At 40.8% G+C, this 72,089-nt stretch overlaps 1 protein-coding gene across 1 annotated transcript; it reads left to right on the top strand.

Moving 5' to 3' along the window:
- Window positions 1–32,548: 32,548 nt before the first annotated feature.
- Window positions 32,549–50,365, top strand: LOC109399794 (apolipophorins). The gene is made up of 10 exons (XM_019672292.3): window positions 32,549–32,885; window positions 39,400–39,426; window positions 39,510–40,033; window positions 40,107–43,094; window positions 43,158–43,648; window positions 43,712–43,841; window positions 43,903–49,212; window positions 49,278–49,410; window positions 49,478–49,806; window positions 50,141–50,365. Exons 1-10 carry the CDS (start codon window positions 32,810–32,812, stop codon window positions 50,162–50,164), a joined length of 10,032 nt encoding a protein of 3,343 aa, XP_019527837.3. The 5' UTR covers window positions 32,549–32,809; the 3' UTR covers window positions 50,165–50,365.
- Window positions 50,366–72,089: the final 21,724 nt, after the last annotated feature.

Here is a 72,089-nt window from a genome sequence, read left to right as displayed (position 1 = left end):
CTCACGTCCGTCCGTCAAGAGGCCTCCGTCTTTATCCCTGCATATTTCGGCTCGTGGCACGAAGCCGTTGCGGGATGCGTTGAGCTTCTGGTAGAACTTCCGTATTTCTTGGGAACGGCACAGCAGTTCCATTTCTTCACACTCCGCTTCTTCCAGGCGGCGCTTTTTCTCCCGAAAGAGGCGGGTCTGCTGTTTCCGCTTCTGTTTGTAACGTTCCACGTTCTGTCGAGTCCCTTGCTGCAGCATTACCGCCCTCGCTGCAGTCTTCTCCTCCAAAACCGTTCTGCACTCTTCGTCGAACCATTCGTTCCGTCGATTCCGTTCCACGTATCCGATGGTGCTCTCGGCTGCGTCGTTGATGGCTGCTTTCACTATACTCCAGCAGTCCTCTAGAGGGGCCTCATCGAGCTCGCCCTCGTCTGGCAACGCGGCCTCGAGATTCTGCGCGTATGCTAAGGCGACATCCGGTTCCTTCAGTCGCTCTAGGTTGTACCGTGGCGGTCGCCGGTATCGTACATTGTTGATGACGGAGAGTTTTGGGCGCAGTTTGACCATCACCAGATAGTGGTCGGAGTCGATGTTGGCGCCACGATAGGTCCTGACGTCGATAATGTCGGAGAAGTGCCGTCCGTCAATCAGAACGTGGTCGATTTGAGATTCCGTCTGCTGTGGTGATCTCCAGGTGTAACGATAAGGGAGGCTGTGTTGGAAAAAGGTGTTACGTATGGCCATATTTTTGGAGGCGGCGAAATCAATGAGTCGTAGGCCGTTTTCGTTCGTCTGCTGGTGGGCACTGAACTCACCAATCGTCGGTCTGAATTCCTCCTCCTGGCCTACCTGAGCGTTCAAATCTCCTATGATGATCTTGACGTCGTGGCTTGGGCAGCGATCGTACTCGCGTTCGAGCTGCGCGTAAAATGCGTCCTTGTCATCATCAGTACTTCCGGAGTGTGGGCTGTGCACGTTTATTATGCTGAAGTTGAAGAATCGGCCTTTGATCCTCAACCTGCACATTCTTTCGTCGATCGGCCACCAACCGATCACGCGCCTCTGCATATCACCCATCACTATGAAAGCTGTTCCCAGCTCGCGTGTGTTGCCGCAGCTCTGGTAGATGGTATGATTATCTCTAAAAGTTCGCACCATGGAACCTGTCCAACACCTCCTGCAGTGCTACGATGCCGAACCCGCGGTCCTTCAGTAGATCGGCGAGTATGCGGGTGCTCCCAATGAAGTTGAGAGATCGGCAGTTCCACATACCGAGTTTCCAATCGCTAGTCCTTTTTGTTCGCTGGGGTCGTTGCTGTTGGTCTCGGTTCGTATTATTCTGTTGCTGATTTTCCGCTGCAATGTTTTTTTACGGCTGGCTCGTAGGGCCTGACACCAACCCCCTACTTTCCGGAGGACCATAGTGCACAGTTGAGCTTATCGTCCTTCCCTGGCACTCGGACGTAGATCAGCCGCCCCTAACATGGGGATCAGACGCTGTTGTGAGCCGCTCCTCCTGGAGAACAGACGCTCAGGTTTACCGAAGCAAACCCCCCCTTCCCTGTCAGCCTACGACCAAAGTTCCCGCCGGGGTTGGTTACCCGATCTTCCCTAAGGTTGCTCATAGTTTCCGGCCGGAACCGCGTGGAGGTAGGGATAGGAGTTGCTGGGCAGAGGCTAGTGGATCACAATGGGATCTGAATTGCGCAGCATACCCAGCCTTTACCGTGCCTGTGTTTTATTATTCGCAATGAAAATACCGCTGAAAACCGATGGTTCAAATACAATAAGTAACACACGAAATAATCATTTTTAGCCATTTCGGTACCCTCCCTGACCCCAGTACAATCCGGAATATCTCCGGAATAGTTCCGGATATTGCATGACCACTTGGGTGCAATAAACCACTAATTTATGAAATAATGAGGGCGAATTCAAAAAAGTTGGATGAAAATTGACGAAATGCCAGCATTTTGAAAATGAGATGTTGGGGGTCGGGTACGTGAAGGTTAAGAAATGTATGGAAAACAGTTAGATTAGTCGACGCACCAAAATCTGAATTTTAAACTCAATCGTGAAACTTGTGCTGCTGTACGCCAGTGACCTGCTGTGCATCAGTGAAGAACATTTAACGGCAGCAGGTCTTTATCGATAGATGCTTGAGCCCTGCGGTATATAAGTCGTGCAAGGTACCCTCGCAAGTGGAGCTATCGTCATGTCTATCGTCGATGTTATCAAAAACCGATAGCCAAGGATGTTTTCGATCACTTGGCTATAGTTTGACTCATTTGTTCACAACTCAGTTCAGAAGCCCTATATTGAAATGTTGTGTTCGGCAAAGTTGTAGATTAGTGTTTTTCCTACAATTAACACATTGTAGTAAAAATACTAATTTACAACTTTGCCGAACACCACAATTCAATATTAGGTTTCTGAACTGAGTTATGGACAAATGGGTCAAACGATTGCCAGGTGATCGAAAACATCCCTGTCGATAGCGACAGAAGCGAAAGTGGAGTGGGATTAGTCTCCACAGAGGTTTGAACGAAATCTGCAAACCAGCAGCGTTATGTAGAGAACCCAGCAGAGGATGTGCAGCCTCAAAAAAGAAGTAGGGGAACAGAGCCCAAAATGCCAAGGTGGGGTAAAATGGCCCAACTCATAAAATCATTCCTGAATGGGACTTGATCATTAGTATTGGTGAATGGTGTCAAGATACGTTTGCATCGAACATTCTTCTAGAAGCTAGGCCACGAAACCCACGAAAAATCTTTTGATTTCCCAATGAAAACTGGCAACTTCCGGTTTTTCGTGCTTGCAATTAAGGTTTTCTAGTGATTTTATTACCAGCCAAGTGTTTCCAACGAGATTGAAGCACGCATGGAGACGCATGGTTGTTGATGTCTACGCTTTTCATGTTAGGGGTCATTCAAATATAACGACCATCGTTTTGCGGGGAGGGGGGTAACACTCCATTTATTGAGTATACGAAAAAGCGGGACAGAGGGGGGAAAAGGAGTCGGAAATGCCCGAAAACTGATGGACGTAATTTTTGAATGTTTTCATGAAGTGGCATCTTACCCCACGGCAGATGGTCGTTTTGCACCACTTCCGTTTTACGAATCAGTTTTTAAAGTCGCTAAAAATCGATGAAAATACAATAATTTAGTGAATATTTTTGCTGAAGTATCGAGCAAATATTGTCTAGTTGCTGTTACCACTTTGAAAGCCTAACAAATGAGACTAATTATCATTGAAAACGATGAAAGTTTGAAAAATGGCATTTTACCCCACTTGACCCTATAGGTAGTCGACAGAAATTTGACCTGGCCACAGGTCAAGGCGATGGCGGGCAATCGCCCAGGATGGAGATCTGCCAATTTGGTCCAATGCACCACCATGGGTGCTCAAGACTGAAAGTAAGTAAAGTAAGTTCGTCTATATTGAGAAATATGTAATGCACTTAAACTGTCGAAATCATAACATTTCAATGATGTTAATTTGCGTTTTAAGACTTGAGAGTACATTTTCTAAAATAAACATCCAAAGAATTTAAAGTTGAAGTAAATCTATTTCTCATGCTCTTACTACTTCATGTGGTAACGCATTATTATGAAATCGCGTGCGTTCTTTGATCTTCTGATGAACTTTAACTTGTGAAAAAAGCAGCTTATTATAATTTTGGCTCGTAATCATGAAACAGTGGACCTAATTTACTATCAGCTTCAGTAGCATTCTTCGCACAACTTTCTTTTTACTTATGTTTGATAAGCGCAGTTTCTTTTCAAGATTTTTCACGACCATTGTCCAAATCTGGCAAAAAACCTTCCAAAACATTATCTCTTACTTCGTTATGAAATAGTCCCGCATACGGTGAAATTGTCTAACCATCCATCATTAGACCATCGTTTCGGCCAATTTCCAGCGCACGGGACTGATTACCGACGACCATCTTCCAACAGCATTCTGTGAGTAATCAGCAGCAGACTGTCTTAAATTTTATGACTTCAGGCAGGCAGAGCTCTTCTGATGATAAGGACGCGCGCAGAGTCAATTTTGTTCCGAATGTTTACTGAATGCGGTCAACGCACCCCACGTCACTCGGACGTCGGTTTCGAGTGATCATGCACATCATATGCACCAACCACCATCTAGGTTCCTACCTACAATCAATCCATCGCTGTCAGCTATTTGTTTGTGGAAGAACTGATAGGTTTTGAACTTTGCTGAAGCCGATGGTTTTCCTTACAGCTTACCTAATGACCTAAGGAAGCAAAACAAAAACTGGCGTCGGTGTTGCCCTCTATTGTTTAGATTTAGTTCCACCGTTAAGCTTGCATCAGATTTCTGAGTAATTATAGTGATCGATAAAAAATTGCTGAGCTTAGCCAACATTGCCCACAGGAATCACAACAGAGAGTTCATTGCTTTCTCTGTAACGTGCGGAAAGGTTTCCTTGAAAAAAATCCACATGCAGGAGATTTGAAAGAAGGCCTCATATGAGAGGAGAGGGGCGAAAAATTTCACTTTTTTGTGACATACATAATGGATACTAACTAATACTTTTTTCCAATGTCACAATCGTCAAAGACCATATCAAAATTGAAGTCAATTCTTCGCATCTACACAGCCAAAAATAAACCTCTCATTGTAAAACGTTGCCACCGAAAACGGAAAACCACAACCTCACATTCGGCCGAGGGTACCGGCTTCACATTCGGCGGGACGTGAGCTATTTCCTAATGGATTTCGATAAATAAAAGTCAATTAAAGCTTTCCCTTCTCGGTTGAGCCCTTTCGGTGCACGTGACCTTTTTCTTCCAGAACGTCGTCGTCCCTGGCTCCCATCGCCGCCTCGTCGGCCACACCAATTGCTCTGTACGACGGCCGGTGCAGCGTGTGTGACAGTGCGTCGCGTCTGGGGAATTTTTGGCCCCGACATTTTCGCACTCAGTTGTAAACTGGCCCACTTCGTGACTGGGCTACATTACACCCTACACGCACGCGAATTTTTCACAGCTGGGACGAAAAACTTCTCGTTTTACAACCTCGCCCTTCATTATGTGTTGGTTTCGTGTAAGGTTTCAAGGACCCAGTAGCTTATTAATTTTTGCTCACACTTTTTCGCGTATGCTTTCAAGCGATCCGGCAGAAACTCGACCAACAGAAAAATATATTTTTTGCCAGCCGGTATTCATGCCATAGTTCACGTCATAAATGGCTAATCAATTTTGTTGCAATCTACAGACAACTGACCACATTTTGAGATCCTTCTGGCGATTGAGCATTGGCCCACAGTGGTTTGCTATAGAATAAAATCCGGACAAAGTTGTGGCTTTCAACTCCAAACAACATGAAGTCAGTAACACGTTTCGCAAAGTTGAGCACGACACGAGTCATCGCACCTACATGCTTAACGTGTGTGTTCGAATGAAATTCATGCTTGCACGCACAGCCTCATGCAACTATGAGCCGTCATGTGGCGAGTTCAATGTGTGTTAAAAATCTCCAAGAGCTCCCTTAAGTATACACAACACCAAACGCTTACAGCAAAGCAAAAACCAGCAGGATGATTTGATGAATTTTCAGCATTTTTTGCTGGGATCCGGATATTCAGCAATTTATATTGCTGAATGCATTGGCATGGCAAAAACCAGCTGTCAAAAATGTTTGGGGTGTCCAACATAGCTGTGGTCCTCAAAAGTTCCTACCTATTGCTTCCACGGGTCAAGCGATGACAAAGACCACCCGAGAGTTGTGTGCTCAACTGGTAGTGCAGTCTGGGCACTGTTGTCCTTCTGACTTCAGCTAGAGTGAGTAGGTACGTCTCGAGCGTCTGTTCACCAAGGAGGTGCGGCTCAAACAGCGTCCGTTCTGGCATCCAGCGGCTGACCATGAAATGCTCCTCCACCGGAAGCTATACCTAAGCTGGCAGCCCCACCACGGTTGATAGGGGACCTTAGGCCAACAACCTACTGTTTCCGAAACCCAAAAAACCGTTACTGAAACCGTTACTGAAACCGAAAATGAAACATTACGAACTGATTTAAAAGAAACTTTTTCAAAAAATTTTGTATGCAAGCTTAACCCAAAGTTGCCAAATTTTCTAAAAAAGGAATATAAACTTACGGCAGTGTCGCTGGAAGTTAGGTCGACCAAATTTTAAGATGAGAGCGGTAATATGACCCATTTTCTATTAGCTTTCAACTGCTTTTGACAGAACTTAGCTAAAAAATCTACAAAAAAAAGTTATAAAGTAAATTAATCCTTGATGTCATCGACCAAAAGTTTAGGGTCACCCATCAATATGATGTATCGGCCAAAAGTTTGGGGTCACTTTCGTAAAACATGGAAATGTGATTTGGTGATATCTTCGTCATCTATAGTTCAATTTTAATTATTGTTGGCTAATTTCAAAGATAATTAACTAAATTTACGTTTGATGTCTTGAACTTAACGTATTTAACGATTTTTGTATATAAAAATATTATGTAAAGTTAGCACATTTTACCACGCTTCAAAAAATGAGGCAACTTGACGTTAAGTTTTAGTATGTAAATTTCAAAAAATATGTTGGGTTCAATGTCTATGCAGTAAGTATCATTCATTTTGTTTCAAATAAACCAACAAGAATTAAAATTGAATGAAAGTTGACAAAGATATCAACAAATCACTTTTCCATGTTTTACGATAGTGACCCCAAACTTTTGGCCGATACAGCATTTTGAGGGGTGACCCCAAACTTTTGGTCGATGACATCAAGGATTAATTTACTTAATAACTTTTTTTCTAGATTTTTTAGCTAAGTTCTGTAAAAAGCAGTTGAAAGCTAATAGAAAATGGGTCATATTACCGCTCTTATCTTAAAATTTGGTCGACCCAACTTCCAGCGACACTGCCGTAAGTTTATATTCATTTTTTAGAAAATTTGGCAACTTTGGGTAAAGTTTACATACAAATTTTTTTGAAAAAGTTTCTTTTAAATCATGTTCAAAGTTTCTTTGACTTATTATCTTTTGAATGAAACCTAGGGTTTTGAAATCGGACGCAAATTGGCGGAGATATGGGCCTAAAAAAATGACATGTTTTTGAGGGGGTGACCCCAAACTTTTGAACGGAAGTGTATATACCGCAGGCATCTGTTGATGAAGACCTGCAGCCGTTGCGTGTTCTCCGCTGATACACACTAGGTTTCACTGGTGTATAGCAGCACAGATTTCACGTTCGAGTTTAAAATTCGGATTTTAGTGCGTCGACTAGTCTGGTTGTTTTTCCATACATTTCTTAACCCTCCTTTGGCATTTGGGTCATTTTTGACCCAAACCGCGAGCTGATGCGAACGTGATGTAAAAGGAAGGTTTAACTCGCAAAAGCAGCCCTCGCCTTCTTGATCCGTGCACCTACAGGGGATAGACAAAATGATCGGGGCAGGCAAAGTTTCCACTTTAAAAAAATGTTCAACTAGCTGCAACTTTTCAAAAAGTGCACCAAATATTCTTGATTTTTTACTGTAAGTTCATCAACTAGTAGTGTATCAGTGATCCAATTTTGGAAAAAATTAAGCTATTCTCCACGAAGTTATAAAGATTTTTTTTTTAAAAAGATTAAATTATCCGATAACCAACTTTGAGCTGTTATATCTCCGATTAATGGTTAAGTCAAATGTTTTTCAGAGTTCGTTATACAAATCATAAATGGTCAAAATTTCATAGCAGCCGGTTCATTGAATACGGAGATTTGGTAGATCTTTAACAGCAACGCAACCCAAAAAGGTGATCTATCCGCGCTACGGGCTCCGTTAAAGATCGAACATGTTTTAAGCCCCCTCAACCATTCATCTTTAGGCACGGGTCGCCTGGACTTTTACCCCCGAAACAGGTGGTCCGTAGTGCTATTCTAAGCCAACAACTACACGGGCAAAAAATCTCTAGTTAAGTCCCTCTAGAAATCTCAGAAGAAAAAAATATTAAAAGGATTCATAGAAGATTATCTGAAGGAATGCGTTGCGTTGCGTTGCGTTGCGTGGTAACGCAGTAATTCGTAGATTGCATACTGAAGGTTGTCATGTTAAATCTTTAATACTCCTATTCTAATTGCTTATGGAATGCTATTTGGGAAAGAACAGCTATCCAATCAGAGGTTGAAGTAAAAAAGACATGAGAACTTCCATTGCCGGCCACGCCCATCTTCTCCGTTACGAGGATAGGAAAGGATGTGATGATATGACACCTACTTTACAAGAGGTCAACGACTCACCGACACTCCCATAGGTGTCAAGGAGTTGGATATTTGTAATGGGATGATTTGGGAATCACTATAAGCAAGTGATGCGACAAGCACAGACAAACAGACGTAACTCATAGAGGAAATTCATCAAAAACTTTTGTCCGGTGTCATTTTCATGAGCACACTGCCACCTGTTGGTAGAACCATGCGCGACACTGTCGGCCATGATGGATTTCGATTTGACGTTTTGCTGACACGCACACTACTACACAAATTGCCTGTAATTTTCGTTTGCATCATTCAGCAACGTGTACACTGGCAAACGTCAAAGCGATCAAACACTAGCGCATCTGGCGGAACCATCGCGCAAATCAAATGAAATTTAAATTGATCGTTAAATGCATGTGCCAAGCCGTTTTGAAGAGTGTTACGTCTGTTTGTCTGTGCGACAAGATTCACATTGTGTAAGTGTATTTGTGTTAATCATGCAGATGTGTTGGAGTGAGTGAAATTGTTTTAGTATATTTAAACACCAACGTTGGGAGTGACATAGCTAAGAAATTTTGTCACTCCATGGGCCTTTTTGCTTCCGGGATGGGGCACAGGCATTTACACTGTGTCCTGGCTAACAAGCCCAGGCTTAAGCGCCATTGCTCGCTCTCTGAAACGAAAAGAAATACAATTGTTCCTAGCTGAAGTGGGAAGGGATAGTAGGGATGTGATGAAATCTATTTATCGAGAGGCCAGCGACTCACCGGCGCCCACGTAAATAGCATGGAGTTGGGTTTTTGGTCTGGGAATGGTCTAGGATTCACTATGCGTAGGCAATGCGGCTGGAATATTATTGTTGGGGTTAGTCTAGGGGTTAGTGGTTCCGAAGAAAACTTAATGATCATGATTAACAGATTAAATCAGAACGAACTCACCAAATTTCTTGTTTGATAAGATGTCTCCCATAGAAGATTATCTGAAGGAATGCTAGGAAAAATCCTAAAGGAATATTTACCAGGAGGAAATTCAGAAAAAAAATCTCAAAAAACCTGGAAAAACTTGTTGGGTATCCCCTGGTTGAATTCCTAAAAGAACATCTTATAAAATTTTAAGATGAATGGCTGGCGAAATTCCTTTGTGGATATCCTGACAGATATTCTGAAGGAATTCCTGGAGGAATCCATGGACGTATGTCTTAAGGAATCCCTGGATAATTCTTTGAGACGATGCTTAAAAAAGCTTTGTAGAAATTCCTAAGGAATCGCTTATATCAGAAAGAATTTCTTAATGAATTTCCGAACGACTCCGTGGAGAAGTATAACCTTGGAGAAAAATCTGGATGAATTTCTGAGAAACTATCTGGCGGAATACCCAGACAAACACTTAAAAGTAATCTATGTACGAATATTTGAGAGAATCAGAGGAGATATTTCGATTGAAATCTCTGAAGAAATCATGTAAGCAACTCTAAAGGTATAGTAGCAGAAATTTTCTAAAGAATTTTCGAAGAAATTCCTGGATACATTTCTGTAGGAATACCTGTACGAATTCTTGACAGAATCTCCGAAAGAGTTTTTGAAGAAACCATTGGAGGAATTTCAGAAGGAATCTTTGGAAGAATTTGAACAAATCCCTGGAAAAATTTCTGCAGGAATCGCTAAAAGTTTTTTTTTTTAATAATTCCAAGAAGAATTTTTGATGAAGTCCAATGGGAAAATCCTAAAAAATATCTTTGAAGAGTTACTGAAGGAAACTTTGTAGGAATTTCCGAATATATCTTTTAATGGCTTTCTGAAGTTTCTAAGGAATTCAATAGAAGGTTTGCTACAAAATTTTCTAAAAGTTGCTCCGGAAGAATTAATCCACTACAGGAAGGAATATTACAAGCGGTAGTCGAAATACGCGTATCTGTCAAAGGATAAGCAAAATAGGGCGGAATTAAAAAGTACAACACTGATTACACTCATTCATTCTGCTTAGACGCTTAGAGGGTTCGAAAAGTCGGTACAAGATCATTGATTAAATGATGTATAGTATGCTTGAAGATATTCATAAAAGACCTGTGCGCTGACTATATTTTGCTCGGCGGCGGAGTGAGGGCCATTTCTGGCCAGCGGCGACGGCGTCATCGGCGTCACGTCGGTGACAGCTTTCGGCAGTGGCGGCGGCATGAATCGGCGTGTCCAAAATTTGACCATGATGTCAACATTGGCAAAGCAAAGAAATTGCCATTTCGCTTTAGAATTTGTAGTCTGAGCTTTTTTATGGCTTTTGATGACATAAACTAATAACGTTTGAATGAATACCTTTTCACTGCGACCAGTAATTAGAGGAGTTGCATTACTCCATTGCAAATGAAGGGCAATGAAATATCGATTTTGCTAAAGTTTTTGTTTTGTTTTCTTAAAACCATCAGAAGCTATCAAATTTGATAATAAGATCGCACTATTTGCACTAAGGAATTCCCGTATGATTTCAGGGAGGAATCTTAGGAGGAATTCTAGCAGGAGCCTTCAAGATACTGCTGGACTAATCTCTGCAGGAACTGCAGCAGGAAACCCTGAGGGAACTTCTAAGGAATCTCTGGTGGTACAAGAATCTCCCTGCAGAATCTTCTGAAGAATTCCCTGATTTGAATATTCGAGGAATTTCAGAAGGAAATCTATGAAGAATTCCCGAAGGAATTTCAGGAGGATTCCCAAAATGTATTCAAGCAGGAGTCCCATGAGAATAATTGCAGGAATCCTCAAAGGAATTCCACGAGCAATCCCGAACGGAATTCAAGAAAGAATCCTCTCTAAGGATTTCTAGGAGAAACCAACGAAAAACACCTAGGAGGAATCTCCAAAGGAATTACAGGAGAAATCCCTGAGAGAATTCTCGAAGGATCTTCGAAGGAATTCCAGCAGGAATTCCCGAAGAAACTCGAAGAGGAATTACCAAAGGGGTTCCAAATGAGAATTCCAGAAGGAATCCCCGACGAAATATCAGGAGAGATCCCGAAGGAATTTCAGGAGGAATCTCGGAAAAAAATGTAAGAGGAATCGCCAATGAAATTCCAAGAGAAAATCTCAAAGGAATTCCAGAAGGGATCCCCGACGAATTATCCTCTAAGGAGGAACCATCGAAAAATATTCAGGAGAAATTTCAGGTGAAATCCTTGATGGAATGACGTGAGGAACCCCTGGATGAATTCTAAGAGGAATCCCCGAAGGAATTTTAGGAGGAATCCCCGAAGGAGTTCCAGGAGGAATCCTCGTAAACAATCCATGAGGAACCCCTGAAATAATTCTAGGATAAACCCCGCAGGGATTCCAAGAACAAAAAATCTCGAAAGAACTCCCCTGAAGGGATATTAGAAGGAAACCCCGAAGGAATTCTAGGAGGAATCCCCGAAAGAATTCCATGAGACATTCCTGGTGGAATTCCATGAGGAATCTCCGAAGTAATACCAAGAGGAATCTCCGAAGGAATAAATCCCCAACGGAATATCAGGAGAAATCCCTGGAACCCCCGAAGGAATTCCAGGAGGAATCCCCGAAAAAACTCTAGGAGCTATCTTTGGAGAAAATCCACGAGAAATCTCTGAAAGAATTCAAGGAGGAATCTCCGAAGCAATTCCTGAAGGAATCCCCGAAGAAATTCTAGGAGGAACCTTCGAATTAATTCCAGGAGGAATCTCTGAAGTAATTTCAGGAGAACTCCCTGATGGAATCCTGTAGGGAACCCCTGAAGGAATTCTGGGAGGGCCCAGCAAACACACGATCGTATATGATGTTACATAGGATGCAAAAGTGGAGGCGATATACGCACACTTTACCCGGGAGTAAATGGAAGCATGTACGCATATGGCCTCCACTTTAGCATCCTATGCAACATCGTATACGATTTTGTGTTAGCTGGGGGATCTCCGAACAATTTCCAAGTGAAATAATCGAAGGATTTTTTAAGAGGATACCCCGAAGAAATTCCAAGAGGAATCCCTATAGTAAGTCCAGGAGAAACCTCCGAAGGAATTCCAGGTGCAATCTCCTACTGAATATGATGAGGAATCCCCGAAAGAATTTCAGGAAGAATCCTCAAAGGTAGTTTAGTAGGAAACTCCGAAGGAGATTCTAAGAATTACCGAAGGAATCTCTGAAGATATTTCAGGAGGAATCCTCGAAGGAAGTCCAGGGAAGCCCCTGAGGGAAGTCCAGGAGAAATCAGTGCATGAATTCCAGGGGAAATTGCCGCAGGAGATTGTCTAAAGATTTTGAGCGGAACTTTCGAAGCAAATCTTTCCGGGTAGGCAGAATCCGAGTTTAAAATTTTCATTTTCAATGAGTTTAACGTGAATTTTGAAAACTCTCAACTGAGAGATCAAAATAAAATTCATTTTGATGGATGATTTTTTCCACTTATTCATTCGCTTTTCTGTCACTGACAATTTTCACTGAGAAACAAAACTAGACCAGACCTCCCGATTGAACTTCTAATCACCACAACACTTGGGTATAGTCATTAATCGGAATACTAACTATCTGTTCCATTCGTTCATCAGGTTGAATTTTGTATTTGTTAACAGAATTGAATGAAAAAAGAGAGATATTCAGCTGACGATGAATGTGGCGAAGCACAAATGAAAAAATGATAATGTAAATTTCCATTTCGAATCTTCGAATGTTTTTTACGCTCTGTGTATAATATGGTATGCAGGAGGTATCCCCTAAAGAATTCTTGGAGGAATTCTTTGAGAAACTCAACAATATCCGGGAGATATGCGTGATTATAATCCTAAGGAATTTATAGAAGGAACTCCTACAAGATTCCCTGAACGAACTCCTGTAGGAATTCCTGAATGACCTTCCGGAGGGATCTCTGATGTAACTCCTGGAGGCATCCGTGAGTCCTCCTGGCATATTCTCAATTTTGATCTACAATCTAAAAGAACTCGAGAAGCGATCCCTGGAAGAAACTTCTCAAGAAATCCCCTAAGGATATCTTGAAGGATTTTCAGCAGGAACTCTTATATAGGAATCCCTGAATAAACTTCTGGGGGAATCCTGAATTCTACTGGAGATAATCTTGGATCCTCATGTAAGACACTCTGAAGGAACTTCTGTAGGAATCCCTGAAAAAACCGGGAGGAATCTTTGAAGAAACATCTGCAAGAATCCCTAAAACTCTTGAAGGAATCTCTGAAGAAACTCCTAGACTAATTTTAAAAGACTTCCAGCAGGAACTCCTGAAGAAACTTCTTGCGGATTTTTTGTTGGATCTCCAGGAGGTATTTATGAATCCTCCTGAAAAAAAATCTCTGAAAAGACTTCTGGAAGAATACCTCAGTAAACTCTTGTTTAAATAGCTTAGGGAACTTCTGAAGGGATTACTATTGAAAACCTGGAGGCATCCCTCCTGGCTATTAGGAGCTATTAGGATCCCTGAACCTGGAAAGATCATCGAAGGAACTTCTGGAGCAAACCTGGAAAGAACTTCTGAAAGAATCTCTGAAAATGTTTCATGAGGCATCCCGAAGTAATTCCAAGAGGAATCCCCGAAAAAAATCCAGGAGGAATGCTGGAAGGAATTCCTGTAGGAAACCTTGATGAAACTTCCGGAGTGATCCCTGAAGGATCTCCTTTAGCGATCCCTACAGAACGTCAGGAGAAATTCTGCCAACAAGGGATTTCTCCTGACTTCTAGAGAAATTTGTGAAGAATCTCCTGGAGGAATCTCTGAGGAAACTCGCGGACTAGTTCCTAAAGAAACCTCTGAAGGAATTCCTGAAGGAATTTCAGAAGGAATCCCTGCATAAACTCTCGGACCAATCACTGGAGGATCTCCTGAAGGATATTATGTATCTCTAGGAGGCATCCCTGAATCCTCCAGAAAGAATTTCTGAAGGAATTTCTGGAGTTTTCCAGATTTTTTACGAGAAAGGTCGATGATCGAAGGTAGAGGTCAAGGACCTCTGAAGTGACCCGCGTCTGGACGGATTTAATCTACAGTCCACTAATTAGTCCGTGCCAGAACAGTACTCCTGTCGAGATCTTTCTGAGAGGTCTTTAATTAAAAAAAATCCTAGATAAAAAAAAAATCCTGGAGGGATCCCTGAAGAATTTTCTGAAAACTTCTGGAGAGATGTGAATGATGAACAATTAATGAAATATAATGAACAATTAAAAAAAAAAAAGTTCAAAGAATTGCATATTTGAATGGACTGGACACTCCGTTTGAATTTCTCAATAAGTCTTCTGCAGAGTTTGCATAAAAAAATAGAAGGAAAAAATAAACACACCATCGTTACAATGACCAAACTTCAAATTGCTAGACTGCTAGCATTTAGTCGCATAGTGCTGCAGAGCGCGGGTTCGATTCCCGCTGCAGCTGTCAGGAAATGTTTTCGGCTGTGCCACTGGGCGTTGCATGCTACTCCATTGTCTAGTGTCATGCTTCCTTCAAAGAGCGAATAGCTCAGGTAAATTCTTCAATATTTGATTTTTTTTTATTGATATCCTCTTGACCCTTTCCTTCCCACGACTTTGAACGACGATTTCTATACCAAGAAAGTGTTTCCAAAAAAAGTGCTGGAACCAGTGAAGAGAATTTTCAGACAAAAGATGCACAAAACCAGCAACAAAGAAGGCGCGACGATTACTTTTTATCTCTACTGGTAACAGATAATGACATGATCTCGAAATTTTTTGTTGCAGACAAAACGGAAGCTGAATTTGTGTAACCCAAAATCGAAACTGTTTGATGATAGATCATCAACAGAGTCGCAGTGTTTACTGACTCGAAGTTACCGTTCGAAAATCGCAATGCATGACTTAAAAATCGTTAAACTCGTGGTATACGATGTTTATCCTATTATTTTCAAGTTGGGACAAACTTATGTCGCATTGGGTGAATTGTCGCAACAAATACAGGTTGCGACATTGCATTATTGTTGCGCGATGATTGAATTTTGATTCACTGGCTGGAACAAAAGTTATTCTAAATTCGTTAAATTTTTCGAAATCAACTAAAACATTTTAGTTGTAAATCAATAGTGGTTCTACCCCGTTAGGCCGAATACCGTTAGGCCGAAGGGGTCGTTAGGTCGAATATGCCATTAGGCCGAATGAATCGTTAGGCCGAACTGGTCACTAGGCCAAATGGGTTGTAAGGTTAACCGGTTTGCTTAGGCAACTGGATGGTAAGAAACTGTTTAATGTTTGAGGGAAACGGTCTTCGACCTTGAAATTTTGATTGGCTTTGAATGGTTAATTGAATAATCACACTTACAGTTTTTCGCGGATCAAAGGCTAAATTATATGATTGCGTAATTATTCGACTGGATGATTTCACAATTTTAACTGGCTTTCGCAGTCTAGGGGATCAAAACGGATAGTTTTGTTCTGCCCGACGTTTCGTCACTTTGTATTTGGCCATGAAAAAGGCCACTAAAGTTATTTTCAAAATTCAAGGAAAACTGCGAAACGATCAATTAATGACTTTGCAAATTCAAATTTCGACAGCTCAAACGTTCAGGAAGTTCCATAAAAGTATTTTCATTCTTGTTGTTTTGACCGCCTCCGCTTCACTGTGCTGTAGTTGCGGTTCTGTCACATTCGCCCGAAAACCATTCGCCCGAATTCCAAATGCCCGAATGACAAACGCCCGAATGTAACAAACGCCCGAAAGTCATCCGCCCGAATAGACCATTCGCCCGAAAAGACCATTCGCCCGAAATACCATTCGCCCGAAAATACCATTCATCCGAAAGAATACTCGCCCGAAAACCATAACAATCATAATAATACTTTTCTGAAATCAATTAAGGCGTCGTCCACGCGTATTGCTTTTTTTGAACATAGTCTGATATAAGACTTATACTGTTATAAACATTTTCAGCAATATAGCTGTGGAAACATTTATTGGAATTGTCCCTTCTTTTGTTAATAGGCTTTTCTTTCTAGTTCTATCTTCAAGGAAATTAAATTCAATTTGATGTCATTTTTACCAGAAATTCTCACTTCTTTCAATCGTGGGCTGTTCTTTTAAGTTGTTATTTTATGGGAAACCTTGACGTTTTATTTTTCACAACTTCTGGATTCAAAACATGGATTCAAAAGAACAGCTTATTCAAATAAGAATGCTGCATTCTCGCCATTTTGATGCTTTTTTCTGCATCTGTTAGCTCACACGTTTTAATTTTTATGAACTATTGTTCGTTTTAACGAAACGTAGTTATTCCGAGTAGATCAGTTGTGAACACTATTAACTTAAAAGTGCTGACTACTCTGCGCTGAACTTTTGCGTTATCCTCTCGATCAACCATGCTATAACAATTATTGACCTATTATGTAATATTTTCACAAGAAATAAGGCCTTCTTCAAAACATAGGCTGTTCTTCCAAACTAAGCTAATACGATTATTATTGGCACTAATCCAGCTGTTCTTGCGATTGGTCGGATACTAAGTACACCATGCGTCCAGAGCCGTAGCGTGGTTCCACGGCGCCCTTGGCAAGCATCCAGATTGGCGCCCCACGTCAATTAGACATTATTATTTTGCTAAATTTGTTTATTCAAAGTTATGAGTACGTTTTCGAAGTTTTCAAAGAGTTTAAGTACGAACACATTTTGCATTTCAAGAATCATACTTAGACCAGCACAATAGTTAAAAATGACATTTCAGATTCTTAACATGCATGATACATACATTTCTTAAGGAAATCATAGTTTTTTTCTGATTTTTTTAAATGAATTTTGTTTTCAAAAATACTGAGTTGAAATTCAGGAGCTTTCAGAAATCCTCAAACGTTTTTACTATTTTTTTGGCTATAACTTCAACTGGTTTTACCAGAATTTTCTAATAACTTCACCAAAAGTTTCTTGTGAAGTTCAATCAAAATTATTAATTCTTAGAAAATTTTCAGAAATCATTAGACAAAAACGAAAATGAAGTAATACCAGGAGAAATTTCGTTGAAATCTCTGGAAGAATTTTTGCTGGATTCATTGAATGAAATTATGAAAGAGATTGTGGAGGAATTCCTGCATTTATCCGGAGGAATAAATTATTAAAATCTTCAAAAAATTTAAGTAAGCATTCTAAATAGAATTCATGGAGTATTTTTTGCAGGAATTCATGGAGCAATTCGTAAAGAAATGCCTGTAATAGTTTGTAGAGGACCATTAGAAGAGTTAAGAAAAAACTTGGCAGAATTTTTGAAGGAATCTCTGAAAAAGTTTCTTAGGGAATTTTCGGGGAATTTCTGAAGGAATCTATGAATGGCTTTCAGAAGAGAGCTTTGGAGAAATTTTGGATGAAGTCAATGGCAGATTTTTTAATGGAAAACCTGTAGAAATTTCTGAATTAATTCCAAATTTATAATTTTATGGAGGAATTTATGAAGACATTCACGAAAAGTTTTCTAGTGAAATCAATCCCTAGTGAGCATGGTATAGTTTCATAGAAGATTTTATTTCAAAAATCCCTAGAAGAATTTCCGAAAGAATTCATTCTCAGAGGGACTTCTAAAGGAATCCCTGGAGTGATTTCTAATGGAATCTCTGCAGGATTTTTCATAGGAATCCATGGAGGAATTACTAAAGAAATCTAACATTTTTTGCAGGAATCCATTGAAGAAAATTATTAAATATTCATGTAGAAATGTCGAGAGGAATCCTTTGACTAATTTTTGAATAAATTCCTAGATAACTTCCTGAAAACCTCCCTGAAGGCATTTCTAAAGGGATTCTTCGAGATTTTTAGTAAGAATCTCCAGAAGAATTCTTTATTTTTTTAAATAATTTTTAATATAAGATTTTGAGAGAATTTCTGGAGAAATTCTTTGCTCGTTAAAAAACAACTAAAATAACTTCCTAAAATAAAAATAATAAGCTAAATTCCCAGGTAACATCATGATAAATAATCTAGAGAACGATTTTTTGAGAATAACGTAATGTAAAAAACACTCGACCAATCTTAGATATTTTGAAGTCTTGGTAACATACAAGAAAACAATAGCATCATAATATTCCTTCTAGCCTTAAACCTTTTCGGCGCCCCTTAGAGGCTGGCGCCCTTGGCGGGGGCCAACCTGGCCAACCCCACGCTACGGCTCTGCATGCGTCTGTCCTTAAACTTTCATCATGACAAACCAGAAAAAAAACTGGTTCAAAGAAATTGCATGGAATTGGCGGATGACTTTCGGGCGAATGGTCTTTCGGGTGAATGGTCATTCGGGTGAATGGTCTTTTCGGGCGAATGGTCTTTTCGGGCGAATGGTCTATTCGGGCGATTGGAATTCGGGCGTTTGTCATTCGGGCGTTTGTGATTCGGGCGAATGGTTTTCGGGCGAATGTGACAGAATCGTAGTTGCTGTTGAGCCACTTTCAAAAAATAAAACCTGTATAATCGGCTTGAAATACATATGGTCACGGGACAAGGACACGTCATTAGTTCAAAAACCAGAGTCGCCTCTCAACGAGTTTGTATTTGAACGTGGCTTTCATCCCTTTCGAATACCTGATCAGAAGCAATAGTTCCATGCTACGACGGCCCTGATCGAACCATACCCGAAGCTTGGGGTTATTTTTTGCAGTTCACCAAATAAACAAACTTATTAGCCAGGTCACGTTTCTACCAGTGAACATTGCCAATAAATCAAATACGGCTCGGATGCCCTTCGGATGTGAAACTGTTGGTGCTGCTGTTGCTGCTGCTGACCATCCGAGATATAGATGGATGGATGGATGGATGGAAGAAACACCCGAATGTGACAAAGTGACTCAAATTGAAATTCAATTACGATTTCATTTTCACTGGACGACGGTTGGTTCGTCGGATGGCTCAAGCGTTGATAGTGGATTGGATCGAGAGGTTGCAACCGGTTGATTGATTGGCTGAACATTGGCAACATCTGTCCAGTGTTGAGGTATATAGAAATTGCTTGAGAAAAGTTCTTAAAGTAGATGGAATTACGGTTTTGATATATGTGATGTAAGTTATTGTTATTGTATCTTGAGATGAATATTCAAGTAGAGCTCAATGTTCCACTTTTGGTAAACAAAAGAAACAAGAAGTCATGTTATCTCTATTATCAATGTTTTGCTTCCGAAGGAGCATCGTTAACTGCATCTTATTTTTGATACACTCATATTGAAAGGCTATCATTGCAGTTCACGAAGCTCGAATGCAACTTTGTTCCAAGGCTACACAAATCCCCCACCGTTATCAGTTCATTTCAGTTCAATTCAGTTCACTCGCACCGTCTTGTATATTAATTTAAATGTGGAACTTGCACACAGCGAACTACCCACCTAAACTTTCTTATCGATCATCAACCTAACCTCGACTTTGGAACTTCAGAGATATTTCTTTTTCTTTTCATTTGGAAATAACTGGGTGAATAGTTTAAATGTTTACTCATAACGAGATTGCTTCTGGTCAGATTACCCATGGTTAAACAAATATCACTCAGAGTAACGCACATACGAACCTTGCACGGCACGTAATCCACACCGGCGTGACTTCCATCGTTTCATCGAAAACGAAATTTTCTACCAACCTTTGCTGCCGAAATCATGGAAGAAAGTAGCTGATAACGACAATACATAACCACTCATGGTGCAGTGGTCAAGCGATTATGCTCGGCAAGATTATGACACGGGTTCACCTTTAGCGAACTGACGTTGATCGCGTTCCGTTATCGGGATTTTTTTTTTGTAGCATCCGAAAGCGATCATTGAAGTTGCAAAATCAGTGAATTGAATTCTTTATGAATAAATGAAAAGAAGGCTATTCGTTGGCATGGGATTCTAACATACTCGCATTATATATTTATTTTGAACTAAAATTTAGTTTTAATTTTCATACTTAAAAAAATAGAAAATTTGGTTAGCTAAAAACATTATTATCTCTACTACAGTTAGCCATTCGTCGATCTGTTACCACGTGATTTAGCTCTATAAAACAAGCATTTTTTTTAACTCGATAATCTGATGATTTGGTAAAACAAAATCATGCCTGGAGGTCGAAAACAACATTTCTGGGATTACCACAAAATTTCACAGTACGAAAAAAGTGAAACAAGAGAAAATATTGCACTAGGCTTTTAAACTTGTTGATGTTTTCAATCTCCAAAACTCTTGTATTAACCATTTTAAGAGTCCATAGGTGACTGTCTTTGTCGTCTGTCTGTCGTGGATGAACTGATTAAATTTCTTAATATGACTTAAATCCTCCTAGGATGTTAGGCAGAGATGGAATCCTCCTCAGAGCAAAACAAGAGAACAAAAAATCTGCACCACACTCCCGCATCCAATGCTAGAGCGGCTTCTCTCGGTTTCTTTCGCCTTCCTGCTTGCAACTTGTGACACCGAAACATGTGCGGATTTGTTTGCATAAAAAAGTGCGTTTACTCAAAATTGAGGCACTTTGTGCACCGGGAGTTAACATAAATTTGCTTATGCTCAAAAATCAATAATTAACAAGCGTACAAGTATTTATGTATGCAATTGTGTCATGCCATGCGAACGGAACGATCATACCGCGTAAAACGCCGGTGAAATTGTCGATCAACTTTGCGGGAGCCTCAAAAATGATGCACAAAAATGTTTCTCTTTGTGCTGATTTTTTGTGGTTCGATGTTTCTCTTTGTTTTCGCATGCTTCCTCCTTGCGCTACGCTCCCGCACAAACGATAGCGGTGGGAGCGAACAATGATAAAGAGAACAAAAACATGCATTTGAGGCACATTGCGGGAGCAAATGACAAGCCTGATGTTAGGTAAAGTGCTCCACGATGACGTAGTGCACATTCAGCGAGCCTGTCTGGGTCATATTGACCCAACGCTCTTTTTAATTTCTATTTTATAATGTTGGTCCAAATTTGTTGCTGAGTTATTGACAGATGTTGTTGAAGACTCGACTATACGGGTTCAACTTTCTCTTAGAAACAACTTCGCAGTCTTTGAATCCTATGTCAATACGTTGCACAGTGGGAAAAAAACAGTGCAAACCTACACTAAATTCTGTATCTCACGAACGCATCCGGCTTTTCTAATGAACAAAACGGTTTTAGGCGTAAAATTGTCTGGAGAATCGAATGGAAGTGTTAAAACAGACCGCACGGATCATTATCTTGCTCATTTTGCCCTAATTCCCCAATTTTTATTAACATTTATATGAAACTAGCTCTAAAACAATTATGAAACATGAGTGCGGTTTGCTTTGAAGGACTTTTGTGAAGGATTAAGATCTAGAGAAATGATTTGAATGGATTGCAGTGACCGCATGAATGTATTCATGCTTATTTTACCCTAATTCCCCTCATATATAGAGTTTTGTATGAAATTAGCTCCATAACTCGCAAGGAAATTATGAGTGGTATGGTAAGAAGGCTCTCTTTAGTAAATTATGATACAAGGAATTGATGAGAAGTGATTGCAGTGACCGCGCGAATGTAATTATGTTCATTATACCCTAATTCCCCACATATATTGAGTTTTGTATGAAATTAGCTCCTTACTCGCAAGAAAGTTATGAGTGGTATGCTCTGAAGGCTTTCCTTAGTGGATTATGATACAGCGAATCGACTAGAAATGGTTGCAGTGACCGCGTGAATGTTATTATGCTTATTTTACCCTAATTTCCCACATATATTGAGTTTTTTTTAATAAATTAGCTCCATAATTTACAAGAAAATTATGAGTGGTATGCTAAGCAAGGGTTTTTTAGTGGATAATGATACAAGGAATCGATGAGAAGTGATTGCAGTGACTGCGTGAATGTTATTATGCTCATTTTACCCTAATTCCCCACATATATTGAGTTTTGTATCAAATTAGCTCCATTACTCGCAAGGAAATTATGAGTGGTATGCTCTGAAGGGTTTCTGTAGTGGATGATGATACAAGGAATAAATTAGAAGTGATTGCAGTGTTTGTGCGAATGTAGTTATGCTCATTTTACCCTAATTCTCTACATATGTTGAGTTTTGTGTGACATTAGCACCATAACTCGCAAGGAAATTATGGCTGGTATGCACGAAATTTTTTCTTTAGTGGATTATGATACACGGTGATGAAAAAAGATTGCAGTGACCGCGTGAATGTAATTATGCTCATTTTACCCTAATTTCCCACATATATTGAGTTTTGCATTAAATTAGGTCTATAACTCATGAAACTTAAGGGTAGTATGCTATGGAGGGTTTCTTTAGTGAATTACTTATACTACAAGGAATTGATGAGAAGTAATTTCAGTGACCGCGTGAATGTCAGTATGCTAATTTTACCCTTATTCCCCACATACATTGAGTTTTGCATGAAATTAGCTATATATCTCACAAGAAATGGGTTGTGGGTATGTTGTGAAGTATTTCTTTAGTGGATAATGATACAAGGAATCGATTAGAAGTAAATGTAGTATCCGCGTAAATGTTATTATGCTTAATTTACTCTTATACCCCACACATATTGTGTTTTGTATGACATTAACTCTTTAACTCGCAAGAAAATTATGGGTGGTATGTTAAGAAGTGCTTATTTGGAGGATGAGGATACAAGGAATACATTTAAAATGATTGCAGTGACCGCATGAATGCTTGTATGCTCATTTTACCCTAGTTCCCCACATATATTATGCCGTGAAGGAGTTCTTTAGCGAGTTATGATATAAAGAATCGAGTAGAAATTAATGCAGTGAGCGTGATTGTTATTTTGGTTATCCTACCCTAATTACCCACATATATTGAGTTTTGTATGGTATAAGCTCTATAACTCACAAGAAACTAATGGATACCATACCATAATTACATTACCGCGGTCACTGTAATCACTTCTAATTGATTCCTTGTATCATAATCTTTCTTGGAATACCACTCATAATTTTCTTGTGAGTTATGAAGCTAATTTCATACAAAACTCAATATATGTGGAGAATTAGGGTTTAATGAGCATAATTACATTCACGCGGTCGCTGCAATAATTTTCAATCGCTCCCGTGTATCATAATCCACTAAAGAAACACTTCCTTGCATGCAACCCATAATTTTCTTGTGAATTACGGAGCAAAGCCCAATATATGTAGAGAATAAGTGGAAAATGAGCATAACTACATTCGCGCGGACACTGTGATCACTTCTAATCTATTCCGTGTATCATCATCCATTGAAGATACCCTTCATAGCATACCACTCACAATTTCCTTGCGAGTTAAGAAGCTAATTTCATGCAAAACTCAAAATATGTGGGGAATTGGGGTAAAATGAGCATAATTACATTCGAACAGTTACTGCAATCACTTCTTATCGATATCATCATCCACTAAAGAAACTCTTCTTAGCATACCAATCTTAAGTTTCTTATGAGTTATAGAACTAATTCCAATATATGTGGAGAATTAGGGCAAAATGAGCATAATAACATTCACGCGGTCACTGCAATCATTTTTAATATATTCCTTGTATCATCATCCACTAAAGCAAGCCTTCTCTGCATACCACTCATAATTTCTTTGCGATTTATGGAGCTGATTTCATACAAAACTCAATATATATGGAGAATTTAGGTAAAATAAGCAAAATTACATTAGCGCGGTCACTGCAATCACTTCTCATCGGTTCCTTGTATCATAATCCACTAAAGAAACCTTGCTTAGCATACCACTCATAATTTTCTTGTATGTTATGGAGCTAATTTGATGCAAAACTCAATATATGTGGGGAATTAGGGTAAAATGAGCATTATTACATTCACGCGGTCACTGCAGCCTTTTTTCATCACCGTGTAGCATAATCCACTAAAGAAAACCTTTCTTGCATACCAGCCATAATTTCCTTGCGAGTTATGGTGCTAATGTCACACAAAACTCAACATATATAGAGAATTAGGGTTAAATGAGCATAACTTCATTCGCACAAACACTGCAATCACTTCTAACACTAGTCGACAAAATTGAAACTTTTTTCACGCACTTTGACCATTTGTTCCATTTCTAATGGAATTTGGCCCGCTGAATCCGAATCTGACTTCAGAATTCCTGTAACACGTACAGTTTTTGAGAAAAATAGAGTTATACTCACAAATTTTCATATTTTCAAAGAAAATTTAATATTGTCATTTAAATTTTAAATTTTTCATCTGTTCATTATTACCAATATTCATATTCAATAGATTTTGATCCACTGAGTCTGAATCTGACCTAATAATTTTAGTAATACGTAAATTTTTTGAGAAAAATTAGGGTTTATTGGCAAATTCCATATTTTCATAGAAAATAGACTATTGTATTTATAATTTTATTTTTTTTATCTGCCCATCTTTACCAATATTTATATTCAATAGATTTTCATATTCTGATTTGTAATCTGACCTAAGAACTTCTGTAACACGTAATTTTTTTGAGAAAATACTGTTTTAAACACAAATTTCATATTTTCATAGAAAATAAACTGTCTTTACAATTTTTTTTTTATCTGCTCATCTCAACCAATATTTGTATTTATTAGATTTTCATATACTGATTCGGAATCTGACCTATGAATTTCTGTAACACGTAATTTGTTTTAGAAATATAGGGTTTTATTCACAAATTTCAGTTTTTCACATAAAATAAAATATCGTTTTTATATTTTTCAATTTTCCATCTGCTCATCATAACCAATATTTATATTCAATAGATTTTGATCCACTGATTCAGAAACTGGCCTAAGAGTTTCTGTAACACGTACAATTTTTAAGAAAGTAGGGTATTATTCACAAAATTTCATATTTTCAGAGAAAACTTAATATTGTCTTTCTTATTTCAAATTTTTCATCTGCTCATTATAACCAATATTCATATTCAATAGATTTTGATCCATTATTGAGTCAGAATCTGACCTAATAATTTTAGTAACACGTATTTTTTTTTTGAGAAAAATTGGGTTTTATTCACAAATTCCATATTTTCATAGAAAATAGACTATTGTATTTATAATTTTATTATTTTATTTGCCCATGTTTTCCAATATTTATATTAAATAAATTTTCATATTATGATTTGCAATCTGACCTAAAAATTTCTGTAAGGGGCTGTCCATTAATTACGTAAGGGTTTCTGGGGGGAGGGGGGGTTTTAGAAATCTTACGCGCCATACAAAATTGTTTGGGTTCTCATACAAAAAATCTTACAAGGGGGGGAGGGGGTGTCAGAAAATCGCAAAAATTCCCTTACGTAATTAATGGACAGCCCCTAACACGTAAAATTTTTGAGAAAAATAGAATTTTAAATACAAAATTTCATTTTTTCATATAAAATAAACTACTGTCTTTATAATTTTATTTTTTTCATAGAAAATAAACTACTGTCTTTATAATTTTAATTTTTTTCTATCTGCTCATCTCAACCAATATTTGTTTTAATAGATTTTCATATACTGATTCGGAATCTGACCTAAGAATTTCTGTAACACGTACAATTTTTGAGAATAATAGGGTTTTATTCGCAAATTTCATATTTTCATATAAAATAAAATATTGTTTTTATAATTTTCAATTTTCCACCTGCTCATCATAACCAATTTTTTTATTGAAAAGATTTTGATCTACTGATTCAGAATGTGGCCTAAAAATTTCCGTAACAGGTAAAATTTTAGTAGGGATTATTCAAAACATTTCATATTTTCATATTTTATAAGCTTAATATTTTTATATGCTCATCTTAACCAATATTTGTACTTAATAGATTTTTATATTCTGATTCAGAATCTGACTTAAGAATTTCTGTAACACGTAAAATTTTAGAGAAAAATGGAATTATACAAAAAAAATCATATTCTCATAGAAAATAAACTGTTGTCTTCATAATTTTCATATTTTTATCTGCGCATGTTAACCAATATTTATATTTAATAGATTTTCATATACTGACCTAAGAATTTCTGTAACACGTACAGCTTTTAAGAAAAAAACACAAAATTTCATATTTTTAGAGAAAAGAAAATACTGTCTTTAACATTTTATCTCCTCATCTTAACCAATATTTAATAGATTTTGATCCAATGATTCGGAAACTGACCTAAGAATTTCTGTAACCCGTGAATTTTTTGAGAAAAAATAAAACCCCATTGTAGCGCAGGTTAATTAGGTTGTTACCCAGAAATGTAAGTAGATCATTTTTTTGTATATGCTATTGAATTAATCGAAATATATTTGCAACTTTGAAGCTGCCCAGTTTGGCAACTACCCAGACTGTGTTTTCCTTTTACTAACGCCAACAATTATTTTTCTTAAAAATTGTACGTGTTACAGAAATTCTTGGGTCAGATTTCGAATCAGTATATGTAAATCCATTAAACATAAATATTTGTTAAGATGAGCGGATAAAAAAAAATAAAATTATAAAGACAATAGTTTTTCCATGAAAATATGGAATTTTGTGAATAAAATATTTTTCTCATAAATTTTACGTGTTACAGAAATTCATAGGTGAGAATACGAATAAGTGAAATAGAATCTTTTAAATATAAAATATGAATTAAGATGAGTAGATAAAAACTTTAAAATTATAAAGACAATATTTTATTTTCTTTGAAAATATGAAATTTTGTGAATAAAACCCCATTTTTCTCAAAAACTGCACGTGTTACAGAGATTTTTAGGTTAGTTACCAAATCGGTGGATGAAAATCTAATAAATATAAATATTGGCTAAAATGAGGAGATAAAAAATTGAAATTAAAAAGACAATAGTATATTTTCTTTAAAAATATGAAATTTTGTAAATAAAACCCCATTTTTCTCAAAAAAATTACGTTTTACAAAAATTCTTAGGTCAGATTCTGAATCAGTGAATCAAAATCTATTGAATTTAAATACTGGTTATGATGAGCAGATAAAAAAATTATAAATATCAAGACAACATTTTGTTTTCTACAAAAATATGAAATTTTGTGAATAAAACCCTATTTTTCTCAAAAACTGTACGTGTTACAGCAATTTCGAAGTCAGATTCGGAATCAGCGGGCCAAAATCCTTCGGAAATGGATCAAGTGGTCAAAGTGCGTGATCTACTGTCGACCAGTGTAATCTATGCCTTGTATCATCATCCACTAAAGAAAACCTTCAGAGCATACCACTCATAATTTCCTTGCGCTAATTTGCTAATTTGATGCAAAACTCAATATATTTGGGGAATTAGGGTAAAATGAGCATAATAACATTCACGCGGTCACTGCAATGACTTCTCATCGATTCCTTGTATCATCATCCACTAAAAACCCTTGCTTAGCATACCACTCATAATTTTCTTGTAAATTATGGAGCTAATTTCATAAAAAACTCAATATATGTGGGGAATTAGGGTAAAATAAGCATAATAACATTCACGCGGTCACTTCAACCATTTATAGTCGATTCCCTGTATCATAATCCACTAAGGAAAGCCTTCTTAGCATACCACTCATAATTTTTTTGGAGTAAGGAGCTAGTTTCATACAAAACTCAATATATGTGGGGAATTAGGGTATAATGAGCATAATTACATTCGCGCGGTCACTGCAATCACTTCTCATCAATTTCTTGTATCATAATTTACTAAAGAGAGCCTTCTTAGCATACCACTCATAATTTCCTTGCGAGTTATGGAGCTAATTTCATACAAAACTCTATATATGAGGGGAATTAGGGTAAAATAAGCATAAATACATCCATACGGTCACTGCAATCCATTCAAATCGATTCTCTAGATCTTAATCCTTCACAAAAGTCCTTCAAAGCAAACCGCACTCATGTTTCATAATTGTTTTAGAGCTAGTTTCATATAAATGTTAATAAAAATTGGGGAATTAGGGCAAAATGAGCAAGATAATGATCCGTGCGGTCTGTTTTAACACTTCCATTCGATTCTCCAGACAATTTTACGCTTAAAACCGTTTTGTTCATTAGAAAAGCCGGATGCGTTCGTGAGATACAGAATTTAGTGTAGGTTTGCACTGTTTTTTTCCCACTGTGCGTTGGGTAGTTGATAAACATCGTTTCACTATTAAACAGTTGTGGGCACCCTTGCCGTTAACAGTTAACACATTTTGGACGCACATTTGCTTCTATTCCCACAAAAGTCACTTGAAAGTTCACTCCCAATATTGTACAGTTTGCAAGTTAAGTGCAAGTTTGCAAGTTCTGTTGAGGTGGAAAAAGCTCAATTTAAACTTTAAGTTTTCAAGCTATTGATGAGAAAACACAATTTAACGGTTAACGAGAACTATCCGTTAACCGTTACATTGCATTCACCTCTTTCCACCTCAATGGAAAGATGCACCTTACTTGCAAATTGGAGAACATTGACAGTGAACATTGAAATGACCTCTGTGGGAGTAGAAGCAAATGTTCTTCTGAAATGCGTTAACGGCTAACGGCAAGCGTGCCACCACTGCTTTTAAAAGGCTGCGTAGCCGTTTCTAAGAGAAAGTTATTGACAGATTTGCTTTCTAAATAAGGGATGATAACTATGAGAAAAATTCCAGTGAAATCCATAGCTTTGTTTTGAATATTGCAGAATACATTTGTGAAGATTGGGCTGTCCACAAAAAATCAATGTCAAGGTGCTCAATTCAATCTTCAATTGAAAGAAATACATATTTTATTCAGTTCACGTCATTATCATTGTAGCGGAAAACCAGAAACTACAGAATGATACGAACCGAGACCAATAGCGACCAAACCACATGAGCAGAATAAAATAACAAGTGAATAACATATCAAGGTACTAATCTTAAATACTACCTTACCATGATATGCCCTTCATAAGGCTGTAATAAGAGGCAAAATAACAAAAACGAATACCAAAATTTTGTATCAATAACACCTAGAAAATAACAAGTCTTGTTATTTCAATAATGAATACATACTTAAGATTTCAAGTGCTGTATTTGTTATTCCAAAGTTATTGAATACCAAACTCACAACATTTCTTGTTATTAAATGTTTCATTTGTCCGATGACTTCATGATAAAACAGCAAATCTTGTTCTTCGGTTGTTTTCACTGCTAAACCAACAAATACTACAACAATACCAAACTCTGTTCAAATACCTCCAACTGTTATTGTGATGTTCTCATAACATTTCGTATAATAACGCAGCAATGACAATTTTAGGTATTAGAGCACATGTTGCTCTTCGCATGGTATTTGTAAGGTATGCCCTTCTGCTCGGGCAGCGAACAAAAAGGACTTGCGATTGGAAACTCGGTATGTGGAACTGCAGATCTTTCAACTTCATCGGGAGCACCCGCATACTCGCCGATCTACTGAAGGACCGCGGGTTCGGCATCACAGCGCTGCAGGAGGTGTGTTGGACAGGATCCATGGTGCGAACGTTTAGAGATAATCATACCATCTACCTGAGTTGCGGCATCACACGCGAGCTAGGAACAGCTTTCATCGTGATGGGTGATATCGGTTGGTGGCCGATCGACGAAGGAATGTGCAAGTTGAGGATCAAGGGCCGATTCTTCAACTTCAGCGTAATAATCGTACACAGCCCAAACTCCGGAAGTACTGATGATGACAAGGACGCATTTTACGCGCAGCTAGAACGCGAGTACGATCGCTGCCCAAGCCACGACGTCAAGATCATCATAGGAGATTTGAACGCTCAGGTAGGCCAGGAGAAGGAATTCAGAACGGCCTACAACTCATTGATTTCGCCGCCTCCAAAAATATGGCCATGCGTAGCACCTTTTTCCAACACAGCCTCCCTTATCGTTGCACCTGGAGGTCATCACAGCAGGCGAAATCTCAAATCGACCACGTTCTGATTGACGGACGGCACTTCCCCGACATTATCGACGTCAGGACCTATCGTGGCGCCAACATCGACTCCGACCACTATTTGGTGATGGTCGAACTGCGCCCAAAACTCTCCGTCATCAACAATGTACGGTACCAGCGACCGCCCCGGTACAACCTAGAGCGACTGAAACAACCGGATGTCGCCTCAGCATACGCGCAGAATCTCGAAGCACCGTTGCCAGACGAGGGCGAGCTCGATGAGGCCCCTCTTGAGGACTGCTTGTTGGAGTACAGTGAAAGCAGCCATCAACAACGCAGTCGAGAGCACCATCGGAATTGACCTGAACGGCGTGGAGAACGTAGGCACGGGAGCCCACGGCAACGGAGGAAACGACGACGCCAGTGCAGCAGAGGACAGAAATGAACCAACTCCCACGCTGAGGGAAGTTAAGGATGACATTCACTAGCTCAAAACCAACAAAGCAGCTGGTAAGGATGGTATCGTCACTGAACTCATCAAGATGGGCCCAGAAAAGTTGGCCACCTATCGGCTGCCCCATTCATAAGAAAGGCGAACATTTGGAATGTGAGAACTTCAGGGCTATCACTATTTTGAATGCTGCCTACAAAGCGCTATCCCAGATCATCTTCCGTCGTCTGTCACCTAAAACGAATGAGTCCGTGGGAAGTTATCAAGCCGGCTTCATCGACGGCCGGTCGACAACCGACCACATCTTCACCGTGCGGCAAATTCTCCAGAAATGCCGTGAATGCAAGGTCCCAACGCATCACCTGTTCATCGACTTCAAAGCGGCGTACGACAGTATCGACCGCGCAGAGCTATGGAGAATCATGGACGAAAACGGCTTTCCTGGGAAGCTGACTAGACTGATTAAAGCAACGATGGACTGTGTGCAAAACTGCGTAAGAGTTTCGGGTGAACTATCCATTTCATTTGAATCTCGACGGGGACTGCAACAAGGTGATGGACTCTCATGCCTACTCTTCAACATCGCTCTGGAACGTGTGATGCGACGAGCCGGGCTCAACAACCGGGGAACGGTTTTCACAAAATCCGGTCAATTTGTGTGCTTTGCGGACGACATGGACATTATCGCCAGAACATTTGGAACGGTGGCAAAGCTGTACACCCACCTGAAACGCGAAGCAGCAGAGGTCGAACTCGTGGTGAATGACTCAAAAGCAAAGTACAGTAAGGACCCGATTTTGTCAGCCCCATTTTGCAACAAACTTTTTGATCTCATTATCTTACAGTCTAATTTTAACTCATTTATTATTGTTTATCATCAACCAACAACTGAGATGCAGAACATACAGCGATAAAAAGTTTGGAGAGCAAAACATATGTTCGGTGTGTGGCGGAGAAGGATGAACCACGAGCTCGCTGCCCTTTACGGTGAGTCCAGCATCCAGAAGGTGGCCAAAGCCGGAAGGATACGATGGGCAGAACATGTTGCAAGAATACCGGACAACAACCCGGCAAAGTTGGTGTTCGCGACAGATCCGGTTGACACAAGAAGGCGTGGAGCGTAGAGAGCACGATGGGCGGATCAGGTGGAGCGTGACTTGGCGAGCATCGGGCGTGACCGTGGATGGAGAACGGCAGCCAAGAACAGTGTATTATGGAGAAGTATTGTTGATTCAGTTTTATCTTGAATTTGATGTAATACTAAATAAATGCAATGAAATGAAAGCTTTTACGATCATACTAACATTATCACTATGAGTAACACCGTCTGCATCTGTTTGATTTTGACTTAAATTGAAACTAATGTCCTCTAGGGATCAAAAATCCGACCATTACCCTAGTGAATCGTTCCCTAGTTTTTCCGCTTTGTTCAGTAAAATAGTCAGTGAATATTATATTTTAATATTGTAAGATGCTTAATGAGTTCGTTTGAAAACTATTTTTAGGAAATTGATGAATGCCAAAACTAGTTGTGTTTCTTCGATAATGTAACTAAGTAAAATTTTCTTGAAAAAGATTTAATAAACAATCGAAACGTCAAACGTAGACAATATACAAAAAAATGTCTGCTTTGTATGAATAAATGGCGAATGAGTGAATAATTTCAACATAACTATCTACATATGTTCGGTACGAATAGATCATATAATTATTTCCGAACATACCGCTGATTAAAGTCTGTATACCCATCTGGACTTCTTTTCAAGGTAGTTTATTTGCTTTTTCCTACCAATCTATCAAATGTGATAGCTCCATGAACGGCTCAAACCGGCGTTGTACGTATGTACCTATCTCTGCAAGGCACCCTATCTTCATATGCTGCCCTGTGCAAACAAGCATAAGAAAGTGACTCGATCTTTCTCCGGGTGTGCGCGACCGATCATCCTGTGTTATCAGCAGTTTACCGTTCATCCACACTACTGGCTGTCGTCGTCGGATGGGTCTTCTCGCCATCATCGTTCTGGCTGCACAACGGGCTTCAGAAACAGAGAGAGAGTGTGTGAGTGTTTTCACTTGGTGATCACACTGGTAGACCGGGGCCCCGGTGGTGGGGGAAAGTGCGCGATACGGGACGGGAGGATTCTATATAAGTCAGTCGGACTATAAATTGAGACAGTCATTCTGCCAAAGAACCCTCCTAGGGACCAGACCATCACCACTGTGGGGCGCAAGCAGGAGAGAAGGAGTGTGCCGTTAGAAGTGAAGCTGTGCCGCAACTTCACTCTGTGGTCCTGTGCGGCAGCAGAAAGGACTTTTTTCGAAGTGTTACCGTACCGTGTTGATCGTGATCCTGAAAACCGAGAAGACTGAAGGTGTGAGTGTGTGTGTGCGAGCGAGAGGGGGTGAAAACCAGGTGTGCCCTCCAACCATGTGGGTCCTAAATAGGAGGAATCTGCTCTGCAGCTTTGTGATATCGCTAGTGCTTTGCCAATCTGTTTCTGCAGGTACGTGTGACTTGTGGGTGGGGTGGCTGCGGCGACTGCTCGGTTCCTGGATGTTGGGATAAATGTAGGACGAGAAATGTAAATGTAACGGTTTGTTTTCATATCGCGGCAGTCGAGAAACAAAGACCCCCGGACAGAACAGTGGATAATAATGTGTGAACCAATTTAGAATAATTCAGCTAATGGAGTTTTATGGGGGATTGCTGCACCGACGATGCCCGCTGGCGAACGAAGACGTGCCACTTGAGTTTCACTTGTTTTGATTTCAATCCGAGCCCCGGCTAATGATGGTTGATGAAGTGTAATAGCTGCTTGCCGTAATGGGCTGCGGGATATATGCGTTTATGTATGCTAGTTTGCCACGTGGACTTCGAGTGCCGGAAGGCGGTTGAGATTTTTGAGCGATTTTTTCGGCTTTGGTGCAAGCGGCTTCAATTGTGATTGACATGCTCTGGAAGTACCGACCGGTGCCAGTTGGAATCAACTAGTTTGGAATGGAAGATGTGCAATCAAGTGGAGAACGATCTAGAAGTGGAATCTTGGCTTATTGATATTTTCTAAAACGAGAATCAAGAATCAACAATTCTGCGTTGAGATCTGATAAGGAATTTGTTTTCCAAATTTATAAGTGAGTGTTTTCTAACGTCTGAGTGGTATTCCAATAGAAAACAGATACCCGGGTAGAGGAAAAGAGCTGAATAGTAGCATATTTTGATATTGAGATCATCAGCATCATCAGATCATATTCAGATCTTGTAAGATCTAACCAATTAGCAGCAAGCAATTCGTTTGATCTTGAAATATCAATTTTTGATATTGTTCAGATGTTCCAGGAACATTTTCAATTTCAATTTGTGGAGCCTCGTAGCCATCGTCACCAAGCTTCTAATCGCACCATGCTGAGGGTAAGGGTTCGATTCCCGCTTCAGGCGATGAAACTTTTCGTGAGAATAGTTTCTTCTCCGTATCCACTGGTGCATGTTTCGTGTGTTCCTTGCCTAGTGTTAAGTGTCCGAAGACGGTGTCCGTGTCTTATTTTTATATTATTTCAGATATGATTTTATCTTTTATATCAATCAAACCAATTTCACGCTTTGATCGTCAGTACTTCACCTCTACCCGGGTACTTTGGTATCAGCAGAATAATCACTTCTTTACTGGGAAAATTAAACAAAGACCTGAAGCAACAGCCAATTCCACTACTTCGTATATCAAATCTAAGAATAATTGAATCTGTATCATTATGGATACTGCATAGAGACACAAATCTAATCCGGTAGAAGATTTTCTCGATTGATAAGAATAAATATGCTATTCTAAGAGTTTTCAGTCTTTTTGTCTCGTTGTGCACTTTTGGAGAGCAAATTACTCCATTTTGCAACATTTTACCAGTGGATGCAATTTGAAGGATTTCAAAGAGCTAATTTATTATCAGGTAGTGTAAGTGAGTGGGGCACCCAGAACTCGTTCGGGAATATTGCCGATAGTAACAAAAGTGACATGAGCCTGTGTTCTTGCTAATTGTACATCAAGTTATCGAAAAAGTCTCTGTTTGATGTGTTTCATGCATGGGTCTGGTTCACTTTTATATGTGGTCGCATCAGGTGGGACACCTGGAATCGATTACTGTTTTCTTGCTGACCGTTTATTGCCACTGAAAAACTCACACATGACAGCATTTCGCAGCAACTGCTCAAATTGAGAGTAAACAAAGGTACATATTCTTTACTCCGTTTTCGTTCGTTGACTGAAACAGCAACAAAATTAAGTTTCATAATAATATGATGTTCTACAAATTTGTTCCTTAGAGTATGCAAATATTAGCCAAATCGAGCATTACATCCAGCGTGTTGAGCGATGGACTGGAGGTAATCTAGTGGCCCATGTATTTGACTTGAAAATCCCATATACAAAATTAAACACATTTGTGCCGGCTGAGTCTTTACAAATTGATCTGAATCTTTAACAGATTACTCCTCTAATCCAAAGGCACAATTATAGGTGGTGCCTCTAAGAACTTTCCATCATTTTTGCGTTTGGGCCAGTCTAATGACCATTCTCATTGGGAAAAGTCGGCTTGTGATATGTGATATGAGCTTATTTTCTTGCAAACCGATCATTAGGTTATCGAAAAAGCCGCGATTTGATAATTTGCTTGCATGTTTTACCACTTTCGGCGGGATACCCGCAACTGGTTTCTGAACATTACCAGTAGTTTCAAATATGTTCCGAACCTGATTTCTTGCTAATCGATCATCAAATTATTAAAAAAGCCGCCATTTGATGTGTCACAAGCATAGGTTTGGCTTATTTTCATGCTTGGCCACTTCCGGCGGGACACCCGGAACCGGTTCCGGAACTCAACTAGTAGTTTTAAATATGGCCCGAGCCTAACTAAGCTGCGATTTGGTGCGTCACAAGCATAGCTTTGCTTATTTTTGCATGCTTGGGGTTCATTCAAATATTACGTAACGCAAAATTTGACAATTTTAGACCCCCTCTATCCCCCACGTAACAACTTTTGTATGGGAAGATTTCAAATTTTGTATGAACTGTAGTCACACTTGTTCGCAACCTAGTGAATACTATCATATCTATCATTTCATTATCCACTTTGATCTCTACTCCCTTACACTCTGAGTAGAAAAAGACCGATAAAGCCATAAAATGATTAAGTTATGATACCACAAAAGTGTTGATCATGAAAAAGCGGCAATAATTAATAATTTTCAATTTGAGCGTGTCAATGTTTAGGTGAAGCTCCTACATAGAGTACGAATTGTTAATGAAAAGACACACAACACCTCTTTTCGCAAATTTTCTTTGCCAAAGTGCATTTTTCCTTATTTTCTCCTGTTGCTGTATTGAGCGAATGTTGGTATTAGTGAGCTCTGGTTGCGCAGGTTAAGCGGCCATAAAATCGGATCACCGTAGCACCCCCGTGGTTTTGATAATTGAGCCATCACTTATACATGTATGTGTGCAAACATTCGTTTTTTTTATGTTGCATGCTAGATTTGCCACAAAAATTTAAACAAAAAGTGAACAAAAACCATAAAACATGAAAAGGTTTTATCTGTCGCAATTTATTTATTTTCGATTTTTCTAGGTTGGCAAAGTTAGATATCGAAAGATAAAGAGTAGTTCATCCAAAAGCGGAAGAAAAAGTAATGTTTTGTATAAAATTGTAAGAGTTCTGGAGAGCCAAAGTTTAGCATTTTCAATGGAGATTTCACTTTTTTGTGCTCCGTCTCGAAAGCTATATATCTATGTATATTAGAGTGGGTCAACGTTGTATCACAGACAAACAGACGTAACACTTGCGAAATTTCCATCGACCATGCTTTTAACGATCATTTTAAATTAACATAGTTGTGGCTTTCACAACCAGAGGAGCGCGCATCGTTTTTCTATGCGTTTGACATTTCACACCAGTGCCTTCTGTTGACGATATTGCACAACACAGTGATTCGTGCAACTTTTCCACCAGGTGATGGTAGTGTGAACTGGGCGATGGATTTCCATGAAAATCGTTCAAGGTGTTACGTCTGTTTGTTTGTGGTTGTATGGAGAAAATTTAAATTTGATCGTATCAACCCGGAACAAAGCTTTTCCAATCTATATTAGCGTACTAAACAACTGTGCAATATTTAGGAGCGATTGGTTGCGTCCCCATATTCAGCATTGCGATTGAAATTTGTATGGAAGTTAGTATGCGCAAACGTATTTTTTTGCATTTTACTCATAAGTTGAATTATTTTGTCTAATACCATGTTAGTTACGTTAAAGTATAGCGTAGGATATGCCGAAAAACTTTGCCAAAGACCGCAAAGTGATCCGACGCTTGTAAACAAAGTTATTCACCTGGTAACTTGGGCTAAAATTTGAGATTTTATTATTGATGTTATTCCTTTACATGTTAAGTGTTAAGCACCACCGGGCAATCTGTACGTTAGAACTTTTTTCACAAGTGTTGGATCACTTTGCGGTCTTCGGCAAAGTTTTTCGGAATATCCTAGGCTATACTTGTACGTCATTAGTTAAATCGTTTTAGACGAAAAAAATCAATTTATGAGAAAAATGCAAAAAGCACGTTTTCCCATACTAAATTCCATACAAATTTCAATCGCAATGCGGAATACGGGAAAGCTACCAATGGCTCCCAAATTTTGCACAGTTGTTTTGGACGCTAAAAGGAATCGAAAAAGCTTTGTTCTGAAAAATCGACTTTGTTGACCCAGTCTAATACATACATAAGGCTTTCTATCACAGAGAACAGACATTCAGGCTAGAACAAATTTCAATCAGAAAGTTGTGTAATGATTTGAATCTTCACTTGAGTAAGGTTGCAAACCAATATACGATGACAACACTTACGTCGCCAAACACCATATCGCCACAGTCAGTGGTGAATTGAAACATTTCAAAAGGTGAATTTAATTAGTATGAGAAATTAACCGATTGCAGCGCCACGGTATTGCCACTTGTGTTGCCAATTTCAAATGGCCGTTAAATTCCTTACACAGTTTTGGAACTGAACTTGGATGTCTGTTCTCTGTGTTTTAATGTAAGAGAAGAAGGCTGTGCCCCATTTGGCATAATACCATTTGTCATAATGGACATTTGGCATAACGGCCATTTGGCATAACAAGGATTATGCACATTCTTACTAAAAAGGCTGTTGTATTTTGCCAAACGGCATTATGCCAAATGGCGTAGAGCCAGAGAAAAGAGAAAAAGTACACAGAAACATGCAAAGTAGCAGGAAAGGGACGGGCCTGGGAATGAACCCAGAACCCACGAATCAGAAGCGGTAGCCACTAGACCACGAAGCCCGTCATTTGGTGTAAGCGAATATCATTTTTTTCTCCAAACCCATACGGACGTAAATTCGGCAGTTGTGCACTGTAGAGTGGAGCTGATGATCTACAAAGCACACCGCTTCCGAAGTAGGGCCGATGCATGGATTTGAAGAAGATAAATCGATTTTCTTTCGCACCAAATTCCGGACTTCAACTGAATAGGCTATATCAATTGGCTAACATGCTGATCTTAATTGGTTACGAAATCGCGAACAGGGCATATCTGACAAATCAATAACAATGCTGAAACAACAATTTTAGTTGAAATTTCAATCAAGAACTAATACATAATAGTTCAACTTTCTAAAATGTTTCCCCAATTTTTTTTTTGAGAATACTGCACAAAATTGATGAAAATCAAGAAAAATGGAATTATGAAGTTGGTTTTGACTTTGTTAAGTTAGGCTCACCTGTGATTTCGACACATCTGCATTTTCTGTAGGTTAACCAAACTGGTATAAAAATCAAAAAAATTTAAAGCTTTGTTGCATGAGAGCTAATTTAAAAATTAATATGAAGTTTGATAAATGGCGAAAAATCGAAATAAAACTCTAAAAAATTTAAAAAAAAACTAATTGTTCAAATAAATAAAGACTAATAATAATAAATAACTAATAATAATTTATAAAAGTCATTCCGAATTTCTTTAGAGAAATATGGTTGAGCTCTTAAAAAAAAATATTCTAGGATTGAAAATGTAATTGATGGAAGACTTCTTTGGGGCTGTTCATAAACCACGTAGACCAGAATTTGGCAATCTCAGACACCCCCCTCCCCCCTCGTAGACTTTTGTCCATACAAAAATTTGAAAATTTTTATGGAGCGTAGACTTTGGCCAGAATCCACTCCCCCTTCCCCCCAAAAAGTCTACGTGGTTTATGAACGGCCCCTTTCCAAAACCCACGGATGTAGAAGAAGTGTGGGGAAAAATCTAATAAATTTTGAGAAAATTTTATGACTAACACAAGAATTATTTTGCTGTTGCATCTAATCAAAGGCAATCAAAAAGATGCGAAAACAGTAACTGTCCGGAGTTTCCTATTCTAAACATGATTTTATTGTGCGCTCCTTTCATCCCGCTTGCACTCTATAGCAGACCCCTTAACTAAACCAAATTTAAAATTGACTTTAGACATTGTGTAGTTGGTGAAATTTGTATATTCTCAACTTCCTTTCCATTTTCCAAGAATTTACGTTACATGTTCAAGAAATGTTCCGTGATTCACTATTTGAACAAATGAAGAAGTGTGATTCCATTTAGAAACAACAACAGTAATCAGCAACGTCCGTAAATCATAAATAATAACACATTGCTGCCATCGCCCACCGAGACGATCAATTCAAGTTCAAGTCTGTGCTATGTGGCATAACATCCATTTTCAGAACTGCTTATCGCAGCTCGCAACGCCTAGAGCTAACTTACTTGTAACGGTTGACCCCATGAACTTCTACCGCAATTGCGATTGCGATTGCAGTCAACCGCAGGCAAGTGAACTGATAATGACTCAACCGTCAAGACAAACAGTTGCAAAATTATATAATCCCTAATCCGCAGTAGAGAAACCGCCGTCGCAGCCTGATCCGTCTGACACCCAGCAAGAAAAATGTGATAACAATTTTCCTCCTTTCTTTTCCTTGTCTTTCTTCGACAGCATCCTGCAAAACCGGCTGCCCAACACGTAAGTGCCTTGGCGAAGTTGCCAACTCATCGTAAACTTTCCTCATCCTCATAACCACCTCTCTCTTTCTTCTCTCTTTGCAGCAAACAAATCTACCAAATACCAATTTCAACCGGGAAATGTCTACAGCTACGATCTGGACAGTTTCGTGCAGGTGCAGCTGACCTCTGAGGATGTCGATGCCCAACAAACGACACTGAAAGTTGAAGGAAAGGTCGAAGTCTATGCCGCCGACAACTGCCAGTACACGTTGAAGGTCGTCTCGCTGACGACCTTCGCACCCGATGGCAAGAAGTCCAACTTCGGCGGTGACATCACCAAACCCGTCCAATTTACCCTGTCCAACGATGAACTCTCGCCGGAACTGTGCGCCGAAGAGAGCGATTCGGACTTCTCGTTGAACGTTAAGCGTGGTATCGTTTCGCTGTTGCAGTCCGCCGAAGGTAAATCCTTCGAAACGGACGTCTTCGGTGTGTGCCCAACTTCGTTCTCGAACTTTGCCACTGGCGGCGCCACCGTCGTGAACAAGGTTCGTGACCTTGCCGGCTGCGGATACCGGGAGTCCCTGAGCAACAGTCTGGTCAGCAGCATTGTCAACTCGAAAGCTGTGAGTATTACGAAGCTGGCACTTTTTATACACCCATAATTCAACGCTTTCCATTCCTCAACTTCCTCAACAGGGTCTGAAATCCACCCCGCTGCTGACAAGCAACTACAACAGCCAGCAAACATTCAAGAATGGCGTTCTGGAATCGGTCAAACTCGGAGAAGAATACAAGTACGTACCGTTCGCGAAGCTCAACTCTGGTGCACAGGCTAAGGTCACCACCAAGCTGACCTACACTGGAACGAAGGCCGGAGCTGCCCCAGCTTTGACTGCCGGAACTCCAAAATCGGTCATCTTCGAAAACCCCCAGACCGACTTCCAGGGTAACCTGGAAACAATCAAGCAGGAACTGAAGACCGTTGTTGATTCGTACAGTCAGAACAACGTGGGCAAGCTCACCGCCAGCCACTTTACGGAGCTGGTGCATTTGATGCGCTTCTCCAAAAAGGATGATCTGCTGTCGTTGTACCAACAAGTTAAGGCCGGAAATGCCCACAAGAACAAGTCGCTTGCTCGTAAGGTCTATTTCGATGCCTTGTTCCGAGTAGGAACCGGAGCAGCCGTTGAAGCTTTGGCCAACCTCTACAAGAACAAGGAAGTATCTGACCCCAAGGAACAGAAACTTCTTTTTGTTTCCCTGAACCTGGTTACCTCTATGACCAAGCCAGCTTTGAAGGCCGCCAAACTGCTTCTTGAAGGAAGCCCATCCCGTGAAGCGTACCTCAGCGTAGGAAGCTTGGTTAACAAGTACTGCCAGAAGTTCGGATGTGAATCTGCCGACGTAAAGGAAATCTCCGACAAGTTTGCCGTGAAGCTTGGTAAGTGTCAACCAGCCAACCGCCAAGAAGAAGACACCGTCGTCGCAGTTCTGAAGGGTGTTAAGAACTCGAACACCCTGGTTGCTCCTCTGCTGGATAAGGTCGTCCAGTGCGCCTCGGACAAGTCATCTGCTCGCGTTCGTGTAGCGGCTTTCCAAGCTTTCCCAGCTGCTTCCTGCAACAAGAAGGTAGTGAACTCTGCCCTGAACTTCCTGAAGAATACCAATGAAGACTCGGAAATCCGAATTCAAGCCTACCTCTCGCTGGTTGAGTGCCCTTCGGCTGCTGTGGCCAATGAATTCAAGGCCCTGCTGGATAATGAGAAGGTTTACCAAGTTGGCTCATTCATGACTACCCATCTTGCCAGTCTCCGTGCTTCTGCTGATCCAACCCGTGAAGCTGCCCGTCAACATTTTGCCAACATCCGCACCACCAACAAGTTCCCGTTCGATTTCCGTCGCTACTCGTTCAATCGTGAGTTCTCGTATGCTGTTGAATCGCTTGGTCTGGGAGCCAGTGCTGATACCAGTGTGGTCTACTCGCAGAAGAGCTTTTTGCCCAAATCGGTTGCTTTCAACTTCACTACTGAAGTGTTTGGAAATTCGTTCAACGTTTTTGAGGTTGAAGGTCGCCAGGACAACTTGGACCGCGTGGTTGAACACTACTTCGGCCCTAAAGGTTTCTTCCGCGGAATGGATCTCCAAACTGCTTTCAATACTCTGGTCGAACAATACGGAAAGCTATCCGAGAAGGCTCAAAGTCGCTTCCGTCGTGGACTCAAGGAAGATGTTAGAGCTTTTGCCAAGGGTGTGAACATGCGCAACGATGCCCTGGAAGATTTCAACCTAGACGTATCAGTCAAGTTCTTCGGATCTGAACTATTCTTCTTAAGCTCTGGTGAACATGTACCAAGCACACCAGAAGAATTCCTGGAGAAGATGCTGGAGTGCTTCGACAAGTTCTTGGAAGGTGCTAAGAAGTACGATCGTGTATTTGAACACCATGCCTTGTTCTTGGACTCAGACCTGGTATACCCAACTGCAGCGGGTCTGCCTCTGACATTGTCCTACGAGGGAACCGGTGTTGCTCGTTTGGAAGCAAGTGTGGAAGTCGATGTCAAGGATATTGTCAAGGACTACAAGAATACCAAGTTCAACGTTAAGCTGGTTCCAAGCGGAAGCTACGAAGTGACTGGAACACTCAGCGTCGATGCCTTCACCGTAACCACTGGTCTTCAGCTAACGGGTACTGTTCACTCATCTACTGGAAGCGCTGTCAACTTCGCTTTGCTCGATGGCGGAAAGTCGTACGAAATGACGGTGGACTCCCTGTTGAAGAAGCAGGAACTGTTCAGCTTCAACAGCAAGCTTGTGTTTGTGACTCGTGAGCGTGGCAATCAGCTGATCTCTCTGCCTCTGAAGATGAATCAACAGGTCAAGGAGTTCAAGGAATGCTTTGACAATCTGTACCATGTCATCGGTGTTACCCTGTGTGCTTCCGCTGGACAGAAGCAGGTACCTGGAAAGTCTTTGGTTCCTTTGGATGGAGAATACCACGCTGAATTGTACCTTGAAGTTGATCCCAAGTACCACTTCACTGGAAAGTACGATGATTCGGACAAGCAACATCAGAGCTTGCTGTTGACCTTCGATACTCCTGGGTCTGATAAGAAGCGTGCCACAAGCCTTAAACTGGAGAGTTACTTCAAGGGCGATGCCTACGTGAAGGCCACTCTACTGTCACCACTGAGAAACGTTGACCTGACCGTTGGACTTAACAACAACGACAAGGAAGCATCACTGTATGCTTTGGCTCACAACGGACCTGAGGAATACCTGGCCAAGATCGGATTCGAAAAGGGTGGATCTCCCGCGCGCCAGGAATACGTACCAATCTTCACCGTGAGATCTCCAACTGGTGATGCTCAAGTCTCGAAACTTGTTCAAACTACTGGCAAAATTGTCGTGGAGAAGGCCGATGGTGGTGCTACCAAGTACAACCTCGAGAATGTCGAATGGGTCAGCCCGTACGCTCCCAAGACCACTGTCAACGGATTCGTCCTCCAAAATGGACCAAGCTTTGATACTGATCTGGCTGTCGTGGTCGGTTCCAGCAAGAACAACGTTAAGGGACACCTGGACTTCAGCCCTAAGCACGTCAACTTTGACCTCGAAAAGAAGACTGATGGCGATGCGGATAAGAACTTCAAGGTGAACATGGCTCTTGCCTACACGGAAAATTCGGTAAGTCTGACTATAATTCTATAGCACAGTTAAAGATTTTAACAAATTCGTCTAAATTTTCAGTTCAAGAACGTCTTCGTCTTTTTGTCCGGAAAGGACTTCACTCACCCGACTCATCGCTATGAACTGAGTCAAAATGCTGAGTTTGAATTCGAAGATAAGAAACTGCAGTCGCTGAAGATGGACAACAAGTTGCAGCTACCCAAGCAGATGGTTCGATTTGATTTTGCCACCAGCAAGAACCAGTTCAAGGTAGATGGAGAGTACGGATACGACAAGTACAAGGTCGCCGCTAATGTTGATGCCAAGTACAACGAAAAGACTGCCGGTGATTACGACTGGACCGTTGGAGGATCGCTCAACAAGCACTTCTTCAAGTTCGTGTCGAAGCGTACGTTGGACTCGACCAAGAGCCGATTCCAGAACCAACTGACGGCCAGCACCGGTACCAAGATTCAGGTCAACGGCGTCGCCACCAACAAGTTCAGCGATCAGGATGGTGAACTCAATCTGGAGGGTTTGTTCGTTGCAGTCGATAAAGCTGATCCCTACAAGTAAGTGGATTTTGGAGGTGGGGAATAAGATTTGTGGAACTGAAATTTTCTTGTTTTACTTAGGCTCAACCTGGTTCTCCAACTGAGCCCATCCACTGTGCTGTCCAACGCTAAGGTTCTAGTTGGAAAGGATGAATTCGCCACGTACGATCTTAAGCTTGACCGTACCGAAAATGCCAATGGAAAATTGAACGTAAGTCTACGCTTAAAAATCGTCTGAAACACATTCAATAAAAATCTTTCTTTGTTCACAGTTTGTTGTCAAGGACTTCTTTGACGGACACGGTGAATTCAAGGCCAACAAGGGTCAAGGTGACGGAACGGCTCTGGTGAACTTCCTGAAGCAGGATCGCAAACTCAAGCTGGATACCAAGTTCAAGGTCAACGCTCCGGTGTTTGATGTTGTCACGGACTTCTACTATGACTTCGAGAAGGACAACACCAAGAAGGTGCATTTCGATACCAAGAACAAGGTCACCAAGAGCAGCTTCGACAGCAAGAATAAGTTGGAGGTGTTCTCCGAAAAATACGAGTTCAACGTTCAGGGACAACAAAACGGACCAGTTAACGACGGATCGACCAACGGAAAGTTCTCCCTGACTCTGCCCACTGGACGACAGCTCTCCGGAGATTTCAAGCGTGAAATGAGCAGCAAGGATGACAAGAAGGTTACCGGCAGTGTTACTGCTAACTTCGCTGATAAACTGCCAGGAGGCAAGCAGCAGACTGTTTCGTTGACCGGAACTCTCAAGGATGGTGATTTCAAGGCCAAATTCTTCGATATGGTGCACAATCTCAAATACACAAACCTTGACGGAAAGGAATTGGATGTTCAGTTCGATACCAAGCATCTGCCAGTCGGTCACTTCAAGAACGCTGCTTTCCATGTGAAGGTCCAAGGTTCTCTCGTTCCTGAATCTGGAGAGTTCAACTTCGACCTGGATGAATATTGTGAAAACCACGCTGTCTACCGAGTAGGTGGAAAGTATGGAGGTGACTTCGATGGTACTGTTAGCGGAAACTACCATGTCGGAAAGCCTGGAAAGCCGCATACTCATGAAGTGAAGGCAACCTTGAATGTTCCACAGGCTCCAGTCAAGAGCGTATCTGTTGAATCTAAGGGTAGCTATCTGGAACCGGAAAGCGATGCTGGACTCTTCGAGTTTGAATATTCTGGAACATTCGGCTATGACGGTAAGAAGGTTGAACTGGCTACCACTGCCAAGGGTAACGTAAATCATGGAACTGGCAGCGTCAAGTTGAGCCTCCCCGATGCTGATCCTTTCGCTGCTGATGCCTCGTACAACTATGAAGGCAAGGAAGATGGGCCAATTTCGACCAAGGGATCGCTCAAGGTCAGCTATGGCAAGGGAAAAACTTTCGAGTTCGCTGGTGACGCCAAGGCTGTTGGAGCTGATGACGTAACGCTCCATGCCACGCTCAAGTCAGAGTTCGACAAGGTAAAGAACGTTGAACTTGCCTTCAAGCACGTCAAATCTGGAGAGAATGGATACCACACTAAGTTGAACTTGGTTGCTGACGGAAAGGCTTACAGCGTAGATAACGCCGTTGTTCTCTCTGAAACTTCCCCGTCCGTCGATTTCTCCCTCGGATACCCAGACAAGACCGTGAAGGTGTACGGTGGATACAAGCTGCTGAGCGATCGTGCCTTCAAGGCTGATGCTAAGGTAGAGAACTTCGGAGATTTCAACTTGGACGCCAACGTTGAAGCTAACTTCCAGAGCTACGAAGCCTTCTATGCCAAATTGTACCTGGATGCTCCGAAATTGGATGCCAAGAAGATCACAGTCGAGGTCAACTCCAAGCCTGGAAACAGCGGAAAGGGTGTCGAATTCAAGGCTTCATCTGATGGAAAGAATGTTCTGAGTGGATTCGCCGACTATTCCGTCAAGGAGCAGGGCAAGAGCACCGTGATTGAAGGCCAAGGAAACGTCAAGCTATACGACAAACAGCAAACTGCATCGTTCAAGCTGGTTCGTGAGAAGCTGCAAGAAGCTGGATATGCTTTCACTCTGTCCGGATCCGTAGGCAAGAACAGCGTCTCGACGGAAGTTCGTGTCAAGCCAAATGACTTCAAGCTGAAGCACACCATCTGTGACGAAAAGAAGAAGTGCACCAATGTTGAAGTCCAGTCCAAGTTGGAGCGCGTTGGAGAGAAGTTCAACCACGAAGCTCTGGTTTCGGTTGACCTGCAACAGCTCGGATACGTGTATGAGTTTGGACTGAACTCCAAGACTAGCGGCAACGGATTTACTTTGGATCACACTACCGATGTGGAGTTGAAGGAGAAGCAACAGCCTAAGTACCAGTACCACCTGTACCTTCACCCGCACAGCGCTGGAGCTAGTTTGGTTCTGCCAACTCGTTCCCTTGCCGTTGAGGGAGTGTTCAACTATCCGAAGGACAAATTTGGCAAATATGACAGCACTGTATCATTCTATCTGGATAAGAAGAACGCCCCATCGAACAAGGCCACTTTTGGATTCACAGGAGAAACCAAACTGGTTGGATCAGCTGGAGTCAGTGGAAGTGGTTCGCTCAAATTCTCGCACCCAACCGTCAAGGATCTGGTAGTAAGCGCATCTGGCCTCGTAGACGCCGAGACACAGACTGTCGATGGAAAGGTCGAACTGGATGTCTTCAAAAATGCCAACGATAAGATTGTTGCCCATGCCAAGTACGTCAACAGCGACACGAGCTTCAAGGGTTACAACGTCAGCTCGGAGGTGACTGTATACAGCAAGGGTCTTGGATTCAACTGCGGCTTTAATGGACACTCTGCTCTGTCGTTTGCTACTAAGCAATTGAGTACAGCTGGATTTGTCGATCTGCCATTCGAAGATTTCCGCTTCGGTACATACCTGTTCGCCAGCCCCGAAGAATTTGATTTCTTGCTCAAGAGATTCAACGATGAGTTGGTCCGTGCCCATGGTACCTATGATGTCAAGAAGCACAAGGCTGATCTCACCTCCACCTTCAAATTCGTGCCAACTCGTCCAGTCGTGCTGCAGACCACTGTAAACGGTCTCTCGTCTGCCAAGTTCTCGCTGACTCAGGACAAATTCTTCCTTGTCGATGGCACATTCACCGTCGATAAGACCGCTACTTTGAAGGTTCTTGGTAACGACAAGGAGCTGCTGAACGCGAAGGTCGCATTGGACGCAACACATTTCCTAACCACTGAATACAAGGTTAGCGAAGACAACGCCAAGAGCTTCCTGCAAGCCTTCAACAAGCAACTGCAAGCCGATCTTGAGACTTCCAAGGCTGAATTCGAGAAGAAGTACACTAAACTGACTGCTGATGTCAACAAGGTTGTTAACAATGTTGTCATGGCGCTGCCTGATTTCAGCAAATTCCAAGCTGATTACACTGAACAGTTCAAGAAGTTGCAGGATGAGCTGCTGCAGGACCCAACCATCAAACAGTTCTTCGAATTCGTTACGAAAGTCTTTGCCGCTGTCAATGAAGTCGTTGCCCAACTGACTCAAGTTTACGCCGAAAACTTCAAGAAGGTCTCTGCCGTTGTGACCGACGTCGTTGGAAAGCTATCGGAAACATTCAACACCAAGATGCTTCCAGTTCTTAAGGAGCTTTATGGAAAGGCCGAATCGCTTGTTTACGGCATCTACGAAGAAACTGTGAAACTGGTTGTGGCAGTTTTTGAACGTACCGTCAAGTCTCTGAAGGCCTTTGAGGAAGACTTCAACAAGGTCGCCAAGAACGTTTCCGAGCTGTTCAAAAACTTTGCTCAAACCTTCAACAAGGCTATTGCAACACTCGATAAGGAGTTCCGAGAACTGTACAAACTGGTTCAAGAATACTTCGACTCGTTCGATGAATTCAAGGTTCTTAAGGAAACCTTCCAGGAGTACTTCGAAGGTGCTGACAAATATGCCTTCCAACTGTTGAAGGAACTGCTTACTCTTATTGAAGACTTGTACCCAGTGCCGGAGATTAAGACTTTCACATCTTCCGTTAACCAGTACGTTACCAGCAAGCTGGAAAACAAGAAGGTCAATGATGTTGAAGAGCTCAAGAACATTTTCGTACATTTTGTCAAGGCTGTGTCCATGCTGTTCGATCGACTATCAACCACGTTGTCTACGACTCTGGAGGAACCAGGATTTGCCGGTGGACTGCCATCTTTCATGACCTTCAAGGTCTTCCCGTACGTCAGCAGTGTGAAGTTCAGTCCATTCAACTACCTCCGCAACGAGAAATTCTACTCGCTCCGTGACTTCCTGTACCAATTCCGCCCATACGCCTGGAATCCATTCGCCGTTGTTCCTCCGTTCACTATGCATGGAGAAGTTGCCGATGGCAGTCATTTCTTCACCTTCGATGGACAACACTACACCTTCCCAGGAAGCTGTCAATACGTTCTCGCTTCGGACTTTGTTGATGGAAACTTCAGCATCGTAGCAAACATCCAGGACGGCAAACTGAAGTCGATTTCTCTGGTTGATAAGGATGTTGTTGAACTGAACGATCAGGGAGTTGTCACATTGAATGGAAAGGCCACCGATATGCCGCTGCACAAGAATGATGTCCATGTCTGGAGACGTTACTATACTGTCAACCTGCTGACCACCTATGGAGCTAGTGTGATGTGTACAACCGATCTGAAGGTGTGCCACTTCACCGTTTCTGGATTCTATCTAGGAAAGGTTCGTGGTCTGCTGGGTAATGGAAACAACGAACCCTATGATGATTTCGCTTTGCCGAATGGAAAGATCGCCGAAAGCTCTACTGATTTCGCCAACACCTACAAGGTCACCAAGTCTTGTGCTGCCGTTGCTGATCCAGGACATACCAAGCATGAACACAGCAGCCCAGTTTGCGCTAAGCTGTTTGGCTCAGACAGCTCGATGAGATACTGCTACTTCTTCAAGGACCAGACTAACTACCGCGAAGCTTGTGAACATGCCGTCCATGGTGCAGCCAATGCTGAGGAAGCCGGTTGCTCCATCGCTTTCGCTTATGCTTCGGCCTGTCGCTTGGAAATGATCCCGGTGAGCGTACCATCTCAGTGCCAGAAGTGCTCCGTTAGCGGCAAACCAGTTGAAGTTGGCGATCAGTTCAGCGTGAAGTCACCGCAGAAGCAAGCTGATGTTGTATTCGTTGTGGATACCTCCATGGGTGCACTGCTTGGTGAACTGGTTCAGGCTACGATCAACGATCTGCGTAAGGAACTGAAGGCTAACGGCCTTACTGATGTGAAAGTGGTTGTCCTCGGCTTCAATAGGAACCAGAAATACGTTAGCTTGTTCACCAGCGGCGGAAAACTGGACTACACCGGTAAGCTGGGACAGGCTGACCTCAGTGGACCGGAGAACTGCAAACCATTGGTAACTGGAAACAAGAACGTCGATGAGTTCTTCAAGGTGCTTCACGACCTGCAGGAGAAGGCCGCCGAAGATTTGGGAGTTACCCCGGATGCCCGCGCGTTCCTTGATGCTCTGCAGTATCCATTCCGAGCCACGGCTAGTAAGCACATCGTTCTGGTACATTCGGACGATACGGAGAAGATGCCTAACCCGGTAAGTTTGATTTGATGAGATATTGAAGGGTTGAAAAAATGTAACGGAATTCTGTTTTACCTTAGGCTCGTGCCGTTAAGTCCATTTTGGCCACTCTGGATCTGAAGGTTAAGGGCGTCGGACTGCACGTTGTAACGCCAGTGAAGAACTTGGGTATCACCAGCAGCAAGGACTCCAAGAAGGTTAAGGAGCTTGTCGGTATGTGTGCAATGTTTTATCAGTCGTAGCTGAATTTTATGACGAAATCAATCATGTACTCCCACAGGTTTCAACGCCAAGCAAGCATTCACTCTGGCTGACAGCAAGAAACGTACCAACATCGGATCAACTGAGCTGAAGAACACCTTGAAGTACGACTCGGACATGCTGGTCGATATGGTCAACAAGAACGACGGATTCGTGTTCGTACTGCAGAACTTCAGCGGACTGAAGCAAGCCAAGGACAAGAAGTCGTTCGTGTCGGTCATGGCTTCGGCCCTCGGAGAACACATCGCACGAACGGAAGTCAGCAGCGATTGCGTGTGCAAGCTACGGAATGGCCTGCATGCGGAGGAATCCTGCGAGGCTAAGGAAACTAGGTACCTGCCACCATCGGTAAGTTGAATGGTTTTAAAGCAATCTGATTAGGCCGGAACAAATCTCATTTTCTTCTATTGTCACTTTGCTCTCTGACTCGTCGAGGGGGGGGGGATAATAAATAATAAATGTATTTGATGAAAAACTACCCAAACAACTAGGCAAAATCATCAAACTCATTCTTAAGAAATTTCTTTATGAATCTAATTTCACTTTGAAATTTGTGCCCCCCCCCTCAAAATGTCGAATTCCGACACAAAATTTCCGAGGGGGGGGGGGGTGACATTAAAGAAAATCGAAATTTGTGTCAGCCTTATTGGAACTAATTTGGATTTCTTATTCGAATTTGCAGAAGAAAACCGGTGCCAAGGGATAATCTGCACAACCACCAGCAGACAAAAGGGGAGAGATGACTTCCAGCCATATTTATTATCTTCGCCTAGCACTAGAACTGTATCATCCCGAATGCCATTTTAGCGGTACCATCCTAGGGAAACGATAATCTGTATTGTAGTACTTCAGAACAGAAAAAAAGACGAAATAAACGAATGATGTTTTTGTATTAATAGATGAAAAATGTATAACGTCAATGAGTTTTGAGATATCAGATGACAGCAATTCAGTTCGCTCGCTGCAGAAAACTTTGAAGTTGATCTTTAAGGTCTGAAAAGTCCAAGTCGAAGCATTTCACGGCACATATATAAATAGGAAGACAAAGGCGTTGGAAAGATTATATGAAACTAACCCGAATTGATTATGATTATCTGAAAGAAAAATATTTGAATAAAAAGTTAGTAGCTTAATCGTCAAATGTAATCTTGAAGTGTACAACTCGATTTATTAGGAATTAAGGGAAAGGCTACATTTCTAATAAACCATTCGGTCTAACGTGTCATTTGGCCCAATGGAATTCGGGGTGATGCAACACATGTGGAGAAAATCAGATGAAACGCGCGTTGATGTATGCTTGTTAGCTGATAAATAGCGTTTCGGTTGAGGTGTCGATATGGCGACTGCCGCACCGCTACGTAGTCTGAATCGATAATGAATCCTGTTAATTTATTAAATATAGGGGATTCTGGGGTAATACGCACCACTTAAGAAAGATGCGTCCAAATGCATATAAAAAGGCAATAATTTATTAGTTTAATGCATGCATTTATTGCATATACTTTCAATTTAAGAGAAACCAAACAAAATTTCAGCCTTAATACAGTTCAGCTCTTGAAAATAACGTTTTTTGTAAAGACTAACATTACGGCTTCGTATGTTTATGCGGGGCAGTATGCACCCTTGCTCGGGGTAAAATGCACTACAACAATGGGGCAGGATGCACTCAAACAAAGGGGCAAGACGCACCACAACATTGAGGCAAGATGCACCGTCGAGTTTAGAAATCTTTTTACTTCTTAGACAAAATGCATGTTTTATAAGGTTTTAAGACAAACAATAGCTCAATTTTGTTTGCGATTACTTACAGAGCACTCATAGATATGATTACAGCTTGTTTTTATAGGTGCGTTTTGCCCCAACCAATGGAGTGCATATTGCCCCAATCAATAGCTAAAAATAAAATAGTTTAAAACATATAATTTACGTAGATTACTGTTTAAGTTATTTTTCCTATGCTTAGCATTGCCCTCAATGAACTGAATAAACACAACAGCATTAGATGTTTGGTCGATTTTCACCATCAAATCATTCGACAAACGATCGGAAAAATTACATCAGAATCGTGCTTTTCAATTTTATACATTTTTCTCACTAATTACGTAACGCAGATATGTAAAATTTTCCAGATGCTCATTTTTTAAGACGTTCTATTAGACTGATAAGGTTTCAAAGCTCTAAAACCGAAAATCCCTGAAAAACAAAGGGGGTGCATTTTGCCTCGACAGTGCGTATTACCCCAGATACCCCTACATTCCATAACGAGTATTTATTCATCAAGTTTCATTCCGACAGGGAGTGACCCGAGGACCCTTGGATGAATGCAGGGGAATGCGGGAAGGGAGCGCAATGTGTTGCATCGGTTGCTGGTAACGAGTAAACCGGAAAATAATGCACCATATGAGCGTTTAATGATAAAACGAAGCACGTTTTGTAAATTAATTGAGCTCACGGTAACACCTTTTCCAGTGATTTACCTGATGTTTTAACTGTTTTTAGGTCGCAGGGGCACACATCAAAGGGAAGTGTTGCCAGGTCGAAGTTTTCACGTATTCTTCTGGAGGTCAGCTTTTACAAATTACAAATTACAAATTAATGGCATCGAAAAGCCTTTCCAGTCCAGAGCCAAGAGTCAATTACGGGAAACAGAAAAAGTTGAGGTCGAAATGCGTATGTGTCATAGGATGTAAACAGATTGTTGGTATTAAAAGGATCAGTTTTCACTCGGTTTTCTCCAGGGATGCCATATATACAGATTTATCTGTATTATACAGACTTCTGAGCATCCGTACAGATTTTGTTTTATATGAAATACAGATTTTTGAGCTAGAGGGGCTATTTTATTTTTGTATGGGATACAGATTTTTCTCCTAAATTTTGTATGGGATACAGATTTTTGAAAAATGTGATACAGATTTTTCAAAAAATCATCTGGCATCCCTGGTTTTCTCCTACCTACAGGTATTTCACTAACACGCCCAGGGTCATTATCGTAAACTTTTCCATTTCGGAATGTTTTTTCTCTGTTACGGAAATTCTTTAAGAGTTTTTTCAGCAATTTCACTGAAAATCCTAACAGTAACTCATTCTAAAGAAACTCATAAACATTATTTGTGTTTTTATATGAAATTCTTCAGAGACTTCTTCCAGTAACTTGAAAATTTTTCACCAGGACTCGCTTCTGGGAATCACTTAACGTCCCATTTCACAAATACGTCAGGGTGTTTGAAGTACTTTATGAGCAGTTTATGGACCGTGATATTCCGGCACACTGTCTCTTTGACTACTTAATTTTCTTATATATATATATATATATATATATATATATATATATATATATATATATATATATATATATATATATATATATATATATGTATATATATATATATATATATATATATATATATATATATATATATATATATATATATATATATATATATATATATATATATATGTATATATATTATATATATATATGTTCAGGTTAGTTAAAACAGTATTTGCCTAGCCAAAGCTGGAGAATACGTATACGTATATACATATTACACGAGAATTTCATTAAATCTTATGCCATGCCTGGACTTGTCGAGAATAACTTTGACGAGTGCATTCGATTTGGATCTACTGAGGAAACATGCATACCAGTACCAGTAGAGTAGGTGGAAACTCCTGATTCTTCAGGTTAATGTAGAATATCTCTACAGTGTATATCTAGCCGATGACACAAATTTCCCACAAATTTCTGCAGAAAGTCTTCAGAAATCAGAACTTGTTCCTTGGTATTTTTCAAATCATTTTTCACTAGGGTATCGCGCCAATTGGGCGGTGGCTTCTATATTCGTCTGTTTTCAACTATAACTCAGTCAATTTTGAAATAATTTACTTGAAATGTTGTACACGGGTAGATACTATACCTATCTCACCACATTCCAAAAGTTGTGTAAATTGGTTTTAATTTGACTGAGTTATAATGGAAAACAGACGAATATAGAAGCCACCGCCGAAGTAGCGCGATTCCCTATTTGTCTATAGTATTTCTATTTACGATTCCCTAAAAAATGTTAATATTTTTTTCAGATGTTTCTTCAGTGGTTATCTCAAGAATTCCTTTAGGATTTTTTTGTTATTTTGTTTGCAGAATTTCCTTTAGAAATTGATACCTCTAGTGATTCTTGTATACTACCACTTTCATAAATTGTGTTAGAAATTCTTCTAAAAAAAAATCTCCAGAAGTTTCTCTTGGAGTTCTTCCACAGACAAACAGAAGTAACTTATGAAGGAAATTCATAAAATTTTTTTGACCGGCGTCATTTTCATGAGCACTACTATTACTACACTACACACTACTACACAAATTACCGGTGCCAAGCCCTTTTGAAGAGTGTTACGTCTGTTTGTCTGAGGATTCATCCAGAACATCCTCCATGCAACCCTTAAAATTTTATTGAAGATTTTTTTTTGGAAAAAAAATCCCCCCTTTTTTTCTGCAACTTATTCTGAGATTTCTGCAGACATTTTTTAAGACATTTATCGGAAATTCATCTTCTACCTTCTTCAAGAGTTGCTTCAGATGTTTCTCATGATTTTTTACTAGAAAGGTATCCTAAAGAGGCTTTTTTTAGGTATTCTGCCAGACATTCATTCAAGAAATCCTTCGGAATAGCTTCAAAAATTGCTTCAGGTTTTTTTTTTGCCTATAATTTTTTAAAGAATTGCTTCTAGGAATCTTCAAATGTATCATCAGATGTTTTAAGAGACTCCCTCAGACGGGATTGTAACATAAGGCTGAATTTCAAAAGGCTGAATGCACAAAAGGCTGTATACGAATGGCTGAAATCAAGAAAGTGTAACATAAGGCTGAAATTACAAAAAGGCTGAAAATTGAAAAGGTTGAAAATTTGAAAATGCATATATAAGTTAAAGCACGTTTTCCTTTTCTTGGAGTCACGGCCGAACTGAGATCGAGCCTACTTCTCAGCTTTGGATACTCAATTCCAAAGGGAGTCAAAACAATTTCCATAAACGAAAAGTTCTTGGACCGAACGCAAATCGAATGCGTAGCCCTCAACATGGACCCTAATTTCGAAACTGAGCTTATAGTGAAAAGGCTAATGGTGCATACCAACGACCACAAAAAGGAACTGATAATATTCATATCGTTTATTTATCCTTCTTTAAACATGAGCTATTCTTTTGAGTCATATTGTTTTGGAGATGGTTGTTATTACGGCTACTAAAACAATATCATCAAATATTTTTCCTTCTTTGAAATGTATGCTATTCTTCAGAAAAATACTGTATTAGTATTAGTCGTAAAACTTTCCGATTCAGAACATAGTAACCAAAGCATGTTCCCACGAAATGGATCAGCTTGGCCAACCATGATCTAGGAACGGTAGGACGGTCAATCGTCAAGCTCAAGCAAAAGCAATACGCGTGCCACGGCTAGGTAATCGACCAACAAGCAAATTTTCAAAAAGGTCGTAAAATCAATGAATATGTGTAATTATTTCCAATTGGCGTGATCTGTTTGTCTGAGTTGTTTGTGTTTAAGTTAGCCTTTAGGCTGGAGCGTTTGAAAACTAGTCGAATCACTTTTTCAGCCTTATATTATTTCATCTTTTCGATGCATTCAGCCTTCTGTAATTTCAGCCTTTCGTGTTTCAGCCTTTTGTTAGTTCAGCCTTTTGTAATACAGCCTTTTGTACGTAACCCCCTCAGACAACTCTCTAGAGATTTCTGTAGAAATTTCTTCTGTTTTTTTTTTAAGAATTCTTATAGTAATCTTTGTACTATTTTCGGGAGAACTTCAAAAGAAAAAATCCCTGGAGAAATTTCTGAAGCAATTCCTGCATGAATCTATGTACAATTGGCTTCTTTAGCGTTGTTGAGATAATTCCATATTCTGAATCTGCATGCCAAACTGAGCCGAAATCTAAATTTTTATGAATTTTGGTGCCCGGGAACGTGTTTAAAAATCAATTTGAAGTTTGTATGGGAGCGATTTGTCGAATCACCCCTCGTCGCATTTTGTACTGGGTAGAGCTGTCAAACAGTTACCCAGCTGTCAAAAGGTGTTTTTGGAAAATCTCTTTGTAATTGATTTTAGGTACCAAAATAACGTTCTAAAAATCTGCAAAAAATCATAGTGGCTCAGGAAAAGGTGCGCTTTCGTATAAAATCAAAAAATCGATTGATTTTTCTTAATTTAAAAACCCAATTCCCAGGAGATTTTTTCTGATGGAACTCCAAGCATAATTCCTAAAAAAAATCATTATAGGATTTTTGAAGCAATCCCTGATGGAATTTCTCAAGAAATTATTGGAAAAACACCAGAAACAATTTTCGAATGCATCACTGCAGGTTTTTGGAGAAAATTTTGGAGATTTTTCTGAAAAACTTTATGGAAGAACTTTAAAGCCATCCCTTGCTGATATTCCTGCAGAAACCCCTAATACTCTGATGAAGCCTCTGGAGATATTTTTTTAAGGAATCCATGAAGAAATTTCAGCAAGCAATCAAACCAGGAATTTCTAAAAAAAAATAATCCCTCAAGGAACTTCAGAAGAATCCCTGCCGAAATCTCATGATGTTCCTTTGAATGAGCATCTACAGGGATATTTGAGGAAACCCCAGGAATATTCTTGGAGGAATCCCTGAAGGAGTTTCAGAAGAACTTCCTGTGTGAAGAATTAGCATTAAGGCGAAACTGGAAGCATTTCCTCACTTTTCGGTTTTTGATTTTTTATTAAATAACGAAGCAATATTTTCAAAATCGGTTTTCGTTCACATGTACAGTATGGATCAAGGTATCTGATTTTTTTGTAGTGGAAAAAGTTTTCCGTTTTGCAGAAACAACTTTTGAACAAAATTTCACTAAAAAATGGTTTCTGCAAAAATGGAAAACATTTTCCACCACAAAAAAAATCAAAAGATACCTTGATCCATACTCTATATGTGTACGGAAACCGATTTTGAAAATATTGCTTCGTTATTTAATAAAAAATCAAAAACCGAAAAATGAGAAAATGCTTCAAGTTTCGCCTTAATTTAAAATTCAAGAAAAAAAACCAATGAAGTTCCTGGAGAAATTCCTGCATGAATTCCTCGGAAAATTATTGGTTGCATTTCTAGAAAAATGCTTTTCAAAGATTTTGAAGGAACATTCCTAAAGAAATCCTCAAATAAAGCTCTTTATGGATTTTCTGAAAGTATTCCTGGAGCAATCAGTGAACGTTTTTCTGAAAGAGTTCCTGTAAGACCACCCGGAAAAACGCCCAGATAAGCTTATGTTAAGTTCTCTAAAAAATCTTGAGTTGTTTCTAAAGGAATTACTGCACATATTGCTAGGAAAGTTATCTCAATAAATTTCTTAAAGAATCTGTGGAGGAATTTCTAGGGAAATTCATCGAGGAATATCTCGAGTAAATCCTTAAGAAATCTCTGTATGAACTCCTACAGACATGTCTGGAGGAATTCTTGTCTGAATCGCAGGAAAATGATGCAAAACTTTCTGGAGAAGTCCTCGCTAGCTTTTCTGGATACATCCATGGAAAAAAAATACTGGACACATTCCTGGAATTTTGATGGAATCCCTAGAAAAATTCCTGATCAAATCTCTGGTGGACTTCGTACCGACATACCTGTACAAGTTTCTGAAGAAATCTCTGGGACAATTCATGAAACAATTCTTTAAAAAAAATGAAGCAATTTATGTAGTATATTAAGAAAAAAAATCCTGGAAAAAATTCCTAAGGATTTTCTAAAGGAATCTCTAGAAAAACTTCTGAAGTAGAGTCACGATGGGTATTATCGGCAGGTTTGTTCTCTTTGTCATGAAAAGTTTTTATCGGCCAAATTTCCTGAAACTTGGTGGTGGTAGCTTGGTTGGAAAGGATTTGAGGCCAATTCTGAGTTTAAAAGCTTTCAAAAAAAAAACATGACGAAGAGAACAAATCTGCCATAAATACACAATTTCCCCTATTTCTAACGGTTTCAGAAGGAATCCATGGAAATCTACCTAAAAGAGTTCTTGGTGGAAATTTTTGGAGAAATTCTTAGAACTATCTGAACGAAGCCTTGAAGTAATTTCTTAAAGAATCTCTAGAAGACCTTCTGAATAAAACGCTGGATGAGCCTTAGTCGATTATAAGACCAAATTCCTAGAGTTATTTTTGAAGAAATCCATAGAGCAATTTTGGAAGGAATCCATAGAATATTTCTTAAAGGAATTCTTGGACAAATTTAATAAGGAATCTCAAAATAAAATTTTTGATCGAATTTCCAAAGAAATATCTAATATGTAGAAACCATGGAAAAATTTCTGATGGAATCTTTGGATGAATTTCTGATGGAGTACAAGGAAGATTTTCTAAAGAAATCCATGAAAAAATTCTGGATGTATTCTAAACTTTTTAATCTCAAGAAATCGTTGAATTCTTGAATAATTTCCTATTTTGTACGGATTTCTGATAGAATCTATGGAGGAATTTCTGAGGAAAGTTCACATGATGGCAAGCAAGTGTTAGATTGATACCCAGCCGGACATTCCAGCCAGAAGCAGTCCCAGAGGCTCATGGCGACGCAGCTTCAACAACGAAATAAATTTGACCTGGTAATAGGTCAAGGCGATGCCTGGTAATCGCTCAGAATGGAGATCTTCCTAGCATGGGCGTAGCCAGAGGGGGGCAGGGAGCCCCCCCCCCCCCCCTTGCCCAGCAGATTTTTTTTTAATTTGATGAGTTAGCTTAAAATAATCAATAATTCAGAGTTCCATGCAGAAAAAATATCCCAAAAAATCAACTATTCTAATAATTAAGGTTTTTATTCACAATTAGGGTAAAGCGCTAGACTTCGCCACCCAAACCTTTTTTACTCGAGAACCACAGACAATTTCGCCAAGTATTTCTTCAAGAGAACCACTTCAATCTTATCATAGAATTTTACTCAACCATTATGTGTCCGACAAACTTTTTGCTTTTTTCTACACCGTGTATTTTAAATGGGTGCCCTGTCGGCCACATTAGAGTTAATATCAAACTTAGCTTGGTTAAATGGCTACATTTTGTGATGTTCATACCTCGAGGAATTGTTTCCGGGATTCCTCCTGGGGTTTCTTCAGGAACTGCTACAGGGATTCCTCAAAGATATACTCCACGAGCTATACTTAGAATTTTCAAGATTTCTCCAAGGATTCCATCTACAATTTCTTCAGGAATTCTTCCTGGAATTTCTCAAGAGATTCCTCCACGTATTTCTTCAGAAATTACTCCAGAAACTCCTCCAGGAATTCTTCTAGAGATTTTTCCATGAGCATTTCTAGAGATTCCTCCGTTAATCCCTACAGGCATTTCTCTGGGATATCCTCCAGTGATTCCTCCAAGAATTTCCGCAGGGTATAACTAGGGAATTTCTTCTGTGATTCTTTCTGGAAGAACTGATTTAAAAAAATCCGCCAAATATTAGCAGAGGAACTCTTCTTAGGATTCCTTCAGAAAATTTCTCCTTGTATTTTTTTAAGGAACTATTTAAGGAATTAATTCAGTATTTCCATCAGGAACTGTTTTTGGATTCCATTAGGAATTCCTCTTAAAATTGCTTCCGGGATTCCTTCTGGAGTTTTTCCAGGAACTCTTGTAAGGATTTCTCTAGAATTTCTCCGAGAATTCCATCTGCGCTTACTTCAGGAATTATTCCTGGTATTACTCTACGAATTCCTTAAAAGATTCATCCACGAATTTCTTCAGGAATTCCTCTAGGAATTTTTCCAGAGATTCCTGTGGGTATTCCTGCAAGGATTTCTCCTAATGTTCCTCCAGAAATTTCAGGGATTTCATCTATAGATTCCTCCAGGGCCCATATAGCCGAGGCGGTAAACGCACGGGTATTCAGCATGACCATGCTGAGGGTGACGGGTTCAATTCCCGATCAGTCCAGGATCTTTTCGTAAAGGAAATTTCCTTGACTTCCTTGGGCATAGAGTATCCTCGTGCCTGCCACACGATATACACATGCAAAATGGTCATTGGCAGAGGAAGCTCTCAGTTAATAACTGTGGAAGTGCTCAAAGAACACTAAGCTGAGAAGCAGGCTTTGTCCCAGTGAGGACGTTACGCCAAGAAGAAGAAGAAGAAGAAGAAGATTCCTCCAGAAATTCCTCCAGGCACTCCACCAGAGATTTCTCCACCAATTGTTTCCGGGACTCTTCCAAAAATTTCACCAGGAATTCCTGCAGAAATTTATCCAGGAAATCTTCAAGTGAATTTTTGCAGAGACTCCTACAGGAATTTTTTCAATGATTTCATCAGGAATTACTTCAGGGAACCCTTCAAAAATTCCATCAAGAATTCTCCTGTAGAGCGGACCTGCTGTGATGGTTAGAACACTTGACCATCACGCCGAGGACCTGGGATAGAATCCCGCTCCCGACAAACTCACTCAATGTGAGTTCTTCCTTCGGAAGGGAAGTAAGGTGTGGGTCCCGAGATGAACCGAAGGAATTTCTCCAGGAAATCCTTAAAAATTTCTTCCAATATTTTCTCTAGGAATACGTTCTAGAATTATTTTTTTCAGGAATTCCTCCAAGAATTCCTCCAGGTTTTCCTCCAGGAACTTCTTCGGAGATTTCCAAGAATTTCTCCACGAAATTCTCCAAGGATTTACTAAAGGATTCCTACAGAAATTCCTTCCAGGATTTCTCCAGGAATTCCCCCAGAAATATCTCTAGGAATTCCTCCAGGAATTTCTCAGGGTTTTTTTTTTAGAAATTCATCCAGTAATTGTTGTAAGAATTGCTCCAAAGATTCCTCCAGGAATTCCATCAAGGATTCCTCGAACAATTCTTATTTCTTATTATTTCTTATTTATTTATTATTTCATCTGACAACATGGTCTTAATGAATAAAAAAAACTAACTTAATTTAATCTACGCATTCTATACAATCGGTGTTTAAATGTTTCAGTCGACATGTTAAAATCAAATACACGGTAAGCTAGATCAAAATCTCTGCAAATGGAATTCATTGGGTCATTTGCGCCGTAAACTGTGTTCCTAGATGCTACTTGGATCACTGATCTTGACCGCAGAACACGCTCAGGAGCATAGATACCAAAACGCTCTAACAAAACGCTGCAGTCGACTTCTCCTCGAATTATTTTCGCCCCGAATACAGCACGATTGATTTGACGACGGACATGTAGTGGCTCGATCCCTAGCAGAGCACAGCGATGCTCATAAGGTGGTAAATTATGCCTGTCCTGCCAAGGTAGACTCCTTAAAGCACACCTGACGAACTTTCGTTGAACAGCTTCAATTCTCGCAATCCACACAGCCTCATAAGGTGACCACACAATCGAAGCAAATTCTAAGATGGATCTGACAAGAGAACAGTACAGAGAGCGCAAACACAAAGGGTCGTCAAAATCTTTGGCAATTTTGAGAACAAATCCCAGCTGACGGTTGGCTTTGTCCACAATGGCAGAATAATGCAACTTAAATGTCAATTGGACATCCAACAACACTCCAAGATCTTTTACTTTTTTCACACGTTCAAGCTGTTGCCCATTAATCTTGTAATCGTACAAAATCGGCGATCTTCTTCGGTGGTACGAGATAATGCAGCATTTAGTGACGCTTAATATGAGGAAGTTCTGGTTACACCAACGTGCGAAGGAATCCACTAGGTCTTGTAATTCTCTGCAGTCTGCTTCGTTTCGTACAACAAGAAAAATCTTTAGATCATCGGCGTAAATCAGCAATCCTCCTTTGGCTAACAAAATAGTGACGTCATTGAAAAACAACGAAAATAGAAGCGGTCCTAAATTGCTCCCCTGCGGTACGCCGGAAGTAGGATTAAACGGAAATGATTCCGCAGCTCCCACTTTCACACAGAGATTTCGATTGGTGAGGTACGATTTGAGCCAAACACACATTCTCGCTGACACACCAAGTCGAAGGAGTTTGGCAAGTAGGATATCGTGGTTGACAGTATCAAAAGCAGCTTTGATATCGGTGTATACCGTATCAATTTGCGCTTGCCCACCGTTGTCCATTGCACAGATACAAGTAGATACGAAGTCGCACAGATTACTTTCAACCGAACGCTTTGGGTAGAATCCATGTTGAGCAGGACTAATATAGGAGCTACATGAAGCAAACATGACGTTGTTTACTATAATTTCCAAGCATTTGGAGCCTGCTGAAAGGGAGGTTATTCCGCGGTAATTGACTATGTCCGTTTTATCGCCCTTTTTGAACACAGGCAACATGTGAGATGTTTTCCAGACAGTTGGGAATTTTTGTTGCTGCAGCGATTGGTTGAAAATAGCTGCAAGCGGAGCTACTAGTAAAGCGCTGCATTTTTTAAACACACATGACGGAATACCATCCGGTCCGGGACGATAGGAAATCTTAAGCTTTTGGAGTGCAGCATTAACCAACGATTCGTTAACTTGGAAAACATCGAGATCCACTACATCACGTGGTATAGAACGCACGGCTACATCAGTTTCCTCCGCCGTCGGAATACGATTAGCAAATACGCTGGAGAAGTGTCGGGCAAAAAGTTTGCATTTTTCTTCCGCACTACTTGCTGAAATATCGTCCAGATGCATAACTGTAGGCAAACCATTCTCTTTTCGCTTCGAATTCACAAAATTCCAAAAATGTTTCGGGTTTCGGCGTAGATTATCCTGCTGTCTTCTCGCATAAAGTTTGTACAGGAAACGATTATACCCACGGTATATACGACTCGCCTCATCAAATTGCCGTTTAGAGTACACACATCTTTGCCGGCAATATTTTTGCAGAAGCTTGAAACGACGGCGCCGCAAAATACGAAGCCGCATATTGGACCATGCTGGCTTCCTAGGGGGTCTCTTCAGCGGTACAGTTTGAGCGATGCAGTAACGTAGGGTTTCATTGAATGAAGCAACAGCTCTATCCACATCATCACATTGGTATACTCCGGACCAATCAGCAAGCGAAAGCAATCGATCCAATGCATCGAAATCGCCTCTGTGGAAATCACGTTCGGAAAGGTCAACATCTTCATAGAACGATACGGGTGGAAGCAGTACTGCATCAAATTCAATTGCAGGGTGATAGCGATCAAGAGGAACAACGTGTTCAATCGCCATGGACGCAAATCCATTTGTCATATTCGATTCCGAGCTGAATACAAGGTCCAATATGCGATCGTCACAGTTACGAATCAGATTGCGTTGCCGCAATCCATGAAAAGCAACGTTGTCAAGAAGCATCTGGCTGGACGTGGATACCTGCGATGAAAGCGAATCGACGAATGCATAATGTCCGTTCGCTTTCCATACCAGATGACGTTGGTTGAAGTCACCAAATAAGATAATTGCTCCGGAATCATTCAGTGAACTGCAGATGTCAGACACGGCGTTTAGATGTGATTGCATGAATTCAGTGTTCTGGCTTTTATAGGGAGGAATGTACAAAACTCCCACAAAAATTTCAGTCGTCTGAACTGAAACTTTGACCCAGAGATGTTCAACATGCAGATCAGAAGAAATTTGCATAAGCGATGATCCAAACTTCTTATGTACAGCGATGAGGACACCACCACCACGACGACGAGAGTTGTTGACAGAACAGCGATCAACGCGAAACACCGTATAGTTATCGCCAAATAGTTGACGAGATTGAATGCGATCGTCCAACCAAGTCTCCGAAAAAACGTACGCGTCATAATCCAATTCGGACGTGGATAAGAAAACATTGTTAATTTTTGTCCTCAGCCCACGTACGTTCTGATAATAGATACGAAGGTTGGATGACGTGGTTGTAGAAACGCTGGAAGATGTTGGAGCTCCGTTTCTGTTGTTTGCTACCGGGCGTTGGAGGGTATTCCCTAGTGCCGGTTGGACCACAACTTCCGCACCAGAGGGGCCCCGACTACCCGGATCCATATTTGTGCTCTTCAATCCCTCGATGTCCAGCAGGGGGAGTATGAAGTGATCACGCGACCCATGCGGAGCGGACCACGGTAGAGATTGACCAGCAGACGTTGACACTGCCGAAAAAGGTATCGCACCCGCAGAGGAGAAAGTGGAGTTCCCAGAGGAGCCGGCTATAGCTGGCTGTGTATTGCCGGATGCAGCTCTCCACTTGTCATACAGCCGCGCGTCACTGAGCGCATCCTCTGGAACACAACTGCTAGTGCTACATCTGATGGAGTCTGTCAACGGTTTCGCGGATTCGAGATTTCTAAGGGATAGGACGACCGCTTCATCTGAACCAATCACAGGCCCGTAGTGATTGTTGGACGGCGACGACAGTGGCGCAACTATGGTTTTGAAGTGAGCTGGACAGATTGTAGTAGACGAGCTGTGGGGGTGGGATGGAGCATCAGGCAGAGCATGTTCGTCATTGAAACCCAATATGTACTTGCCTTGGCAAGCTATTTGGAAGACCCCGTCACAACCCTCAACTGCAGAACCGAGACGACTATGAAGATCGCTGGCAGCAGAAGGCGGGACTGAGCTGAGGGGATCAGGGGCTTCCAAATGGCTTTCTACGGTGCGTCTCGGTTGATGGTACGGCCCAGTCACTGGTTGATTGTTGACGATGGCAGATCGGTAAGACGTCAAACTGTCGAAAACAAACTGTCTCGGTTGAGGGAAAGCAACAGCAGCACAAGAAAGCGAAATACTAGGGGTTTCCATAGTGCTTCGTGAAATTGTGTGTCCCGATGAGGGATGATGAAGGCGGAATTTTGCGAGACTCCCATTGGTTGTGCAGGTTGGACTCAACAAGCTGTAGACGTGGGAGGAAGCATCAGGCAGAGCATGCTCGTCATTAAAATTGAAATTGTACTTGCCTTGGCAAGCGATCTGGAAGACCCCGTCGTTCCCAAAGGAAAACCTCCAGAAATTCCTCCAGGCATTCCTCCAGGATTTTATCCAGGAATTTCCCCAGGAACTCCTCCAGGAAATTCTCCAGGAATTATCCCAAGAATTTCTTCAGGAATTCCTCCGGCAATTTCTCTAGGAATTGATCCAAGAATTGCTCGGGAACATCCTTCACAAATCATGTCAGCAATTTCTTCAGGATTTTTTCCTGAATCTTCTAGGGATTTTTTCAGAAATTCTCCCAGGAAATTCTCTAGGAATACCCTCTGGAATTTTTCAGGGATTCCTCCAGGCATTTCTCCAGGGATGTCTCCTGAAATTCCTTCATGAATTGCTTCAGGGGTTTCTCCTCGAATTTCTTCGAAGATTCCTCCAGGGAATCCTTCAGAAGCTCATCAAAGGATTCTTCTAGCAAATCCTTTAAGGATTTCTTCAGAAATTCTTCCAGGAAAATCTCCAGGAATACCTTCAGGAATTTTTCAGGAGTTCCTCCAGCATTCCTCCAGGAATTCCTCTAGAGATTCCTCCAGAGATTTCTACACAAACTTCTTCAAGGATTCCCCCAGAGATTCCAACGGAAATTCCTTTGAGAATTTTTCCAGAAATTCCTACAGAAATACCGCTAGAAATTCCTCCAGGGTTTTATCAAGGGATTTTTCCAGAAATAGAAAAATAATAGAAATTTCCCAAAAATTCCTCTAGAGATTTCTCTAGAAATGTATCCAGTAATTCTTTCAAGAAATCCTCTGGAGATTCCTCAAGGAATTCCCCCAGTCATTCATCTAGGATTTTATCCAGGAATTTCTACACAATTTTTTTAAGGATTCCCCAGAGATTTCTCCAGAAATTCCTTTGAGGATTTTTCCAGAAATTCCTACAGAAATTTCTACGGAAATTCCGCTAGAGATTCCTCCAGGATTTTATCAAGGTTTTTTTTTTCAGAAAAAAAAATAATAGAAATTTCCCGAAAATTCCTCTAGAGATTTCTCTAGAAATGTATCCAGTAATTTTTTCAAGAATTCCTCTGGAGATTCCTCTAGGAATTTCATCATGGCTTCCTCCAGCAATTCCCACAGGAATACCGCAAGAAATCCCCCAGTCATTCATCCAGGATTTATCCAGAAATTTCTACACAATTTTTTTAAGGATTCTTCAATGGATTTTTTTTTTCAGGAATTCCTTCAAGGATTTCTCCCGGAATTCCTTTAGGAATTCCGCTAGAAATTCCTCCACGATTTTCTTAAGGGATTTTTTTTTTTTTCAGAAATATAAATCTCTCAGAATTCCTCTGCAGATTCCTCTAGAAATTCATCCAATATTTCTTTCAGGAATTCCTCTAGAGATTCCTCCAGCAATTCCCACAGGAACACCTCCAGGGATTTTAACAGGCATTCCTCCAGGATTTTATCTAGGAATTTCTCCAGAAACTTTTACAGGAATTCTTCCATGAAATACCCCTGGAGTTTCTTCAGGAATTCGTCTAGGAATTTCTCCAGAAATTGCTCCTCGACATCTTCCGGAAACTATGTTAGCAATTTCTCCAGGAATATCTTCAGGAAATCCTCTAGGGATTTCTTTATAGATTCTTCCAGGAAATTCTCCAGGAATACTTTCAGGAATTTATCAGGGATTCCTTCAGACATTCCTCCAGGAATTCCTCCAGAGATTCGCTTAGAAATTGCTCCAGGGATTTCTCCACGGTTTCTTCACAAATTTCTCCAGGGATATTCTCAGAGATTCCTTCAGGGAATCCGCAAGAAATTTATCCAAGGATATTTCCAGGAATTCCTCCTGGAATTTTTCAAGAGATTTATATCAGAAATTTCTCCAGCGATTTCTCCCAGAACTCCTCTGGAGATTTCTCTGGGAATTCCTCTAGGTTTTTTTCCAGGGATTGCTCCAAGAATTTATCCAATAAATTTCTCCAGGACTTCCTGCTGGGTCTTTCCAGGAATTACACCAGGAATTTGTTCAGAAGTTTCTCCAGGCATTCCTCCAGGATTCTCTTTAGAGATTTTCTCAGGAATTGCTTCAGGAAATCCTCCAGCACTTCCTTTGTAGATTTCCAAGGATTTCTTCTGAAATTTCTCCAAGATTTCCTCTAGGAATTCCTCAAGAGATTGATTTATTGATTTGTCTTTATTAAAAAAGACTTTCAACCCTTGGCTGGTTCGTCTCTAATTCCTCAAGAGATTTTTTCTGAATTTTTTTAGGGATTCCTCCCAGAACTCCTCCCGGAATTTCCCCAGAATTTCCTTCAAGGAATCCTCCAGAAATTTATCTAGGATTTCTTCTAGGTTTTCTTAATGAGATCTTTTCAGATATTTTTCTAGGTATTTCTCCCATTTATAAAGGAATTCCTCCAGGTAGACTTTCAGAAATTCTTCCAGGGATTCCTCCGGGAATTCCTCCAGGGATTCTATAGGGCTTCCTCCAGGCATTCTTCCAAGGATTGGTCCAGGAATTTCTCAAATGATTACTTTAGAAATACCTCTCAAGTTCTCTTCAAAAATTCGTTCGGGAGTTCCTTCGGAAATTTCAGAAATCCTTCAGTCATCTTTTCATGAATGTACTCACCGCTACCAGCACCACGTTGATTTATGTAGATCAGGCGAGCTTTTTTAAACGTATTGTACAAAATACAACAGCGTGACTGCTGTAGGGTTTAATAATGCTGTCAGAATATATCTATTGTTTTATATTCAATTTCATCGTATTGCGATTAGTTATAAAAGCTAGTAGGTACAAATCTGCTAAGGGTGTTTGCCCCCCCTGACTAAAAAGCTAGCTACGCCCTCTGTACCACCATGGGCACTCAAGGCTGAATGTAGGTAAGTAAACAAAATATTTCATTACGCAAAACCACTTTCCAAAGTGATAGTTTTATACAATAAAGTAGAAACTACTGTGCGATCAATTTCACACAGAACCATTTCAATAAAAATCGGTGCCCCTGGAGCCATTAGCGTGGACCGGGATAAACTGTTCCAAATCCCGTGGCACTTGACGCATTTTACGATCTGCCCCAAAACCCCCTTTCACTACCCTCCTGGGTGCCCGGCTTCCCGTATGAGCAGAATGGCAGATGGTCATGCTCTCGGTACGATTTTCATTGTTTTAATCCACTTCATTGGCAAACAATTACACGTCGTGAATAAATAATAATCTGATTGGGGCAAACGAGAAACATTAATTCGATCCGGGACCGGGATTATTGCATCTGCCTAATAGGTTTGTAATGATGGCGGCCGGCGCGGCGACGCGCGTGGTGCCATGCGTCCAGTTGGGGACCCAACTGCTTGGATGGAGTTTCGTTGATAGAAGATGAGTAAGTGTGGTGCCTCCCACAAATTTGGTAACCTCGGTTGGCCACATATGGGCGAACGGGCGAGAGGCTCTCGACGGAATTCTACTACATACAAGGGGCAACCATAAATATTTTATCACATGCAAATAATGCTTGGCAAGTTACTTGCTTGGACAGCAGTTCTCCTGACCGCACAAGGTACACAAACCGTCGTCGTCGTTGTCGCCGTCATCAGAGGAATCACCGCACTACAGTCAGTGTCATCTAACGTGTCCGGTGTTGCATGTAGGGGTTGTCAGCCGAATTAATTCTTCGAGCAACCGCTGCCGATTTGAACTCTTAGTTTGAAAAACTAAGAAATTAGAATAAATAAAATTAATTTCTGTTTATAGAGGAGTTTTTGATAGAACTCCTAAAAAAAATCTGAGAAAAAAACAACTAGAGAAACTTCTGAAGAAATTCTTAATGAGAAGTTTTTAAAGTATCTTACCAAGGAACATCTGGAATGAACTCTGAAGGAATTTGTACTGGAATTTCCAAAGATATTATTGCAGAAACTCATGACGAAATTTCTCAAGCTGCTCCTGAAAATAAAGCACCAAGAGCTCCTAAGACATAATACATCAAAAACTGGAGAAAATTCCAGTTCAGAAAAACTTCTGAAGTAATTCCTGTGTGAATTTTTGGAACCATTCGAGGAAGACATTGTGCATGAACTGCTGGAGTCATTTCTAAAGTAAACTCCCAAAATGCTTGGTAGAAGTTCTGAGCTTCTGAACATTCTCATTAAATCCTTCTATACCTTTATCCTAAAGTAACTTCTACAAAAAATCTGAAGAAACTTCTGGGAGATTTCCAGAGAGAAGTTCTGGAGGAATTCCTGGAGAACTGCTGGAGGAGCTTATATGGTGAAGCTTTCTTCTTATAATACGGAAAAGTGTGTGTGCCAATGGAATCCAAACACTAACACGCTCCATCGGATATAAATTCCGAAAACCTCTGTTCCAAAATTACAGGTACGCCATCTGTTTCCACTGCGGACGACGACGGGGGACATTTTCCCCCAGTTCTGGACGTTGACCATCCAGAATTTTGCCAGCACACACCTAGCACAATGGCGCCACTTGGGAGGCATCTGCTGTTCACCATCTTTCCTTAATTAAAGGATATTTGCTCCAACTTGATGCAGCAGCAGCACTTGGAACTTGGAACTTGGAACCCAAGTGGGGGATGCTGCTGTTTGCTGCTGCCCACACACCAACCACTCCGACTCTGTGCATGGACAAGAAACCTGGCACAGAGGGGACATTGCCAGTACATACCTAGCAGTGCAGCAGCAGCAGCTTAGGAAAACACAGCGTAATGTTTGTGTTGTTCCACTTTGTTCATGTTTCTGAAATTTACAAGAGCATTTTGATGGTGTGCAACTGGGCCAAGTGGTTGCTGCCGCCTCTTCCACAAGAGAAGATTTAGCAAATTTACTTAGGCTCACAAGCTAGGATGCTGGTGGTACATCAACTGGCATTATTGGTGGAACGTATATTCTTACCTTCGCAGGTGGTCAGCATATCTTAGGGTGGGACTGTTTAGTGGCAACATGTGAAACATTAGAAAAGGTCTAGAAAGATTCAATGAGTACTATGTACTTACTTACTTACTTTCAGTCCTGAGCACCCACGGTGGTGAAGAGGGCCGAATTGAAAGATCTCCATCCTGGGCGATTGCCCGCCATCGCTGCCAGCATCTATTAATGAAGACCTCCGTCCGTTGAGTGTTCTCCACTGATACACACCAAGTTTCACTGGTGTACCGCAGCACAGACTCCACGTTCGTGTTGAAAATTCGGTTTTTGGTGCATCGACTAATTTGGTTGTTTTTCATACATTTCTTAAACTCGCAATAGTAGCCTTCGCCTTTTAGATCCGTGCCGTAATTTGGCTCCCAAGATATTGGCAGCTTTCTGCATTCTCTACTGCTTTCCCAGCTACCGTTAAGCTGCAAGGCTTGACCGTGTTTACATCCAACGAAATGTTCTTGGTGACGATGAGACCTGACGTAGAGAAGCGATTGGCAAGATCATCGAGCTTGCCCTGCATATAAGAGCGCCGTTGAGCTAGGAGAGCTAGGTCATCAGCCAGTTCAAAGTCATCTAGGTGCTCCATGGTAATGGGCTGCCACAGTAACCCACGGTTTGGTTCACGATCAATCGCAGAACCTCGTCGATTACAATAGCGGTGATGGTATACATCCTTGCCTCGCTCCAGCAACGAAAACCAGATGGGATCGGGCAAGACACCGTTAAGCAGCGCTCTAGACGAAAATGCCTCGTACTGTGCTTTAATGAGGCTGACGACTTTCTCAGGACAACCCTGTGGCATTTTCGCGATTGAGCCGTCAAAAGCTTTTTCGTTATCAATGAACACCAGGTATAGAGACTCTTGGAATGTATTGATTTGCTCCAGAATAATACGGAGGGTGACAATATGGTGCACACAGAATTTTCCAGCACGGAATCCAGCTAACTGCCGTCGGAGAGTTGCGTCAATCTTCTCCTGTATCCGGTTAAGGATCACTTTGTAGAGGACTTTGAGAACGATGCACAGTAACATGATGCCCCGCCAATTATCGCATACAGTCAAGTCACCCTTTTTGAGAATCTTTACTAAAACGCCTTGCAACCAGTCCGCCGAAAACGTCGCGGTTTCCCTTATGTTGCAGAATAAGTGATGCAGCAGTTGTGCAGATACTACGGGTCAGCTTTGAGCATCTCAGCTGATATGCCACCTTGGGTCCTGTTCGATTTCATGTTATGGATGGTTGTTTCTGACTCATGCTGAGGCGGATCATGCTGAGGTGTTGACGGTGCGGCCGACACTTAGTTTCTGAAGTGCTCGAACCAGCGTTTTAACTGGTCAGCAGGGTTGGTCAATAATTTTCCAGGCGTGTCTTTCACGGGCATCGTAGCATTCATCTTATTCCCACTAAAGCTTTCTCGCCTTCGTCAGCTAGGGATCGCACCCACGCTCTTTTGTTCCGTCTACATGAATGTTTCACATCCGTCTCGAGAGCCTAATAGTGCTGACGGGATTCGGCCTTGGCTCCACGTGTTTTCGCTTGCTCTATCGCGGTTTGGCGTTCCATTGCTCCTCTATCTTCCTCGAGGTATCATCTGTGATCCACTGCTTTCTCCGGGTGCGTAGCTCACCCAAGTTAACCTCGCCGGTGGCGATGAAGGGGTTCTTGTTGGCGCTCCATTCAACGCAAATCCGCATTCCGGTTCTCTAGGTCCTCGACGAAGGGCCTCTTCACCGCAGCGTCTTCCAGTCGGGGTGTGAAGAACCGACGCCCGCTTTTCACCTCCTGTCTATGGATTCTGGTAAAATGCAGCCGGATCTCGACGATTAGGAGATGATGGTCGGTCGCAATGTCGGTGCTACGTTTCTTTTGCACATCAAGAAGGCTCCGTCTCCATTTCTGGATGATGTAGATGTGGTCGATTTTATTTTCCATGGCACCATCAGGAGAAACTCATTTCACCTTGTGCACTGGCCGATGGGGAAAGAGCGAACGGTACAGCTGTTCCATTTCTTCGCACTTCGCTTCTTCCAGGCGGCGCTTCTTCTTCCGAAAGAGGTGGGTCTGCGGTTTCCGCTTCTATTTGTAGCGTTCCACGTTCTGCCGGGTTCCATGCTGCAGCTTTACAGCTCGCACTGCGTTACTCTCCTCCAAAATCGTTCTGTACTCTTCGTTGAACCATTTGTTCCATCGAATTTTTTCTTGCTCTCGGCTGCGTCGTTGATGGCTGCTTTACAGTACTCCAGCAGTCTTCTAAAGGACGAGTTTATTTATTCATTCTTCATCACTTAACTGAATTTTATAGCTCTTTTGTCCACTATGGCACTACGACAGCGATTCTAATTGGCAGCTGCATTCCCGGGTAGAGGTGAAATACTGACGATCAAAACGTGATATTGGTTTGATTGATATAAGAGATAAAAGATCTGAACATAATATCTAAAAAATGTTCCTGGAACATCTGAACAATATCAAAATTTGATATTTCAAGATCAAATGAATAGCTCGCTGCTATTGGTCAGATCTTACAAAATCTAAATATGATCTGATGATGATGTTTCAGGAGTAAATTTGTGATATTATTTTTAGATCTTTTATCTCTTATATCAATCAAACCAATATAACTTTTTGATCTCCATATCAAAATATGCTATTATTTAGCTCTTTTCCTCTACCCGGGTTTACACTTTGTACAGCCCCTAAATGTATTCTATTGTATTCTATTATATCGGATTGGTTCTGCCTTTGTGCTACTTTCACTTTTCTACCCTGTTCTTGGTAAAATGATGAGTACGATTATGTTGATGTGTGGCTGTTGTTCTTTTTCCAGTCCGATTGGGTAGTCCATTATAGGACGCAACGCGAC

Source organism: Aedes albopictus, chromosome 3, assembly GCF_035046485.1.
Source record: "Aedes albopictus strain Foshan chromosome 3, AalbF5, whole genome shotgun sequence".
In the NCBI taxonomy this organism is placed as follows: domain Eukaryota; kingdom Metazoa; phylum Arthropoda; class Insecta; order Diptera; family Culicidae; genus Aedes; species Aedes albopictus.
Note: the sequence above shows the minus strand (reverse complement) of the source record. Positions and strands in the feature narration are given on the sequence as shown.

Coding starts and splice junctions, on each gene's coding strand:
- LOC109399794 (XM_019672292.3), top strand. CDS start 32,810: ATGTGGGTCCTAAATAGGAGGAATCTGCTCTGCAGCTTTGTGATATCG. Junction 32,886..39,399: donor TTGCCAATCTGTTTCTGCAG/GTACGTGTGACT, acceptor TTTCTTCGACAG/CATCCTGCAAAACCGGCTGC. Junction 39,427..39,509: donor CAAAACCGGCTGCCCAACAC/GTAAGTGCCTTG, acceptor CTCTCTTTGCAG/CAAACAAATCTACCAAATAC.